Raw genomic sequence first — 72089 nt, forward strand, 5'->3', positions numbered from 1 at the left:
TTGAATAAGCTGTCAAAAAGCTGAGTCTGAGGCAAATCACATTAGGTGCTGGCTTCATTTATTTTCTAGGCAAAATGTTTCTTAGAGGGTTTGTTTTCTGGCATATGCATTTATTTATTTTTTATTTTCTGAACAAACTCCAGATGTTGATTGGTTATTGATTTCCAGGGAGTGAAGTATTCCCTGAAATAGTGCCTTGCTTGTTGAGGACCCTACAGAGGGAAGAAAGGACTAATAAAAGTGGTTCTTTGGTGGGAGCTGTTGCTACAGACTATAATTGGGCTTCATCACCAGTTTATCGACTGGTTTGTTAGATCATTAATCGCCCTTGGCTTTGATCTGGGCCATTAACTAACAAACTTGTCATTAGCTGTTGGAAAATGACCAGATCTTTTTTTAGGATTATTGCTCTGAGCAATCTCTGCAGTTAAATCCCAGAGAGTGTGAGGCAGGACTCTCCAGAGCACTCTTTGCTTGGCTCATTGGTGTTGTATGAACATCATGCCAGGCTGTTTCTTTTGCAGGGATCAAGAGCTATCTAGGATCCTAGGACATGGGGTTTGGGTTTGGGTTTTTTTTCCTTCCTTCCTTAAATTTCCAAAGAGAGGTATTGTTTTACTGTAAGAAAGGAAAATTTGTGGTCTCTTCTTACAAAATATTGAGTTAGTTTGAAATTTTTCAGAGAAGTGGTGAAGGGTTTAGCAGCTGTGTAGATGTGGTGCTGAGGGTTTAGCAGTGACTTTGCAGTACTGGGTTAACTGTTGGTCTTGATGATCTTAAAGGTCTCTTCCAACTAAAATGATTCAGCTATGATTCTATGATGTTGCTTGCTTGATATATTAAAGTTTTCATGGTGTAAGCCAGCAGAAGACCTTTGTCTGGAATCTTATTTTCATGCCTGCAAAAGGGGTGGGAATGAAAGCTGCAGCAAAAAGGAGCTGGGCTCCATCCATCCTTCCTCAGTAGTGTGTCTCAGACCAGATCTCAGATGGAAGAACATCATCAGTAGGGTTGTTAGCACTTGTTTGCCTTGGAGTTTGAAAAGTGTGAGCACCAACTTGGTCAGAAATTGAGGAAGGATCCCAAAATCCACCAGGAAGCCATGAAAAGGAGTTTTCATTTTGTTGTGACTGATGCACACAGAATCTTCCTTTTTTTCCCTCATTGATCCAAACAGGAATCAAGCCAGTCCTCTAGAAATAAATTTCTCCATTCTAACTTCCAAATCCCCCAAGCCAACTTTCTACCATGGCATTTCTCCAAGACACAGAGAGGTTGAGTTGTTTTTTCTTGGTTTTCCCAGGAAAGTATAGCTTCTTGTGAATAGGTTCTCTCAGAGGAAAAACCTGCATTTTTACAACACTGCAAAAACAGCTCCCTTCATTTTTGGTGGACCTGGGTTCTCAGCAAGAACCTAGCCAACCCAAGAAAATAAACAGAATTTCTGTAGGCTCTGGTGCTAAACAAAAATGCCACACTGTTTCATTTTACAAACACTATTGATGGCATATCCTGTTCCAGCTCCAGATCTGGGAATTCAATTCCAATGTCACATTGGACCTGCTACCTGTCCTCCCGCTTTTTTCCTCCCCAAGAATTCAATCATGTCAACATCCTACTGCTGCCAAGGGAAACATGGAAAGGAGAAATACATCATTTTTAGAGTGTGTGTCTCTCAGAAAAATTGTGCCCCTCCAAGTCATGTTATTATGAAATCTCTAATAATAATAGAAACAACAGCTAGGAAGGGAGGGAGGACTTATTGCTGCATGCAGCAGACACTGCAACACAATTCCTTTCTGAAAAGAATCATTTCTGGTAATGCATCCCAAGAAAAAGCTTCCTATCTGATTACAGGCTGTGCAGAGAAATGCAAGGAAGCTCCTTGGAAGATAACTGCTTGGGGCTGCAATCTTTCAGACTTCATCGGCTAGGCAATGAGTCGAGGCTGATCGGTAGTTCAGTTGGGAGTCCACTGAGGAAGGAAGAAAAGTGGGGATGATGTTTGGGCAGGTGATGTTCTTTTTCTTCAGCTTAATATGCAGCCAGTTTTTCATAGATACCCTCCCTTGTCCATCATTTATTAGGCTGCCTTCCTTGAATATTTGAGATGTAGCAATGAAATACATGGTCCTGACAGCTTAAATCCCAAAGGTATGCTGGACTAAGGATAGGGTGCATGATGGGTAGACATGACACAGAATGGTAGGGGTTGAAAGGGACCTCTGAAGATGAAGTCCACCCCCCCACCCCCCCCCAACACAAGTTCTGCTACACTAGGGTAGGCCACAAAGGAATCCAGGTGGGTTTTGAAAGTCTCTAGACAAGGAGAGTCCACAGCCTCTCAGGGCTGCCTGGTCCAATGCTCTGGCACCCTCACATTAAAGAAGTTTTTCCTCATGTTGAGGTGGAGCTTCCAGTGTTCCAGTTTATATCCATTGCCCCTTGTCCTTTGACAGGACACCACTGAAAAGAGGCTAGCACCTTCTTACTGACACCCACCCTTCAGCTATTTATAAACATTAATAAGATCTCCTCTCAGTCTTGTCTTCTCCAGACTAGGCAGTCCCTGGTCTCCCAGCCTTCGCTCGTAAGGCAGATGTTCCAGTCCCTTAATTGTCCTCATAGCCTCCATTGGACACTGTCTAGTATATCCCTGTCCCTTTTGAGTTGGGGAGCCCAGGATTGGACACAATACTCCAGATGTGGCCTCATCAGGGACCATCACCATCACCAAGTCCAACTGTCAACCCAACACCACCATAGCCACTAAACCATGTCCTGAAGTACCATGTCTGCATGTCTTTTGATCACCTTTAGGGATGGTGACTCCACCGTTTCACTGGACAGCCAATGTCTGATCACTCTTCCAGTAAAGAAATTTCTCCTGATATCCAACCTAAACCTTCAACGATGCAACTTGAGGCCACTTCATCTTGTCTTATCACTTGATACTGGGGAGAAGAGACAAACCCTCCAACCTCCTTTTAGGGAGTTGTAGAAAGCAATAAAGTCTCCCCTTAGCCTCCCTTTCTCCAGGCTAAACAACCCTATTTCCATCAGTTGCCCCTCACAAGACTTGTTCTCCAGACCCTTCCTCAGCTTTGCTGCCATTCTCTGGACACACTCCAGCACCTCAATGTCCTTCTTGTAGTGAGAGGCTAAAAAATGAAACCAGGTTTTGAGGTGTGGCCTTTGATTTCCTCTTCTGTGGGTTGCTTTTAATATATATCATGACCAAACAGCATCAATAAGCCCCAAGGATCCACAGCAAAGATCATCCTTTTACAGATTTTCCTTTCCATAAATGCGGTTTTGGGGGTACTGATATATAGAATGTCCTCTTCTTTAGCTACACTATACCTAATTTTCTTTTTTCTCCCCTCTCTGCAGATGGTTCAGTGAGCACCAATTTTAACCCAGAGTTTTAAATGTGCCCTTTCTTGTTACTCAGGGAATCCTCTGAGAGCAGCATACAGTGGATCTATTTAGCTGCATTTATCTGTAAACATACATAGGTTTGTGCAGCCACAAACCCCTGAGTAATAGAGGATCCAGATTCTTCTCAGCTGGTAATCTATTGAAACAGCATCTTAGCATAACTCCACACCTTGTATGGTTATTGGTTCTAGCAGAGTTTTCTTTGGAATAACTTGGTCTGCTTTCCATTGAGCAAGGATGGAATTGACTGTGGGAGAAAGGTGTATTTGCTAAGATCACAGTCTCACACTACAAGTATCCCAGGGCACTCAATAAACTAATGAGTTAGACTAGAAGCACAGTGGCTGTGGAAGGAAACAGAACTGCCAGCTCAGCTAGGTTTTTGCTTTACACATTTGGGAGTTTTGTTTGTTTTATTATTTTTTTTTTCTCACATAACAGTGCTAGGCTTCTCCCTGTGCCTTTTTATGATGAGGTGCCATAGGAGTGCAGCCTTCTCTGACAAGGAGTCCTGTCAGAGATGGGCAAGAGAATCCTGCCTATGCTGTTTTCCCTGCAGGGTGCACGTTTGCTTTCCTCCCTCCCCACTTTTCTTAGTGCTGCAATGCAGTGTCAGTGTTGGTTGCAAGCCCAAGCCCTAGCACAGAGTCTAACTCTGCCACAGTCTCCTGGCTCTGGGGAGAAGTGTGAAAACACTTGGCCCCTCTCTTGTCTGCAGTCTGCCTGCATGGTCCTGGAGAAAAGGCAGAGCTTGCTGTACATTAACAGCTCTGTTGTTTCAGGTGTCCATGGTGCTTCTGCTGGGCATGGTGAGAAAGAGGAAAACACAAAGCAACAGAAGATAGGCTCCTTTTCCTTTGGGCCTGAACCTGAGATTAGCTCTTTTTTTTCCCAAAAAAAATCCAAGCAGACACCAGGCTTGAATATCTCTGCAGTGTCAGGCATTGGGCCACAACTCTGAGCTCATCTCCTGTGCCACTGTGTTTACTTCAGGTTTCCCTGGAGTGCTGTGAAAATCCACAAACAAAATTCTCCGCCCTGGAGATGTGACTCAGTGGCTCCAGACTGAGAGATTCTGCTAGTTGAGCAGCCCATAGTCTGCACAGTGCTATGGTTTACTACACAACTTGGCCAGAACATTTATCATATGTAGAACCTCACTAGAGATACTTGCTGCACTTGAGGACCAGGCTCTGATCTTTGGCAAATGCTGCTCAAAGCTTCCAATCTCATCCCTTTGCTTGGCATCACCACTCACCTTGAAACACTGACCCCAGGACAGATAGGAGTTTTGAAGTATGAGTATGACTTTGAACACAAAAGCTGCTTAGCAGCCATACTGGGTGAGACCAGTGGTCTATGGAGCTACTACAAATAGCAGATGTCTGGGAGGGGAAAAAAGGAAAATGAGTAAGTGTGAATTAATTCCACCTTTGATGCACACTTCCCTTCCAGCAGTCATAGAAACATGCAAAGGGTTGGGTTGGAGGGGACCTTAAAGGTCATCTAGTTCCTGCCATGCACAGAAACATCTTCCACTAGACCAGGCTGCTCAAAGCCCCATGCAACCTGACCTTGAACACTTCCAGGGCTGAGGCATCCATCCACAACTTCTCTGGGCAACCCATTCCAGTCTCACCACCCTCACAGTCACTGATGTAAGGATTTATTTTACTTTTTTTGGGGGTTTTTTTGTGAGCTAGACCTGTGTCTGAACAAACAAGTTCTGTAACCATGGATGGATTGTATCTTTGTGAACCTGTGTAACCCCTCTTGAAGTCCACTAGAACATTTGACTCCTAGGGCATGCCATGACAATCAGTCCCAGTGTTTAACTGTTACACGATGATCAATCGGTTCAAGTTGTGTCTCCAAGCCACTGTCCAACCTCCTCCTCTGCTGTGTTTTTTGAGTGGGTTGTAATAAAGGTCCATGAAAACTTCATGTTCAACCTGATCTCAGCTGGGCCTGGGACATGCCCTCATGCAAGTAATGAACAAGAAGAGGAGCAGTTCATGAGAAATTGTGCCAAGTGATTTCACTGGTAATCACTGGCCTATGCAGGAGGTGGACTGGGAACAAAAATTCCATTATTTCATGTAAACATTAAGACAAAAATGGAAAAATCAAAGGTAAAGGAGTTCTCTTGAACTGCTTGTTGCCATGGCTACTGGATCACGCAGGGTATCCTGGAGGCACAAAGGATTTCATTCCCTTTCCAACTTTTTCACTAAGTTTGATTTTATTTTATTTTATTTTATTTTATTTTATTTTATTTTATTTTAATTTAATTTATTTTATTTATTTATTTTATTTTACTTTATTTTCTGAAGAGCAGGGAAGTGGAAGAAGGAAAGACACTAATTGTTCATCTGAATGTTTCCAACTCAAAAATATTTTGAGGCTTATGATGGGGTCATTGTCTGTTGTCATCTTTGAGGTCTCCCAACCCTTTCTTTTTTCTGAGACAAATAAGCTTCTGTGGAGCAACATCTTTCACCAACACAGGTTTCAGAGGGACACAGGGCTGCTCATAGCACTGTGTCTTGATTAAGATGGGATCAGCATGTTATAAATTTTCTCATGCTTTTGAGTAGGCAGCATCCCTGAATCAAGTGGGATTTGGGGGAGGCAATGTGGAATTACATAGAGTGACAGTCATGGAATCATTAAGGTTGGGAAAGACCACTAAGATTATCAAGTTCTGCCATCAGCACTACCATGACTACTAAACCACCTCCTGTCTACACATTTTTTTTAACACTTTCAGGGATAGTGACTCCACCACTTCACTGGGCAGCCTTTTTGAATGCCTAACTAATGGAATAATACTCCATTTCCACTCTAAAGCTGGTAGCATTTCCAAATAGAGAGGAAAAAGGCCTCTTCAAAAGCTAACAGAAGATGTTAAATAGAGGGTAAGGACCCATCTTTTGACACCACATCTTTCCATTTGGTTGGTTTTTTTTCAGGTTTTTTGAATGATTTGAAGATACCAAAGACAGGAAGAGTCCTGAAGTGTTGCTCTGTTTACTTAATTCTCCAACACTAATCCAGGTTTAGGTTGAAATAATTGATCAATGATGAATCTCCCTCTCTTGGGAAGCTCTGCAATATTACACAATAATACAATCTTTTCAAATGATTAGAGCAGTGTCTCACTAATCTGATTGCTATTGGCCGAGCCACATAAGAGAAAAAGTGTAATTACAGTAGAGTTATATTGCAATTAAAATGTAATTACATTGTGGGATTGGTGTTGGTGGGTTGTGAGGTTTTTTTGTTTGTTTTGGTTTGGTTTTTGCTTAATCAATAATTACTTCTGTTGATACAATAAGAACATTAACTGCATGACTGAATGGTTTGTGTTAGTTCCCTGGTGTCCCTAAGCTACCTGAGTTGAATTTACAGCATTGCAGGGACATTTACAGTCACAGCCACATCATGAACCACTCAGTCACTTCTGCTAGACACAGGAGGGTGTGTGCACGTGTGTGTGCACATATGTAACGCACTAACACATGCAATCCATCCCATAATTATCAATTATCTTATTACATTATTGTAAAATTCTATTGCAATACTAATATACATTGCAATGGAGTCTAATTATCTTACATTTGTATTTATGCTATTAAAGTGTGTCAGAGAACATACTTATCATAATTACACTGCAATTGCTCTTTAACAAGAGTGGAATTACAGTCACCATATTATGAAAGATGACAGTGTTATCTTTATACATTATTTGTGGTAAAGTACAACCTAGAGGGCCCTTTTAATTGCTGTCTGCTTAAGAAGATGGTGATCTTTCACCAGTGCTAGGGAACAGACCAAGAGCAAGCTCTAGTAAAGGACTCTGGCCCAATGACAAGATCCTTGGCAGGTGGTCCTGGTGTGGGGTCTGGATCTCTCTTTTGGGGTCCAGTTTCTGTCCTACCATGAATTATCCTCACTCAGCAGCGCTGCTGCTGAATTTTTGTCACTCAGCAGTGCTGCTGATGAATTTTTGCTGAGGAAAATTTGTCCAAGGCAATTTATGTCTCCTCCCAAAGGCATGGGGACAATAGTCATTCCCAAACGTGTCCAGGAAAGCCCATCTGCTGGTGCAGGACTAGCTGTGACTTGTTTCTGAGACTGTTTCTGAGACTTGTTTCTGAGACTTTTGGACAGTGACTGGTCCAAAATCATGTCCTGTTCCAGATGTCTGTTTCCTTCCATGGACAGTTCAAGAAGCCTCAAGTGGCCAGCTCAGCTTTGCATCTTGTCTTTTAGTCATGTAACTATGCTTCAAGGGAACCCTTTCTGAGTATCTTCCAGGTGGTGCAGCCTACATCTCAGACATGGAAACCTAGTGGCTAGAACATAATCTCACCAGGCTGGAAAACTTGTGATTTTTTCCTTAAAAATGCTTCAGTTAAAAGGCACAAATCTTTCTATATTGTACTCAATCCATAGGTTAGAGTGGCACAGTCTACTCTACCTTGTCTTTCTGGCTCTGGGATCTTCCTGCATCCTTCCCTAGGTCATTCCTTAGCCTGGAGAAGCTGTTTTGCAGGTGAGGACGCTGATGCAAGCACACATCTGCTTCATCAACCCTACCGCTTCTGTAATGGTACCTGGCCAGGAGAAGGTTTTGATATGCTGCAGATTCACCTCCTAGAGTGCATGCCAAAGCACTCCACATTACATGTGACAGATCCATTAGTCTTTCAATTCAGGCAGGGAAGACTGAGCTGGAGATCCTGCTGTCCCTAACAAGGTTTGCTCTCCGAGATCTGGTCACTGACCAACGGAGTCAAGACTCTTTGATCCATGCAACTCTTAAGCTGCCTTACCAAACCAATGTGACAAAAACTGATACTGAAGCAGCCTCCCATTAGTGGGAAGATTGGCAGATATGTGGGCTTTTTTCAGGTCCAGATGTGAGGATCTTCTAAGGAACAGCCATGGGCATTATAGTTTATTTGCTGAGTTAAAACCTCTGCTTCTTGAGGAACTCTTGGTCTGTCGAAGGCAGAAACAAACAACCTGAACCAACATTTACTTTCTGCAGGATTTATGATTCACCAAAACAATTGCTCTTGGCACTTTTTGCAAAGCAGGAACATTATTTCAGTAAAAATTAGTTGGACGAATATACTGCGATGTAGGCTTGGGCAAAAATGTGTCTGAGTGTGTGGGCTTCTTACAGGATATTCAAGGAGCTCCAAGCAGAGGAGGATGAATCAGAATGAATGAGCTAGAGAAAAATCAAGAGGATGCATAAAAGAGGTCTTTACAGCTGCATGAAAACAATATGTGGGCATTGAACTCAGCAATAAAGAGGTGGATTCCTGGCCCTGCTGACATCAGTGAGGTTTCTTGGATTCAGAGAGTAACTTTGTATTTATAACCAAAAACAGGTGGTATTTATGTCCAAAGAAAATGGCTGCAAAGCTGTACAAGTAGGTTCCTACATAGACTGAGTTCATTCTCTAACTCCACTGATGACCAGTGATGATCTGAGCCATGATGGCCTCAAGACTCTGGAGATGGTGAGCATTTTCATGCCATCCTCTTTCCTCTTTGCACATCCTGCATTAATATTTTTTTCTGTTACAGATTCTTAAAATTCAAGCCTTTTTTTTTTTTTCCTTCATCTTCCTTGTTCTTCAACCAGCTTTTTGTGCTTTCAGGATCCATACTGAAAATCATAGTTTTTTTCAGTCACTTGCAAAGTGGATAAAATGCTGCAAAGTATTCTCTAGGGGATCAGCTGTTCCCTTGGGCATGAAGAGATGGATAAAATAAGTAATGGAGTCTTCTACCAGGGCTAGGCTGGGTTGGTGATGTGAGATCTTTATCCCATCCTGAATATTCTGAGCGATTCGGAGGTGTAGGTTATGTTCAGGGTGATGTAGCTCAGCTCAAACTGTGAATGCAGTATAGAGAAACAATGTGGTGGGTGGGAGAGTTGATGTTTGTACCCATGTTTCAAGCACTGCTGACCTTTTCCTTGTAAAAGTCCCACTTTGCTTTCATCTGTCTCTCGTACTGTGATGTTAAATGTCTTTAGCCAGAAAGCTGGGGCACTTCTCCCATTTGTTTTCCTGGGTTCTCATTTTATCCACCTCTTTCCTCAGCCTGTAAAGTGTGGCAGTGCTTCTACCTGGTTGGCTTTCATTTTATATTAGTTTTCAATCAAAGAGAAGTCATAAATCATAATTCTAAGAGGTGGTAATGCAGAGAGGTTGTCCAGTCATTCTAGGTTCACAGAATCACAGAATAATCTGGGTTAGAACCTCTGCAGATCACCCAGTCAGGTTCACCTAGAGGAGATTGCACAAGATCACATCCAAGCAGGTTTTGAAAGTCTCCAGAGAAGGAAACTGTACAACCTCTCTGAGCAGCCTGGTTCAGTGCTCCAGCACCACAAAGAAGTTTTTCCTGATGTTTTGATGGAACTTCCTGTGTTCTAGTTTGCGCCTGTTGCCCCTTGCCCTATCAGTGGACACCACTGAAAAGAGTCTGGCCCCATTCTCTTGCCCCCACCCCTTTAGCTATTGATCAGCATTGAAAAGATCTCCTCTGAGGCTCTTCTCCAGACTGTGTCTCTCAGCCTTTCCTTCTCAGAGAGATACTGGACTCTTTCCAGCAGTTCCCTGTCTCTCTTGGATTGGGGAGCCCAGGACTGGACATAACACTCCAGGTGTGGCCTCACTAGGGCCGAGCAGCAAGGGAGGAGAACCTCCCTCAACTTGCTGGCCACATTCTTCTTAATGCAGCCCAGGAGACTATTGGCCTTCTTGGCCACAAGGACGTGGTAAACCTGTTGTCCACCAAGATTCCCAGGTCCTCCCCTGTGGAGCTGCTTTCCGGCAGGTGAGTCCCTAACGTGTAGCAATGTATGGGGTTATTCCTCCCGAGGTGCAGGACTCCACACTTGCCCTCACTGAACTTCATTAGGTTCCTCTCTGCCCAGCTCTCCAGCCTGCCCAGGTCAGAAATTGTCTTTTTAACTTTTTGATGGCAATGAAACCAACACTGCTCTCACTGAAAAGATAAAAAAAAAAAAAAATAAATAAAGAAAAATACAATGCAGTGACAGAGTGACTCTCATCCTCCTGCCATTCCTTTTTGATCTGTGGTAGAAATTGCTGCTGCTGAACTTTTTTACAAGGTTGCCAGGGTCTGTGGTTGACCCTCCAAGTTCAGCGGTCTTTCTCTTCAGCTGTATGTGCTGGGAAAGCTTCTTGTAGAGCTGAATTCAATCGAAGTTTGTAAGACCAGAGACATTTCCAATAAAGCACACAGGCTTCACATCACTGCATTTTTGTGCTGAAGTTTTGTTCTGCTGTAAAATTGCTGCTGACTTGTACCTTTATTACCTGAGTTATACAATGTGCTTCAAGACCCCCAGAATGGCAAGGACCTTAGAAGAGCAATGTAGCAGTATTAGGTGCTTGCCACAATACATGTCCAAGATTGTTATCCTTTCCCTGCAGCAAGTGAAACAGCAAGGAAGCGAATACAGAATTTCACCTGGTGCTGATAGGAGTGAGTGGGTGGACAAGACCATTTTCACCAGGGTCCCTCTGACTAGCATGGACCTGAAAACAGCACCATTTCTGCCCAAAATAGCATGCCAGAGGCAGAGACATTTTGTTTTTGCTGAAAGCAAAGAGAGTTGCTAAGAAACAGATATTGCAGAGAAGGAAATCCACCTAAGGTTTGACAGTAGCCGAACGATGCTTGGTGGATGGAGTGGCTTGGCAAACATGGCCATACAGAGGGCAGAGAGGAACCAGCCAATCCCAGAGCTAAGCAGGGTCCTTCCATCAGGAAACCCTTAAGTTGCTCCTTACATCTCGCCTTTATCATGCAAATTGCTGATCGAGCCTGACAAGCCAAGGGTATAGGAGAGGCAGAGCACACCAAAAAACAGAGGATCTGCAAAGCTGGGAAGACTTAGTGGATAGCAGGCTTTGAAGAACTTAGGCTCCAGCATTCCAGTCTCTCTGAGCTGAGGGCAGTAAAGGAAGTTAGTGCATGGTTACAGTCATAGACTCATAGAATGACAGGGGTTGGAAGAGACACCTGGAGATCACCTGGTCTAGCACCCTTGTGAATGAAGGTTCACCTAGATCAGGTTGCACAGGAACACACCCAGAAGGGTTTTGAAAGTCTCCAGAGAATCCACAACCTCTCTGAGCATCCTGGCCTGGAATTCTGTTGACCTCAAAGGAAAAAAAATTCTCCTTAAGTTCAGGTAAAACCTCCTATGGTCTACCCATTGCTCCTTGTCCCATCACTGGGCACTACTGAGAAGAGTCTAGCCCCATTCTTGTAACCTCCACCTTTAGATGTTTATGTACATTTATAAGATCCTTTTTCAGTCTTCTCTTTTTCAGGCTAAAAAGCTCCAATCCTTCGCATCTTTGCTCCTGAAGGTCCAGCCATGGCAGCCCTTTCTTAGTATTTTTCTTCTTGATCTCCAAGAATGAGTCAGGAAGTTGTGTGTGTGTGTGGCTATTCTTAGAATCCGGTCATGGTGCCTTACCATGATGAGTGTCAGTGATCCTGTTGGTATCAGCTTTCCTAGGCTGTGGGAACATCTCTCTGTCTTTAAGTCACTGTGGAGCCTTTGGAGAGAGCCATCACTTCTAGCTACCTTCACTATGTCACACGACTCAAATCTTAGTTACCTTAATTTTCTATGCTAGGAAAAGAGATCTAACATAACTTTCTTATCAGATGATAAATGGCAGATGCATTGTACCCTAAAGGTGGCTGCACTTCATCATGCTCATGACTCTGTGCATGGGGTTTCTCCTTGAAGGATACTTAGAGAGCAGCAAGGATAGAAAAGATGGCTGAAATAGCAGGCGTTCAAGGGATTGCTGTCCCCTGCTGGGGCATGGTGCTTGTTTCAAAGCTTGGGACACCAGAGGTGATCACTACCTCTAACAGCTCAAGAGCCATCCCTGGCCTCCAGCACTTTGCTGCTATTGTTAGGTATGCTCTTCAGGAAGGTGGGCTTGAGGGGAAATAAAAAGAAGAACTATTAAAATAGAAGATAGAAGCAAAGCAAACGAACACTGAGGCAATCCGATTAATAAAGGATGCCAGGAGTTGATGCTAATTTGTGTCTGATTTAAAGTGCCTGGTGGGTGGAGAGAGAACAACCCACAAGAAGCAGCTGGGCTCCTTTTCCATCCCCCAGCCCTGCTGTTGGTGTGGTGTGGTGGGGGAAAGAGGAGCACACAATCAGGCGATTCATCCCCACGCTGTCGCACTTTGCAAAGGCAAAGGAGAAGAAGGGAAAGGAGGGAGAGGGAAAGCAGCAACCAAGCTCCCGTTAAAAACATCAGCAGCAAGCTTCTGACTCGTGTAGTCAGGATCAACCCATTCTGTCCATGTTTAGTCTGGAGAAAAGGAGGATAAGGGGGGACCTTATTGCTCTGTACAAGTCCCTGAAAGGAATCTGGAGTGAAGCGGAGGTTGGTCTCTTCTCTCCAGCGTCAGGTGAATGAATGAGAGGAAATGGCTTGAAACTGTGCCAGGGGAGGTGTAGGTTGGAAATTAGGAAAAAATTCTTTACTGAAAGAGTGGTCAGGAATTGGAATAGGTTGCCCTGGGTGATGGTGGAGTCATCATCCCTGGAGGTGTTCAGAAAAAAGCGTGGACATGGCATTGTGGGACATGATTTAATGGCCATGGTGGTGTTAGGCTGACATCTGCCCTTGATGAGCTTAGAGGTCTTTTCCAAATGAAACAGTTCCATGATTCTATTGCACATTTACTGTTCTTTTTGTGGGCACCCCTGACAAAAAGGAGACTGGAGGGATACCTTTCCTCATCTGGTTGTTGGGGTCAGGCATGCTTAAGGGAGATCACTAATCAGCCAAAGTGGGGCTGGTAGGGCTCAGAGTCTTCTCTCAAGGCCAAAGTTCCCAATTCATTTGTAGAGCTGGGTAGGACAGAAAAACTGCCCCACTGATCTAGCTCCAACACAAAGGTGGACTTTCTGTGGACCAGTATGCTTCTCTGGAGACTTTCAGAACCCATCTGGACATGTTCCTGTATGGTCTGCCCTAGGTGAACCTGCTTTGGAGGTTGGGAGGGTTGGACAAGATGATCTCCAGAGGACCCTTCCAGTTCCCACTATTCTATGATTCTGTGAATCAGCAAAGGTGGTACCTGGATTTGCTGCCTATGGGGAGATCTGTATCACCCCTCAGTTCTCCTGGTAAAACCCAAGAAGCCCTTTGCTGTTCATGTCCATTCACTCCTTCTGAGGCTACATCTATCCTTGCAAATAAATGAGGGACTAAATGCAGGCAGGAGTGTGGTCCCATGATCATCCAGGTCGTTTAATTACTTGCATGCTCCCTGGTGAAATGTTGGCCTGAGACTGTGCCAGGACACATCCTGGTAGATGGCTGAGCCAAGAGACTCTCTTGCACAAGTCTGTGAGCTGAGGACAGCCCATTTCACTGTTGAGGACAGCTGAGGTGTGTGGCTACAAGCTGTGTCATGCTTGGTCCCAAAGCCAAGGAACAGCCACTGATCTGCTTCCTTCAGTAGTATAGACATAGCCTGTGAAGACAGACAGCAAAAGGGCAAATTAGCATTTAGCTGGCATGTGAATTTCTGTTCTTGAGGAACAAAAGGAGGGCCATCTGCTCATTGTGTCTGGCACAAAGTGGGGGGCTTTCTTTTGCAACTAACCTGTGCTGGATTTCAGTCTGACACTCAAAGGTATTGTCCCAAGAGACTGAAGACATCCTTCGTGCACACTGGGTTGGGTCAACCTGCCCTCTGGGCTAAAAAAGGAATTATCCTCATCTCCTGGCACCTCCCTAGAAGGACTGCTCAGCTCTCCTGCATTTCCTGGCTTACTGAGGCTGCTTCATCTACTGCACACTTTGGTTTGCGTGGCAGGGCTGCTCAGAATCCCTTGGGTCTGTGCATGCTCCTACCTTAAGGTGAGGTTTCTTTAAACAATGTTGGACTGGAGAATCTTTCTCTGGAGGAAATGGGAAACAAAAGAACTGTCTGCACATTGCTTTGTGGCTGAGGTCTCCTCCTAGATCTTGGGTCTTGGACAGAGAATTAATCTAACTTCTGATAGTTGTTTGCAAACCTCCAACTCCCCTCCAGCTCTTCACTCCAGTCCTGTCTGCCTGTCCTCCAAGCTAGAAGTGAAACCCCATATAAATGAAGGAGCATGTGAAAATCTCAGACTCTGCTGTCATCCTTGTGATGAAGCATCACCAGAGTCCTTTTCAGAATAAATATAAACCATCTTCCTTCGATCCTTCATCTTCATCAAGGCTGCACACAGACAGCTAACTAACCCCAGCCCCAAACCAACACATTCTTAATGCTGCACAAGTCAGTCCACAACGTGCTCCATCATGTCCTGTGATTAACAAAGCCCCTGAAAGTGAGAAGAATCAGGCACCCTTGCTTCCCAATAACCCCATCCTCGCCCCTCACCAGTCCCATCTTCCCTCCCATGTCACATTGTTCAAGTGTTCTTGGAGAGAAGACTGAAAAGGAGGGAAGTGTCCATCTGTCTGGTTTATGCAAATCCTGAACTGCCTGTCATAAGGCTGAGAGATGAGACACAAGAAATAATGTGGCTCCTTAATGCCTGTGTTATGGTTGCGTCCCTCTGCCAGCCTGTCTACATTCAAGCATCTTAAGCTTTGTTATAGGGGAGCCTAGAAGGCAGTTCCTGCCCTGAGATGTCTTCAAGGAAAAAAAGAAGGTCTTCAGAGATCTTTGCTGCTCAACGTGGTTAGTTCAGGCATGGAACCGCATGGATGTGAGCATGACCCTCCAGGGCAGATGAGCATCTCAATGACTGCTCTCCTGAGCAGTGTAATGACACCATGCAGGACACCATGGTGGGTGTCAGTCTCTTCTCCCTAGTAGAAAGTGATAGGACAAGAGGAAATGTCCTCAAGTTGCACCAGGGAAGATTTAGGTTGGATATTAGAAGAAACTTGTTCACTGAAAGGATTTTCAAACACTGGCACGGGCTGCTCAGGCAGGTGGTTGAATCTCCATCTCTGAAGGTGTTCAAAAACAGCAGAGATGTGGTTCTGAGGGACATGGTTTAGCACCAGACTTGGTAGAGTTAGAATGCAGTTGAACTTGATAATCTTACAGGTCTTTTCCAACCAAAACAATTTAATGATTCTGTGACATAGCTGACTGAGCAGGAGGACAAGGATCATGCCCTTCCATTTTGGTACCCCCATGGTCCTTCTCCACCCACCAGCTTGTATTAATATTTGGGATTGCTCCAACTCAGGGCCATACAAATCCATCTGAATGCACAATGAAAGACTGAAGGAAAGGTAAAGAGCCAACATTTCTGAGACTAAGAGTTGCATCCAGACCATTGTGTTTAATAGGAACTCATGGACTTGTCCTCCACAAATTCTCTAATCCAGTTTGTCATTCTTTTATACCTTTAGATTTCACAGCATCCTGTGGCCATGAGGTCCCCAATTGAATTATGAGCAGTGTGAAAAAGTACTTCCTTTGGCTTTGTTCAGCCTTTGGGGCCAGTATGGATGGCTTTCTGCATCATGATTCTTAATTCACTACTGCTCCCTGTGTCCCTCGAGGACCTTGGAGAGAAGGTGCTTTAGAAGTGCACATATTTATCATTCTTTTGTTTTGTAAGTTCAGGCTGAAGACTTCTACTGCTTCAAGGTCATGGCAGGATGCAAAATCACTGAAATTTGAGGCTTTAAAGGGTGTTGGGTTTGTTCTTGATTCTCTCCACCTGAAGAGGCTCAACTCTGTAGAAATATCTCACAGCCTGCTCAAGTTCAGATATTTGTACCACCTTCATGCCATTAGGAAGTCCTCTTTGCCCACATTAGTGTAGCATCAAAAGACTTCAAAGACCCTAATTTCAACTGAAATCACTCTCATAGCTAACTCACTCCTACAGTACAAGTTCTCTTGTTCCTCTCACTCTCTGGAGAGTTAAAACAAAGCCAGGGATGGTCATGGCTCTGTTTTTACCAAAAGGACTTGTATTTCACGTGTCTACCACAGCCTGAATCTCCATATTCCTCCTGCTGAGAGGTACAGGAAAATTGCAGATCTGAGCAGTATCATCTTATGGTCCTTCTTGGTAAAATTTAAAGACAATTCATTGGGCACTGGAAACTGAGTGCCTAAATTTATGAGCTGAATTCTTGTTGTCAGAAGAGGAGACATTCCCTACCCAATGGCTCCTGTGCCAAGACTGGAACATTTCAAAAGAAAGCATGGTGCACCCTCAGAGTTGCTGTAAAACCAGACTCTGATATTGTCTTTATGCAGTCTTTCCATCTTTTCCCAGCTGCTGCCATGGAAATCTATCCCCATCGCTGGGGTAGCATCAATGTGGTTTGTTGGATGGGGAAACTGAGGCACAGTCATTTAGAAAGGGCACAAAGCTGTGGAAGGAATTCGAAGAGCACACATGAAAACTTCTGTACATCCAGGGCTGATCAAAGGTTTCTGTTTGGGATCACCTCCTGTTTCTGATCATACCCAGCCATGTAAGGACCTGGAGGACAGCAAAAGAGAAATCTACTTTCCTGGGACTAGGTCAAGCACTAGGACTTGAGCTTGCGAAGATCCTACTCTGGAGCTGATTGCAAAAACAGCTGCTTGGGTGTTCAGCCTCTTTTACTCCTTTTCTTTAACCAGTCCAGCTCCACTCTGCCATGGGCAGGCAAAGAATTGAATCCATCAGGTATTCAATGCCAGGAGGTCCAGGCAGACCAAGCAGGAGAGAAGTTCCAGATGCCTTGGCCAATGTACCAACTTTTCACAGAATCATGGAATGGAGCATACAGTGGTTTAGGAGGGGACCTTAAAGATCTTCTGCTTCCACCCCCCCTGCCACGGGCAGGGGCACACAGATTCACAGAATCACAAAATGTTAAGGGTTGGAGGGGACCTCCACCTCACACCAGAAGATGGAAGGTGTCCTTTCCTTTATCCCTTGTAGCAATCTCTACACCAGTAACTCCAATGGGACAGAATATGGCCTGAAACACTATCCCATTGGACATAGGCTATGTCAAGGCTCTTGACTTAAGGGGACAGAAAATGAGTCCTGGTGCATATGGCTTAGGTAGGATACATCAGTGAGCAGCAGCAGGATATGTGCTGAGCTCTGACTTATGCACTTGCAACATCAAGAATCACACAGCCCAGTTTTGGGGTTTCCACCCATTACTCTGCCCACATGCCTGTGCAGAGCTGAGCCTCAGCATGCACACACAGACCTTCCTCCACCCTCTGAACATCCCCTCTCCCCGGGGGCTCCCACTTAGCTCCCCAGCTAACACCAGTGCTTTTAACCTTCAGCTGCATTTCCAATCAATCACATCCCAGTCCCCAGCATGAGTGAGCAGTGATAGAAGTGAGCTGGCCAGTGCTTGCTTTCTGCCACTCATTAGGATGACCTTGCCCTCAGAGGACCTCTTGCATAACCCTCACACCCAGGAGCAGGGTGGGATTTGTAGAGGAAAAGACCCAGAAGTGTCAGCTGTGGCTAGAACTAAGGCAACAGGGAAAAAGGGACTTTTCTAGGATTTGCTGGTGTCTAATCCAGGGTACTACTGAACAATGTGCTTTGCTCTTCAGGGGGTACCAGTAGTGGGAATGGATGGGAGCAAGGGCTACCAAAGCGTATGGGTGATGCTGCCATGGAGGAAAGGCTGATTTAAGCAGGATCAGAAGAGTTGTGTTTTCCACTAGGGGAGAGGAAATGCCTGGGAACAGTGTAGAACCATGACCAGTTTAAACTCACAGTAGGCTGTACCTCATCACTGTCAACTGGGGATTGAGTCTGTTTTGCTGATGGGAGGCTGGGGCAGAAAAAGATGTAATATCAAAGGGGTAATGGTTTCAAACTGGAAGAAGTTAGATTTAGATTAGCTATTAGGAAGAAATTCTTCACCATGAGGTTGGAGAGGCACAGGAACAGGTTGCCTGGAGAAGCTGTGGAGATTCCAACCCTGGAAGTATGCACAGAGAGGTTGGATGGGGCTTTGGACAACCTGGTCTAGTCAGAGGTGTCCCTGCCCATGGCAGGGGGGCCTGGAACTAGACAATCTTTAAAGTCCCTTCCACCTAAACCTATTTTGATTCTATGATGAGCTCCATCAGCTGTCTTTTGCCAGTAACCTTACAGGCTCCTTGTCTTTGCAACACAATGGCATCTAACCCACCCCTGTGTCATACAGTCCCTGAGAAACTGCCAGCCCTGGTAGTAGTCCCAGCAGGCCACACCAACAACATTGTTCCAGTGTAGAGGAAAGCTGAGGACACAGAAAACTGCAGTTCAGTCTGAGGCAATGTTTAAAAGACACTAAGTCCCTATACAACATGTGTCTGAGGCTGCATTGAACCCAACAGAAGGTGCCACAGAGCCCTGGACCCACTTGCCCCAGGTGGCCCCATATGGAACCAAATAGAGCACATCTGACCCTTCTTGATGCTGGGTTCTTCCTCATAGTGAATTTACTGGGTCCTAGAGTTTCAGGTCTAGCCTCTCTGCTCAGCTGACTCCTGATCCCACTCACTGAAAAAAAGACATGCAGATTCATGAATGGAGCCTGACCCACCTACACCCCTTTTTGAGAGTGTTAGCTATGGGACCATCTTCAATCAACGTCACCTAGAGTGGAGCTTTTAGTCTTTAAGGTTACTTCCATCATGGGTTGAAATCCTAGTACTTTGGAAATGAATCACCACCTTCAGCACTTTGCTGGAGCTTTTCAGATCACAGAGCACCAGAGAAAATCAGAAGATGCTTCTTACTTCCATCTTTTCAGATAGGAAAACTGAAGCATGGATTGACAGAGATGTTTAATGCAGGGTGTGCACAAACCCTGAAGTTAGGATTAAAATCTGGCCTGTGGTTCCCTCTGAAAATGTCTCACCATCTGACCAGTGCTGAAGATGGTCAAAGATGGGATGGTTCAGCCAAGGCTCAGGGGCTTTGTAGTTTCCTCATTATGGTTGAAAACCTCTTGAGTTGTCTCAGTATGATCCATTTCTACGTACCACCTTTCAGCCCTCCCTTTCCCTAAATATCTTCTAGCCTTTGAAAATTTAAATAGGACTGGGATTCTGTCCACAAGTCAATCCCCATGACAGGATCAAGTTTTTCCCACCCTAGTCACACTGGACCTGCAGGCTGGAGGAGTAGGATATGCAAGAGTCCATCCCTAAATCAGATACCTTTCCAAGTTGGAGCTGAGAGAAATGTGATGAGGAATGCTGGTCTGTATAAAAATGATTTGTTGACACTGCAGGCAGGTAGCACTCAGACCTTCTCTGCACTCAGAAAACTGGGATGGATGGAGGTATCACACCAGTCTCTACAGTGGTGGAGTAAATATGGTGGGTCATGAGAGGTCTGTGCAGAATTATGTTTCTGAGAAGTCTCTCTGACCCATGTCTGCTTGCGGTTGCTTCCCACAGGGGTTTTGTGTGAGTTCAGCTCTCAGCATTTGGTCTAAAGGTAGAACAAATCAAGTCAGACACTGACCTAGGGAGCTCAAGCTGGAGCTGATTTGGCAATGTTTCCAGCATATGGTTCACATCTGAAATGCTCTTCCAGAGAGCTGGATGTGCACTGAAATCAGGGTGAGACTTCCCAGTCTTGCAATACCTTCCAAGTCATCCTTTCGCTCCTTCAGGTCCTGGTTTTCAGTAGATTCTTCTTCACATAAAACAAATACAAAGCTCTGTAGACAAAGTGTTGCTGGGAAGGGTCTGGGTGAAGTAAATACTCAGAGAAACCAGAAAAGAAGGAAAATTGCTAATTAAAAATAATATTAAGGAGGAAAAAACAGATTTTTTCCTGATTTGATAGAAGAAGCTCTGCTCCAGGACGTGTCCAAGCTCCATCCTTCTCTAGCTGCCATACAGGGCTGTCTTCATAGAATCACTGAATGGTTTGAGTTAGAAAGGATCTTAAAAGTCATCTTGTTCCAACTCCCCCACCATGGACAGGGATATCTTCCACTAGATCAGGTTGCTGAGGTCCTGTGGAACTCAGCCTTGAACATCTCCAGGCAAGGGGCACCTTCTCTCCTTGCCAGTGAGCCAGATCCAAGTCCTTCTTGACTCCTCTGTGTGCTCTCAGTTCAGAGATACCACTGTGTTTCTCCAGGTATTTCCACAGTATTTCTCCAGGAATTCCCACCATGACTTGCCCACTCTCCTTGCTATCAAAAAGTCTGAAAAGCTGCAACTTTTTTTTTTTTTGGTTGGTTGGTTGGTTGCAGTTTTGGTTGTTTGTTATTTGGTTTTGGTTTTTATTTTTCATCCCTGCTGGCTGCTTCTCATGGATAAGGACAGAGCTTCCTTTTTCCCCTTTGTTTTCTCAGGGTGCCAAGGAACAGAGCTTTCAGGGCCAGGAGCTTTTCTGCCTCAGGCAAACGGGATATTTTATTTGCTATCTGAGGACTTCTTAGAGGGAAATGGAAAACCCCAGGAAAGGAGGATTAGCTTGATGAGAGGGGTTCTCACCCTGCTGGGATGTCAGCAGTTTACCAAGGTCAGGAAAAGGAAAAGCAGAGGGAAGTAAATCTTGGATGATAGCATATCTGAGCTGATGGGCAGAAAGAGGAATGGATGATCTAGTGGGGGTAGATTAGGGTGAGAATGCTGGGAGAAGTCCTACTGTCTGTCAGTGGTGGGGAAAGGATACCCTTTCTGCAGTCATTCCTTCCCCCCTCCCCTCCTCCCCACCCCCTTTTTTTTTTTGCCACGGCTTGTATGTGTGTTTGTGTGTGTCTAAGACTGCCCTCCATTGGCCAGATCCAGGCTGCTGCGCCAAGTGTCCTGCATCACCAACACAACCGAGGAAGGTGGTAGATGCACAACCAGGGATGCTGCCCTTCCAGCATGGGAGGACCTTGTGCGGTGCACAGACTCTGCAAAGCAGGGCACATTGCAGCACTGCCTGCATTCCATGGGCTCCTCCTGAGCCTGCAGAGTTGAAGTCCCTGTGCTGGGGCATGGCCACGAAGTCAGACACAGTAATAAGCAGATATACATCTGGAAGGTCTTGGTGGGATGGGGGGAAATCATCCTGTGGGGATGTTTAGGCAGGGGATGTTATAGGTAGTTATAGGTAGAGTCAGGGGGTGTCCTGATCCTTCTCTGCTCAATCACATCCCATGCTGCCTGCATTCCCAGGATGGACATGGGTATGCTTGAGGCACACAAACACGTGCAGAAAGCAAACAAGGACATGAGGATGATGAAAAACAGCAGCCTCAGATTATCTTGGTTTGTCATTACTGCAGGAAGTTAAGGTGCACCACCAAGCACCTGGCCATACCTTCCAGGCTTCAAAATTCACTGGGACCAAGGCAAATTGGGTGATTAAACCTCTTGGGCAGTCCAGGTGTCAGGTGTAATGTTTCATTCAGTCCCTGCCTGAGTTTGTTTAGGCTGTGAAGCTCTTGACTTGTGTTTCAGAACAACACCTGGTCTGGAGGGTGCCAGGGTGGGATGGGAAATACTCAGCAAGGAGGTAGCAAAACTTAGCAGGGCTCTAGGCAGTGGTGTGAGTGTGCAGGAGCCAGATGTGGATGTCTCTCATCATTACTGAAATCTCCAAGCTAGCTAGACACTAGCTGTGGCAACTACCATGGGAATATGGGCTAATTATTAACCTGTGTGCCATGGGAATGTGGTTTCCAAGACTGGAAAAATCTCTCTTTTCACACATTTGGTATCACCTCCCTAGCTGCAGACTGCAACCTACATGTTCCCTCTGGGATTTTGCTGGATTAAAGCATAGAGAATGGATCTCCCTGGTGAAACACATCAGTCAGCCAACTGCCCATCACATCTCACCTTCCTACCAGGTTCAACACATGTTGAGCCAGAGATCCAGATGTCGAGGCACGTTTGTCAATTCACTTCCAATTAAAGTTCCCACTTGAAGGAGAAAATGAATAATATTTCTGTTCCTTATGGTGAAACCTTCCAGATGGGACTGCATTCAAGAGAAATCAATTCTGAGACCTAAGTACCGTAACACAGCGTCCCATTAAGGGGTCTGCTTAGTTAAAGTTTGTTGGCTTTTACAGTGCTTTTCCCAGAGCGGGGTGGTGAGGGTGGGATGCATTTTGTGCTTGCTGCATCTTCATTCAGTAGCAGTTCTGTAGCCAGCATGTGAAAAATCGTTTCTGAGGAGGCTAGGAGGCTTGGGCTGCATCCCACGCACCTAAGTCATGGTTAGGGACCAGATCTCGGCACCAGCCCTGTCTTCTAATCATCTTGTTGCTATGGAGCCACTGCTGGCTCCTGCTTTCAACCAGGAGAGGCAGGTCTCTTCAAGATCTGGACCAGAGGTTATGATCCCTAGCTGGTTCATCAATGTGAAGGTCAGATAGACTTTGGCTTTCCAAAGGCTGCTCAGGGACTGCCCTATGGTGAGGGAGAGGTGAGCCAGCAGTTTTCTTCAGAGCCTCAGCTAAGCAAGCACCTTTCACTTACCAAAGCTGATATTTAAGGCATTCACTGTCATTTGCAGGCAACCTCTCCTGCTAATCAGGATGACCACTCTGGAAATTTATAGGGTGTTCAGTTGATGCCTGTGGTTTTCATAACAAGCTTTTTGCATCCACTACTCAGGATGCATCCCTGAAATCCAGCCCCTGAGGCAATCAGGAGTCTGGCACGGGGAGATTTGCACTGCAGAGCTTTGCAGGCTGCAAACCACTGTCAGGAGTGGGGACCTGACTTCTAAAAAATTTAAGTGGAAATGCATTTGGACTCCATGCTGATTAGTGTCATTTCTAACAGACACTCAGAAATCTGTTGGAAGAGGCTGCAGTGATTTGAAGCTGGGATGAAGCATAGTTTGCAAATAGCTGATCTGACTTTTGTGTTGCCTAACCCTTTCCTCCCCAGTAAAAAAAAAAAAAAAAAAAAAAAAAAAAAAGTGAGATTTTAGCAGAACAAGAGAAAATGCACAGAAAAAAAAACCACTTTTGAGACAGAGAAAGGAGAGAAACGAAGCAGTGAATGTGGGGATGTGTTTGGCTTATTATCTCTTCCTAGATCCACAGAATGGTCTATGGGCTTCATCTCTTCTTTTTCAGTCTCTCCTGGGATTGAGTTTATCTGCCTGATTTGTAGATTCCTGCCAATTTGTGCAACTGCTCTTTCTCTGTTTGCAGGCTGGGAAGGCAGAGCATGTCAGTGGGGTGGGAGATGGCAGGACTGGAGATGAGTGGTGTGGACACCATGGGGCTGTGAGCAGGCTCCATGGGTGCAATGAAGAAGACATGTTTTCCCTCCTCCCTTGCAGCAGGTGCCCCTCTCTGTAGACTTTCACTCTTAATTCCTTCCTGGCACTACCACTGTGGTCCCTGATCATGGAGAAATACATCCCAGATGATATGAATTATTTTGAGGTTTCAGCCCAGGACAATGTTGGCATCTCAGGAGATGAGCAGCTTGCATTCAGTTTTCAATGGAGAGGTCCTGCCCTTTTCACTAATCTGTGGACCATGAGAGCTCCTGAAATCAAAGCAGTAGCTTGACTTGGTAGAGGAAACCTCCTTCACAGGGATTTGTCCTTTTGAAATGGGCAGCTGCCCTGTTTTGGAGGTAGCAAGTACTGCAAGACCAGGGAGAGCCTCACCCAAGGGGAAATTTCTGATCTTCTCTACCTAGATTGAGCCATGAGGACAGGAAAGGAAATGGCTGAGAAGATGAGCAAGAAAAGCTGCCATGGCTGTATGGCCACCAGTGGGAGAAGCTCTGCTCCACATACTGAGAACCAGACCCTCCTGCCTGTCAATCCCTGTACCTCTCAGTAGATCCCCTCCCCAAACATGATGGTACAAGATGAAGACAGTATTGCTACTGATGGTGTTTCCTCTTCTTAGTCCTGGAGAGGTGGAGGGAAAGAGGAGATGGAGGGAAGTGCCTTCTTGGCAGATAAGAAAGAGGGAGACAGTGCAAATGGTGCAGAAGTGCTTTTGCATGAAGAGGGGCACAGGGTCTGCGAAGATGGGATCTGGGCTACAAAGGGTTGCAGGGAAGAAGTCCCATAGGGCAACATAAGGTGGATGTCACTTTTGATGAAGGGACTTTGGGGGCTTAAGGGCAGGGAGTGGCAGGGAGGACTCCCACTCCCTGGAGATGCTCAGCTACAGCACCACAGGTTTGAGATGTCCTGCACAAAGGAGTAAAAGAAGTGGCTGTGTGATGTGGGAAGACCTAAAATTCTGTGACCCTTTTTCCTCCTGTACTGCCTGCACAAGCTGCTTCCAGCCCTGTACTCCTGCCTAGGCAAGATTGGGGTGTTGAACAACAACCCCCTTCCCCTGCACTGGTTAGGTGGAAGAGTAGGGAGGAGAGAGAAAAGGAGAGACAGAAAGAAGCAAACCCTCGAGGCCTATCAGGAGGAAGAGAGAAAGTAAAGCCCAGCTGCTTGTATTCACCTCCAGCCCACCCTCCCCAGCTGTAGCCTGAAGTTTGCATTAAGCCAGCATCCTGGATTTATTGGGGTGGAGAAAAATCCCTAAAACAGAGACTGATGATGTTTGCTTTGGAGAGTTGGTTAGAAATCACTGCAAAGGCTTTGCTCAGTTGAGCAGAGGGGCACTGCATTGGTATAGGACTCTGGGAAAGTGGCATCAGAGCTATGACATCCCTCACTGTGAGTCATACCTGGGCCTTTTCTAAGGGTTAGAATATCCCAGAGATGGGGACACCTATCACAACAATGGTGATGTGGGTCTGCATCTTCCTCCAATGAGATGTGCTGGGACTGGGGATGCTGTGTGGATTCTCAGCCTTGCAAAGGGTTGATTGAAAGATTGAAAAAAAAAAATAAAACAAAACCAAAGCAAGCAAACAAACAAAAAATCGACAAAAAAACCCAAATCCCAAATCTCTTCTCTTTTTCTGCCCTCCTCCTTCCCTTTCCTTTTCTTTCCAGGTGTTGTTTATGGCCACAGGAGGGAGCTCAAATCCAGACATGGGAGGATTGGCTTGATTTCGGATCCAGAGCCTCTTAAACTCTCACTTTTCCTCTAAGCTGATCCCTGTTATGTCCAGGATCTGGCGCCTGCTTGACATTTACTTTGAGTTCCAGAGGACCAGAGACCTAGGATGAGGAGCATTGGATCTGCCCTGAACCTGCTTTTGGTATCGCCACTCTACTTTGTATGGACCGTGGTCGCTCTGGACCTGGCACAAAATCCCTGCACCACTTTGGTCCAGGGGAAATTCTTTGGGTATTTCTCCTCCTTTGCTGTCTTCCCGTTGAACTCCTCTATCTGCTCTTGGATTATCCAGAACCCTGACCCCCGGAGGTACACTTTGTACATGAAGATCCTAAAACCTACCGGCATATGTGACCACCAGCACATCCGCACCTACCAGTTCGACTCCTTCCTGGAGTCCACCCGCACCTACCTGGGCATGGAGAGCTTTGACGATGTGTTGAAGCTCTGCGACGGGTCCACCCGCTATGCCTTCCTCCAGTCCAACAAGCAGTTCCTCCAGATGAAGCAGACTGCACCACCGGGGGTGGAGAGCTGGCCCGTGCGGTGGAAGCCCACAAAGGCTCAGGAGAGGGACTTCTCGGTGGAGTACCTCGTGGTGGGCAACAGGAACCCTAGCAAAGCTGCTTGCCAGATGCTCTGCAAGTGGCTGGACGCATGCTTGGCCATCAGCAGCAGCTCCCACCCGTGCGGCATTATGCAGACCCCATGCTCTTGCTCAGGAGGGGAGGTCCTAGATCAGGCCAGCGAGATCCTGGGGTTCACCAGGAAGAAGGAAGATTGCTATAAGGATGGAATTTACTTGGAGAACTGCATGAGCAGCCCCAAGGACAGCAGCGGAGTGGAATTCCTGGGTGAGTGGAGGGCAGCTGGGGGCATTTGGGAGGGAGGGCTGGTTGGGCTCTCCTCTCCCGGGTCTCACGCTGTCCCCATCACCTCCTGTCTTGAGTCTGCAGGTGCCTGGTATGAAAACCTCACATTCTAATTGACAGGCAGGTCTGGTAGCCCTCAGTGGCTCTTTATGAGCCTGCAACTGGAATTGCAAAGCAGCTTCCCCTAAATATACCCCAAATTGTTTCACTCATTCCTGGGGCTTGTGTCGTGCTTGTTTTACTTCAGCTGCTGAGGCTGGAGAGTCTTACCTGAGGGTGAGCTGCTTTCCAATTTAATTACAGATGTCCTAGAAAAGGTAGGATCCAAAATACATCCCGAGGCAGGCTGAACTCAGCAGTCCCATCAACCATTTAGATTTATGAGAAAAAAAAGAATTCTGGGTTTTAGTTCAAAAGGACAGCCATAGAAAGCCACACAGGTTTTGTTCTAAATCTCATTTTCCTTCTGGAGACTATCAATGGGAATATTCACCATGCTGCTTCTGTGGGGTTACTTGGTGCCTTTTCTGGGGTTCATTCTTCAACTATTCCACCAGTGTTTTGATGATAAGCTTGACTATGGTATGGGCTGGAAAAGAACTAGGGAGTTGGAAGAGGCATGACAAAAAGGGCTATGAATAAGAGTGAGATGCTCATCAAGATCTAATCTGGGCACTGATCTAGGGAGGGCAATGCTCCCCCCAGTGATCTGACATGGTGTGCATCAGCACCGTGGTTCCATGCAAGGTGGAAGGGAACTGGGGTGTCCAAAAGTGAATCCTTTATTTCAGCACCTGTGTCAGATCTGCCCTGATGTGTTTATTCTCAGCTCCTAACCCACCTGCCTGCAGGAAGGTTTTGTATAGTGGAGGTGTGATGCAGCAGTGGGGAGGGGAATCTCCAATGCAGCAAAGTTCAGGCCCATGCCTGAAGCCACACTAGGGTCTCATCTTTGTCAGATGCTAGACTGAAATGTCCTCTGCCACAAGGAGAAGGTTGGAAGCCATCTGGGTCTGGACTTAGCATCATAGAATAGTAGGGGCTGAAAGGTATGTCCAGAGATCATCTAGTCCAATATCCCCCTGCTAGAGCAGGGTTACTTAGATCAGGTTGCACAGAAATGTGTCCAGAAGCATCTTGAAAGTCTTCAGAGAAGCAGACTCCACAGCCTCTCTGGGCAGCCTGCTCCATTGCACCTTTGAAAGAAAGAATTTTCTCCTTCAGTTCAAGCAAAACCTTCTGTGTTCTAGTTTGCACGTATTGCCCCTTGTTCTATCACAGGGCACCACGGAGAAGAGTCCAGTCCCATCCTCATGATTTCCACTCTTTAGATATTTATATGCATTGAGAAGATCTCTTCTCAATCTGTTTCTCAGGCTAAAGGGCCCCAGGTCTCTCAGTCTCTCCTCGTAAGAGAGATGTTTCATCCCCTAATCATCTTTGTGACCTTCCACTGGACTCTTCCAGTAGTTCCCTGTCTTTTTCGAAGTGGGGAGCACAGAACAGGACACAGCTCTCTGGATGTTGCCTCACTTGGGCAGAGTAGAGAGAGAGGAGAACCTCCCTCAAACTAGACTTTGGGGCTCCTGCCTGTATTTTGCATATTAGAGAGGAAATATCTCAAAGCAGTGGGAAGGAGGCTAAAACATCTTTCAGTAGTAAAGAGGATACCATGCACAGGTCCGAGCTGTGCAGGGTGATTTTCCTGCAGACCACAGTCTGAGAGATTAGTGTATGATCAGGTACTAGTGCTTTCCTCAGTATGTTCAGGGGGAGGTTTCACTTCTCCTTGATCTGTGAATCAAGACATGAAGGCACGCAGCAGAGACATAAATCCTCCAAATTAGTTCTTGAGCCATGCCTCCCTCCCCAGCTCCCAGCTCATGGACATATTTGATCTCCAGAGTTTGGATTGCTTTCTGATGGCCTTTTTACTCCTACCTGAACAGCTTGTGAGGAGCATCATGTTGGCTGTCTCCTCAGAGCAATGTGAGCTTTGTGAAGCTGGTGAAGGGTCTTATGAGGAATGACTGAGGTGACTGAGGTTGTTTAGCCTGGAGAAGAGAGGCTCAGGGGAGGCCTTCTCACTCTCTACAACTGCCTGAAAGGAGGTCGGAGTGAGGTGGGTGTTGGTCCCTTCTCCTTAGTATCACATGTTAGAATGAGAGAAAATGGCTTCAAGTTGCACAGAGGGAGGTTTAGGCTGGATACTAGAAAAAAAATCCTTTATTGAAAGAGTGGTCAGGCATTGGAACAGGCTGCCCAGGGAGTCACCATCCCTGGAGGTGTTAAAAAAATGTATAGACATAGTACTTCAGGTCATGGTTTAGTGGCCATGGTGGTGTTAGGTTGATGGTTGGACCTGATGATCTTTGAGGTCTTTTCCAACTAAAGTGATTCTATGATTCTAAGCCATGTGTCATGCCTTGCATTCGCTGATTGGATGATTTATGTCTTCAACCCAAGCAGTGTGACCTTTCTCATTGCAACCAAAGGTGAAATTTGAAATAAGATTTTCAACAAATCCTGAAGCATTCAAGCTTAATATTGGCTTTTGTAAAGATCTCTCCTAGTCCAGCTTGAGTGCTTGGATGTTCCCAGAAAATAAATATGAAAGAGGTTCAGAGCTGGCTGAATCAAAATCCTTTCTGGGTGTCAAATATTTGTAGAGAGTGTAGATAATTTTTTTTGCTGGCAGCTCACATCTGCTCCATATTGAAGATACAGAATTACCATCTTCACTGGTGGGATGCCATCTACACAGAAACATTGCTTGCAGTGTGCCCAGCCTCTCCATGTGCTGCTCTGTCTGTCACTGTGTCTGTTTTGATTTTTGCAAAAGCTTGATCAGGAAGATGGAGGCGAGATCCAATTTGGACAGGGAGTCAGCATCAATCCCTTAACAGCATTTTGTAGGTGGAATATTTTGATAGTGTTCCCATTTTCCAAGTGCTGATGCTGGTTATTCCTGTCATTGTTGTCCTGATTGTAATTGTAGCTTTTTTTTTTCTCTCTTCTTCTTCTTCTTTTTCTTTTTTTTTTTTTATTTTCTTTTTTTTTCCCTACAAGCTTTTTTTCTTGTTTTTTTTTTTCCTTTTTGGTTTTATTTTCCTCTGCCAATTCCCAAGTAATTTGTTATCTCTGGGCCTGTCTTAAGAGTTTCATCTCTGAACAAGTGTTTATGAGTCTAGCATGATGACTTTTAACATTTGGGGTTGGAAGGGATCTTTGAAGGTCATCCAGTCCAACCTTCTTGTATTGAGCAGGGACATCTCACTTAGATCAGGTTGCTCAGGACCTCATCTAACTTGACCTTGAATGTTTCCAGGGATGAAGCATCTCTCTGGGCAATCTGGTCCAGTGTTTCACCACCCTTATCATAAAAAATTTCTTCTTTCTATCTAGTCTAATTCTTTTCTTCTTTAGTTTTAAACCATCACCTCTCATCCTGTTGCAACAGCACCTGCTAAAAGGACTATCCACATCTTTATTTTCCTGATGTGCTGCTTCTGAACCTTGGATATTTCCAAAGCAAATGGATGGGTTCAGTTGTACAGATGCCTCAGTGAGATGCTGCCTTGGAAGCAGCTGCACTTTGGCTCAGAGTCTGAGTGAGGTCTCTTTGGAAAGGTTCACTCCCCATCCCTGGACACTGGCATACCAAAGGATGGAGAATCCAGCAGTGTGCTGGACTAGACGGTGTCAGAAGATTCTCAAGAGCAGGCTGGGAATAGGGGGCTGGATATAGAATCATAGAACTGCAGGGGTTGGAAGTGACCTCTGGAGATCATCATAATTGGACCTTGGCTTTGGTAGTTGAGGAGCAGAGCTGGGAGATGAACTTCTGTTACCAACCCAGACTGCAGATCTGACCATAACTGAGAAGTGGCCACACTGAAGCTGTTGCTCCAGAGCCACTGGGATACCCAAGAAACCTAATGGACAGCCTGATTTCACTCACAGCCTGTGAATTTACACTTGGTTCATGTAGACATGGATGTTTGTAGTCATTTATGATGGACTTCACGAAGAAACTCAGCCAAAATCATCCTGCCTCGTCTATAGCACCTGTTCCTCAACGTCTAGAGGTAGGAGAGAACACTCCAGTTTTGCTTCCCAGGTTTAGCTTGCACTCACTGTCCCACACAGACATCACAGAGGTTACAGTGGGTGGTGGTAGGAGTGGGAAGAATCTATTGGGGTGGACAGGAGATATTTCAGTGTCTTGTTGCACATGTAGCCTGTCCTAGTGACTACAGGGATATGCTTGGAAATGTACTGGAAGCACCAGTCCACTCTCCAGCATCTCCCCTTCCTGCTGCAGCTCCTCCTGGAAGAGTTGGACAGGGGAGTTTTTCAAGAAGAAGACAGTTAAAGAGAAGAACTATTTTTGGCCAGCATCAGGGCTCCCTTGTCTGACTCAGACTACATGAGAAGATTAACCTAATGTTTAGGTTGTAGGTCCTAATGTTTAAGGATGAATTGTCTTTTAATGCATTCAATTTGGCATTCCTGGAATAGGCTTCTACAATGGTTTGGGGTAGAGGACCAGAGGGCTGAAGATGGGTTGAAGATGGAGAATCTGCCTGAAACACAGGGTGTTGAGACTTCCTGGTCTGAAAATGCTGGTAGCCCTCCCAGATAAGAGCTGGTTTCTTTGTGATTAGAGCTGGAGCTTTAAAAGGGACACTGATGTGACACTGTAATGAGAGAAGGTTAAATGTGTGCTTAAGTGCTGTGCTGAGTTAGGCACTTAATGAATGTCTAATTAGTCTTGTCTCCACATAATCTGTTCCTGGAAGGCCATTGCAGTGCTGTCACATTTTGATGGTCTGAAGAGATAGGCAACATGCTCTGGTCCTTCTGATCTTTGATCTTGGAAGGAGCCAAGATGCTGACTGCAAAACAGGGTTAAATGTGTGCCCCTGGAATATATAAAGTAGATGGCTCCCAGGCTGGAGGGAATTTTATGATGGATAAATCTAATTGGTTTCATGTCTCAGCCAGAGAACTTCACAAATTGATTTCAGCAAGGAACTTGAGCTGAGATTTAAATGGAGCTTCTTAGTTACCCAAAATTTGAATCAAGATATTGCTAGTTTGAAGTAGTGGGGCTTTTTTCTGCCTTTTCTGATAAACTTTTCCAATGGTTTGCTGTCCCCATTGCTCTGAACAAATGCAGAACCTCCTTCCTCATACATGTTCATCTCTTCACTTCTCTTTAGATGTTTTTTCTGCCTGATAGGTTAAGAAGTTGTCCAGTGTCATTCTCTACTGTTTGGGGAGGTGTTTTACAGACCCATGAACAAGTTGTTGCTTGGCCTTTGCAGCGTTAAGGAGGCTGAACTCCATAAATCTCTCACTGCAGGACACATCCTCCAAACCTCTGTTGTTGCTGGGAAACTTTATTCCATGCTTGGCCAGTTCTGACAGCCAAAATGTGATGTCTTCTCAGCAAGACTGAACTTCTGCCTGGACTTGAGGCTGAATGACTGCTGAAGGGGGTCCATGATGTGCAAGAGGGGCCAGAGGCATAGGGACGAATGAATCATAGAACCATAGAATGGTTTGGGTTGAAAAGAGCTTCAAAGATTATCTAGTTCCACACTCCCTGCCATAAGTAAGGACACCTTCCACTAGCCCAGGCTGCTCAAGGCCCTGTCCAATCTGGTCTTGAACACTTCCAGGCAGGGGGCATGTGTTCAACTACCATCCTCCCTGCTGCAGGTATCACATTGTATGGCACTGCTCTCATCCCTTTGAATCTCCTCCAGGACAGAAATAACTTGATAAATAATTTCCTATGTTTGTGGTGAGCTTTAGTGACCATATAAACCCAGAGACTGATAAAGAGGTGGGAGGAATTGTCCAGGGGCAGGTTCTCAAACCTCTCTTTGTCCTTTTCAGCTTCTTCTCAGAACACAGACTCTACTACTCCACGAAAAGTCCCCCAGGCTCAAACGACAGCTGAGCTTGCAGAGAAACATGTTTGGATTTGGATTTACCTCATGTTTGGAATTGCCAACCAAAAGGCAAAGGGAGCTGGATGAATGAATTTTCATTGCCTCTCCTTCCTCCTGGCATGGGCTTGCTGAGCATGCTTGGGGAAGGTGTGCTGCTTTCCAGCTCCTTGCCTCTCCATCTGTGTCTGTCCCTGCTGTCTAGTCTGCACATCCTTGAGAGCAGAGCTAGGATATAGTCAGAGACCATCAGTGAAACATGGAGCAAGGAAAAGCTGTTTTCTGCTCACTTGTACAACTCTCCTGTGTTACCTTGCTAAGAGCATTGGGGGGGTTTACCTGATATCTCTCCAGCTTAAGCCCAAACCTCAGAAGCTGTGAGCAAGAGCTGATACCACTGTGCAGCTCCTGGAGGAGGATGCTGAACAGAACCTGGCACCCAGCAGAAAGGTCATAGAACCATAGAATGGTAGGTGTTGGAAGGGACCTCCAGGCATCAAGTCCAACCCCCTTGCCAGTGGGGGATCACTTTGAGCAGGTCACACAGGAACACATCCAGACAGGTCTTGAATGTGTCTAGAGGAGGAGACTCCACAACCTCTCTGGACAAGGTCACCTTGTCTCCTGCAGGGGTTGTCCCTCTAAGATGTAGTCAGTGGAATGGTTTACAGACAAGGCAAGTGTGGGTAACTCCTGCCTGGGTGCTGAAAAGGGAGTTGCTGACACAGTTTAGACACCCAGATCTCTGTGATATGTACCAGCCCTTCTTGCTCCACTGCTTTCCTCTGGGATTATTTAAGGCCTTAAAATCAGTACAGAACAGAACTGAACAGAACAGCAGAGCACAGCATAGGAGGAGGAGAGAGGAGAGAGGAGAGAGGAGAGAGGGGAGAGGGGAGAGAGGAGAGAGGAGAGAGGAGGGGAGAGGAGAGGAGAGGAGAGGAGAGGAGAGGAGAGGAGAGGAGAGGAGAGGAGAGGAGAGGAGAGGGAGAGGAGAGGAGAGGAGAGGAGAGGAGAGGAGAGGAGAGGAGAGGAGAGGAGAGGAGAGGAGAGGAGAGGAGAGGAGAGGAGAGGAGAGGAGAGGAGAGGAGAGGAGAGGAGAGGAGAGGAGAGGAGAGGAGAGGAGAGGAGAGGAGAGGAGAGGAGAGGAGAGGAGAGGAGAGGAGAGGAGAGGAGAGGAGAGGAGAGGAGAGATTGGAATATTGGAAGGGACATACAATAATCACCTGAGGACCTATAAGAATGTTGGGGAGGGAACCTTTATCAGAGGGTACTGTGATAGGATGAGAGGTAATGGCTTTAAACTGAAAAAAGGTACATTTAGATTGGATATTAGGAAGAAATTCTTCACTGTGAGGGTGGTGAGACACCAGAGCAGGTTGCCCAGAGAAGTTGTGGATGCTCTATTCCTGGAACTGTTCAAGGTCAAGCCAATGAGGCTTTGAGCAACCTGGTCTAGTGGCAGGTGTCCCTGCCCATGGCAGGAGAGTTGGAACTAGATGATCTTTAAGGTCCCTTCTATCCCAAACTATTTCCTGATTCTATGACATCAGTGAGAATTAGGCATGAGTGTAAGAGTGCCAAGGTCCTCCCAGTAGCAGAGCAGAGATTTCCCATGTTTCAGCACTACACTCACTCATGCATGTGTCTGTATGGAGATGTCCTACTTGAGAGAGGAGGTGGCTGGAGAAAAATGAGAAAAATAAAGCAGTAAGTTGCGTTGTGAAAGCAATAGCTTGGGGACATGACCACAACGCAGAACCATCAGCAATTACCTTCTCAATGCACTGTTGTGGTAGTGGGGAGAGTAAAGATGGAATTTACATCCAGTCCCAGAGGGAGTTTCACAACCAACTACTTCCCATTATTGCTATGAGGAGACTTTTACAGGTAATTTAATGAGTGGCAGCCTGGTGAAAGGCTTTTCACTTATGCCTTTTTTTCTTTCTTTCTTTTTTTCTTTTTTTTTTCTTTTTAAATTGGCCTTTGTTCAACATCTTCCCTTATTCATGACCTGTAGCAGCTGCCCCAAAATGTTTTGTGTGGGAATACAGAGTGAAATTTAGATAGAAGGAAACACAGACACCAGATTCATCACATCTGCAGCATCATTTTACAATGGTAGCTGCTGAATCTGAGGATATAGAACCATAGAATTATAGACTTGTAGGGGTTTGAATGGACCTCCAAAGATCATTGAGTCCAACCCCCCAGCAAAAGCAGGATCACCTAGAAACCAGTCTTGAATGTCTCCAGAGAAGAACACTCCAAAACCTCTCTGGGCAGCCTGTTCCAGTGCTCCAGCACCCTCACAGTAAAGTCTTTCCTCATGTTGAATTGGAACTTGTTGTTTTCTGGTTTGAATCCATTGCCCTTTGTCCTATCACAAGACACCACTGAAAACAGACTTCTTGACCTCTACCCTTCAGATGTTTATAAATATTAGTAAGATCTTCTCTCAGTCTTCTCCAGACTAAACAGCCCCAGGTCTCTCAGCCTTTCTTCATCCTTATAGACTCCATTGGACTCTCTCTAGTATATCTCTGTCCCTCTTGAATAGGATATCTTGGATACTAGGAAGAATTTCTTTATTGAAGGGGTTGTCAAGCCCTGGAACAGGCTGCCCAGGGAGATGGTGGAATCACCATCCCTGAAGATATTTGAGAGTTGTGTAGACATAGTGCTTAGGAACATGCTTTAGTCAAGGACTTGTCAGTGTTAGGCTAATGATCTGACATGATGAGTGTCTTTTCCAATCTGTGCAATTCTGTGATGCTATAAGAACAAGGATACTAATGGGACAGAAGAGAGGGTGCACAGAGACCCTGCTGGCCCTTCTCACCACCTATCCTGAATAACTGATTTGTTTATGTGATGGAAGCAGGCTGAAAAAAGAAATAAAAAATGCCTTTCCAAGAAGAACTGGGTGTGTGTCAGGAGGATAGGAACAGTCTTTTTTTCCACTGGTGTCCAGTGACAGGACAAGAGGTAGTAGGCACAAACTTGAATACAGGAAGTTCCATCTAAACATGAGGAGGAACTTCTTTACTTTGAGGGTGGTGGAGGACTGGAACAGGCTGCTCAGAGAAGTTGTGCAGTCTCCTTCTCTGGAGTCATTAAAAAGCTTCCTGGACCTGTTCCTGTGCAACTTGATCTAGGTCAACCTGTGCTAGCAAGGGTTGGACTAGATGATCTCCAGAGGCCCCTTCCAACCCCTACCATTCTGTGTGATTCTGTGTGAACTGCATCCCTGGAGATTTCAGGTGTTTGACTCTCCTTGGCGGTGTCTGACCTCCATGGTTTTCCCTGGTGCTGAATTCTCTGATCTTGTTTTTCATAGTGGATATAGTTCTGGGGTTTCTCCAAGGTTTTCTTGAAAGGGAGTTTTGCATTTTTCAGTGTTGGGTTCCTCTAACCCGCTGTAGCTCCCCAAAGACTGAGTGAAGCCAGGACTTAGCAGAGGTGGCACTTATCCCAATGCCTTTGAAGATCTAGCAGACAACTGATCCAGGAGGGGAAAAGGTATTTGCCTAGGAGGCTGGGAACACAGCCTTATTAGGTTTGAGAGTTATTTATGAAAATCTGAGTGTGGATGTGGGTGCTTTAAGTCACAGCAATCTCTTCCCATGTTGGACAGAGCAGTAGATTTCACACCTCTTCCAAAACACAGCTGTCACCTCTGCAACTAGTCTCTTCTCCCCTATCTTTCCTTTTCCCATTCTGATGATCAGTAACATTTATTTATCTATGGGTGGTGAACCTGTCCCTGTGAGTCCATCATCCTCCAAGACAGCACTGAAACAAGCTTGGGCTAAATAGGTTAGAAAACTAACTTTGGATTCTCAGCAGGTATTGTTCAGTGTGACTCTGTGACATGTTAACCTGGGGAGGATTCAGCAACTGTGTGTCCCTGGGATGGCTCTGCCAATGTCACCTCCAGTTGTTGACTCACTTCTTGCACTTGCTGAAGATAGCAATTTGATACTGATATCCTACACTTCAGCCTTTCAGCAGGATGAGGCAATCAGGCTGGGAAAGGACGTCCTTCCATCACCAGAACTGCAGATCTGTTGAGTTTAAATATATTTCTTTTTGTTCCCTGGATCTAGTTTTGATAGATCAAGGGTGGCCACACACCTCATTAAGCTGAACACTCTCAATAGGTCTTGAGTGGTCCATGTCATAGAACAAACACTTCATGGCTTGGGATATTCCCAGTATTTAGAAGTAGTAAGAAAGGGAAGGCACCTGGAGGGGTGAAAGCTGCAACTCCAGCCTCCTGAAGAAACTGGGCTGCCCTGGTGTCGGTGTGAGCTGAAATTCCCCCCCCACCGACAATAACCAGGCTAGCCCCGTCTGGAAGCAAATGAAAAGCTGTATTTACAAGCAGAGTCTAAAATCTACAATGAAATGCAATGAATATGTACAAATATACAAAATTCACAACATTTACAAATATATACAATCAACAGAAAAGCACAACCGATCTCCCTTTGCTTCCCCCCAAGGGGACCCTCCCAAAGGGGCCTCCCTCTCCCAGGAGCTTCCCCCCGGACACCCCTGGACAGAGAAGCAGAGTTAGTTAAACAGAAAGTTGTTAACTTAGCTGCCAAGGTCAGTGTGTTATCTTCAGCCAGAAGAGAAGAAGAAACAGCAGCCAGACAGCCCAGCAACTGCCCACACTGCAGAACGCAGAATGTGCAGAGTGCCTACTTTGTTTTGGGTAATAGTTCTTAAACATTTCTACCTATCCAATGGAAGTGTTTAGAACAATCAGTATTTTGCTTTCTTACACCCAATAGTGACTTATTTACATTCTTTCACTTTCTCTGTTTTGAACTTTGCAAGGAAAAATTAAAAAGACAGTTTCAAACCACCACACCTGGCTGGGGGACTGCTTTGTCCCACTGTTTCTGGAGCAGTTTGAGCTGTGTTCTCCCTTCAGTGCATGGGCTTTAATCTGCATGAAAACTAGCAGCAGTCAGGAGCATGCACATGGGGAGGCTGATGCTGAGTCCTCTAAGTGCTGTAAGAGCACATGGAGATGATATGACAGCAGATATGTACAAGCAGAAGGTTTGTAGGGTCCTAAAGCACAGAGATGAAATGATCACTAAAAGAAGGGAGTCTGGCCCCATGAGGTTGTGCTCCATGGGTAGTCAAGTACTCAGTCTATGGATGCTGCAACCAAAGAGTGAAGTCAGGTCCAATGGCATCATTGCCCTGCTTAGGTGGTTCAGCCTAGAGGTGTTTGTGATGTTTTCATTGTGACTCAGCAATGCAGCACCTAAACATGGCTGACCAACTCCTTCAAAGAAATGAGAAGCTCATCTTTGTTAGCTTCCACAAACTCTTCTTCCCCATGTCTAGTTTTTGAATTCCGGAGGTATCTTCTTTAACTATCCTGAAATTTGTCTAGCTACCATGCTGGACAGGAGGTAACACATCTGGAGCACTGCTGGCCCAGATGGTGTGTGAAATAAACCAGAGAAATGCTGTACTTGGTACTCTTTTAGTGAGTGGAATCACTTAGGTTGACCTCATGCTCACCAGGAACCTTCATGGACTGAGCATCTTTACAGTAAGACCAGACACAAACACCAGTAGTTGAAGGAATATAAAAAGCTGACAAAATTGGTGACTTCCTTTCTTTGAGGAGCTGCCTGGAAAGGAAACCTGAGCCAAAGTTTCAGTGGGTGCCCTCAGACATCTTCCACATGGTCCCACTACAGCCATTGGGTTAGCCTGGCTTTGGGCTGGCACTTCTCTCATGGAGCTGATGATGCTCCTGTGCTGGGTGCCAGAAGCAAAGGGATGTTTGACAAGCAAGTGCTGTCTCAAGAGCAGAGCAACAGGAGAGCCAGAGTTTGCCATATGTGGTTTGTAACAAACACAATGATGATGCACTTGACTTGAGTCTCTCCAGGGAACAGTGGTGGGCTCTAAGAGAACAAGTTGCCCCTGACTCTGCATGCTGCAACCATGAGTGAATATGTGAAATATCTATTTACTTCTGCCTCTACCTTACCTGCTCCAGGATTATTTAACTCATGTTTCAGTTAGCTTTTACTTCCAGATGAATATGTTGCAGGTCTAAACTGAGGCACAGAGACAAAGACAACTTGTCCAGGCTCCAACTACTTTTCCTCCTGAGAAAGGGGTCTCATTTTGCTGCTTTGGCAGAGGGGATTTTGGACTCAATCACCAGAGCTCCCTTCCAATCCCTACCATTTTATGGTTCTGTGATTCATGTTGGATGGTGTGATGGGACGTTTAGTGTGTGGCTGTGGAAGGGGAGCATCTCTCTGAGTGGCAGCCCTTTGTCTACAATCCCACTACAAACTCACCTTTCTTTGGATTTGCGAAGTGGTCTTAGTGGTCTTAAGAGGTTTCTTCCAACTGAAAAAAAAAAAAAAAGCTGAAATTCTATGCTTCTATGAACGTGGGGCTCCCCTGCAGCTTCTTCCTCACTATGCAATGCCAGAAGCAGCTTTAGTGTAGGTCACAGCCATCCGGGTCACACAGCAGGAGTAGGTCTTGTTCTCTGGAGCAGGGTTGGGTGCATAGGGGTGAGTAGGATGTCTTAAGAGAAATGCCATACATAGCACTGGGAGCCTCAGAAGTTTGTGGAGGAGTGTTTGTCAGGAGCCTTTTCTCTTTGGTTTAGAAGAGCTCCTCTCAGTTAGCAATGGCTGGGGAAGGGCAGGCACTGTGCATTCAAAGAAATGTTTTTTTAATACTTCAGTAGGAAAATAAAATAAATGAAAAGGAGATGAGGGGAGGCAGAAGCAGCAGTTATGAAATATGAATGGTGTAGCTGGGTTTCCCTTGCTTGACTGAGAGCATGCATCAACATGAGAGCAGACAGCAGAGTAAACAGCAGCCAGCAAGCCTCTATCCATCTTCAAGAGTTCAGCCAGGAGCCTGTGGCATGCCCAGGGCTGACATCATTCCACTCTGTCGCCTGACTGTGTCCCACTGACCTGGTGTGAGATAGGCAACCACACTCTGTCACCAGAAATGCAAAATCTTCCCTCATCTCCTGCTCTACCCTGTCCCTCAGAAAGCTGAAATGCACATATCTATCCATTTGGCCATGCACAGGCAAGTCCTGTCCAGAGCTGCTTGATGGGCACACAGCTGCAGTAGCACACATCTCCATTCATTCATGTCCAGATGCATGTATGCAGTGACTCCAGTGGGCTCAGGGATGGTCTCACATAGATGGACTCACACATCCAGGTGTAGGCACATGAGTGTTATACCTGGGTGCCTAAGTGTGCATGTCCATGGACACACACCTGCACACAATGGTATAAATGCACATGGGGCAGGCAGATATACAAATCACATAATGTTGGGTGTGGGAAGGGACCTCTGAAGATCATCTAGTCCAGCCCTAAGCAAAGGTAAGTTTATCCAGATCAGGTTGCACAGAATCATTTCAGCAGTGTTTGGAATCATTCCAGACAATGAGACTCCCCAACATCTCTGGGCAGCTTAGTCCAGTGCTGCATCACCCTCAAAGACAAGAGGTTCTTCTTTCTGTGCCATGAGTGGGCATGAATGTCCTTGCTTGTGCATGCAAACCTGACAATCAACATGTCTACACACATACAGAGCTGAGTAGATGGAGGGTACAGCTCTTTGGTGGATACACAATCATGAAAATGAGTTTACAAATGTGTGGACACATACAGCTCTTGCACATCTCCATCCCCACATCCCACACATACATATGAACATATCTAGCAGCTGAGAGCCTGTATGGGGAACCCCACAAGCCACAAAGAGACACAGGGCATGCTCTTTGCCACTCCAGAGAGGATGTATGTTTGTCAGGACTCACAGAGTGTAAACTCACTGCAGGAACAAGAGGCTGACTCATGCTTCATCCTTTCCGTGTTTCATCCAAAAGGCACCATGAGGCCTATCTGGAAAGTGAGTGCCTCATGGTGCATTTCAGAAGAAGCTGGTTTTGTTTATCCTTGTGGGATTCTTCCCATCAAAAGCACAACTTCTGTTAATCCTCCAAGAGCTGAAGCAAGCTGATGGATTCCCCAGTGTGGCTTGATAGCTTGGAGCGAAAGGACAACCTACATGGCTAGGCACGCAGAGAGGACAAAAAGGAATTTTGTACTGGAACACCTGTCCTTTGAAGAAAGGCTGAGAGAGTTGAGATTGCTCAGCCTGGAGAAGGCAGGTGTTGGGATGTTGATTTTCTTCCTGCTGTCCAATGTTTTTATGGTGTCAGAGCAGCCTCAACGTGAACGGTTGTGGACAGTTATGAACAATTGTGGTTGTTGTGCTTTTACAAGATTATTGCATTGAGAAAGTCTCCACTTCAGAAGGCAACACTGACAAAAACAACAGCTTTGCCTATCTCACACTTCAATTAGAACTCTACCTGTTCACCTTCAGCCCCACTCCTTCCCTCAATACCTTTCTTCACCCTGACCCTCATCCTGCAAACGAACATCTAACGTCAGCTGGAGAAGATGCATTCATTCAGCAACTAAATAATTGAAGGTTCCTCTGGCAGAGTCAACTATCTCCTGCCTTCCTTGTGCTTTACAACTTCTTTTCCCCTTCTTTTCCTCTTTTCTTTCTTCTTCTCTCCAGTGAGACAAGGCTGCCATTCTTGAAAGCCATTTTAAATATTTATGTTTTAATTAACAGACTTTATTGCATGAACTCGATGTAAGATAATAAAAAGGACTGCCTGAGGCATAGCACATCTTTTTTTTGTTGTTTGTTCTTGTAAGTGGACTAAGAAGTAAAAAGCCTAATGTGTTTCCTCAACAAACATTTGAAAGATGACACAGAAATGACAGCCATGGGTCATTTACCCAGTGGGTCTTCCATACACCCACGTGCTCCCGAGGACTACTTTGTAAAGTGTCTCTAAAAAATGTGGAGCATGGTGTAAATCCACAAACCTCTTGCAAGAAGTGGCTCAAAGAATCACAGAATTACAGAATCGCAGAATGGCGGGGGTTGGAAGAGATCTCTGAAGATCATCTAGCCCAACCCCCCTGCTAAAGCAGGGTCATTCAGAGCAGGCTGCACAGAATCACAACCAGGTAGGATTTGAAAGTCTCCAGAAAAGGATACTCCACAACCTTTCTGGGCAGCCTAGCCCGGTGCTCCAGCACCCTCACAGGAAAGAAGTTTTTCCTTATATTTAGGTGGAACTTCCTGTGTTCCAGTTTGTGCCCATTGTCCTTTGTTCTGGTCACTGAACACCACTGAAAAGAGTCTGGCCCCACCTTCTCGACACCCATCCTTTGGCTCTTGCTGAGCATTGATCAGATCCCCTCTCAGGCTGCTCTTCTCCAGGATAAACAGCCCCAGGTCTCTTAGCCTTTCCTCGCAGAGATGCTCCAGTCCCCTCAGCACCTTTGTAGCCTCTGCTAGACTCTCTCTATTAGTTTTCTGTCTTGAACTGGAGATCCAAAAACTGGACACAGTACTCCAGATGTGGCCTGATCAGGGCAGAGTAGAGGGGGAGAAGAACCTCCCTTGACCTGCTGTCAACACTCTTCTTAATGCACCTCAGGGGACCATTGGCCTTCTTGGCCAAAAGAGCACATTGGGTGAACTTGTCCACCAGGACTCTCAGGTCCTTCTCTGCAGAGCTGCTTTCCAGCAGATCAACCTCTGACCTGTGCTGGTGCAGGGAGTTATTCCTCCCTAGGTGCAGGACTCTACACTCGCCCTTGTTCAACTTCACGCAGTTCACCTCTGCCCAACTCTCCTGACTCTCCAGCCTGCCCAGCTCAGCACAGCCTGATGGGGTGTCAGCCACTCCTCCCAGGTTTGTATCATCAGCAAACTAGCTGAGGGTCCACTCCATCCCTCCATCTAGGTCACTGATGAAGATGTGGAAGAAATATCTGTTGATATATAATGGTCAGAGGAGGGCAGTGGTTTCCATCCAGAGGATGCATAGGTAGAGATGGAAGCAGATCTGCAATGATCAAGGACAAATCAGGCCTGTGAGTATCTGGGGCCAAATGCAGACTTTTGTTGAAGCTGGAAATGGAATGTGTTTGGTTTAGTTTGGATGGTGTTTTTGACAAAATAAACTAGAGGGAAGGCTTGGATCAGTCCTCTTTCCCAGTATTTCTGGGCTGAAAAAACCCAAATATTGCTTGCACAGTTCTGCAGTGGCTTTTGCTTTTTTTGAAGATGAACAAGTTGATAAAATGCAGGAATTAGTGAAACATCTGGTACTGCCAGTAAAGTGTTTTTGCCAAAAAAAAAAAAAAAAAAAACAAAGAAAAAGAGAGTAAAAACGTTAGATGAAACTTCTTTCTGTATGGGTGATTTCTTGTGGTGCAGCTCACTGAAATTAGTTTTATATTCTGAGTGTGTCACCTCTGCTGCATGACATGGGCCTCAGCACCCGGTTTAGCTATGGTCTTGTGCTGGAGGAGGAGGTCCTAAGGATTCTGGAAAAGAATCTCAGGGAGGCCTAGTCTTTGTTGCTGCATCTGTTCGTGACCTTGAAGAATTCGAGGCACTGTGCACACAGAATTGTCTGTGTTGGAAGTGACCTTTAAAGGTCACCTAGTTCGACCCCCCTGCAGGAAGCAGAGACATCCCCAACTAGATCAGGCTGTTCAGAGCCCCATCAGGCCTGACCTTGAACGACCCCATCATATAGTTCATCTTGATTTTATCCTCCTGTTCTTTTTTTTTTTTCTTCTGGCTCAGAACTTGAGAGCAATTAGTGCTTTCTTAGGAAACAAATGCACAGTGCCTGGCACCAGCACTCACTGAGCTGTGATGACAGCTCCTAGTAAGACTGGATATTAATAATCAGAAGGGTTAAATACTCCAGTGGTTGCTATGGTTGATGTTTGGGATTGGAGTTACTTCTCTTTTAGGAAAAGGATCATTTCTTGATACCTTTGCACTGAGGCTGCTTAGGAGCTGAAAGAGAAGATTGTCCAGCATTGAGTCTTTTTATCCTAAATCAAGAGCCAGCCAAAGTTCACCTTTAGCTACCAAGGTACAAAGATGGGGTCACTCCACTGAGTTGTAGGGCTCTGGATTTACACCAGGTAGGACGAGAACAGGTAGGTTGGTCTTAACAGCAGATTGTCTGGTGGAGAAGTCTCCATTGTGACTACTGAAGGTGCTGTCACCTTTGTGATGGTCCATGTGAAAGTGAAAATGCTGGATTATTCTTGCTTGTATGCTGGCTGGTGATGGCTGGGGTATCTGCTACTTTTTCTGGAGTGAGTCAAGGCTATTATTTGATGAAGGATCCACATCCCTCTACCAGGCATCAGAAGAGCTTGAGATGTTTTAACACAGCCTAAGGGCAACTGATCAGCTGGGGGAACCCAGTAAAAGGAGTGAGTCCAAACTGAAAATTCTTGATACATGCCAAACTTTACTGATAGTACTGTGAGAGGAAGGAAATCCCAGATTTGGGCAGAACGTGGAGTGACAGGAATTTGATTGCCAACACATAAGTCTTAGCACGTGCCATTGCATCACATATCTCCAACTCAGAGGGACTGTATTCCTCCTAATTATATCTGGAACATCTACTTGAGTAAATGGTTTGCTGATCTCTTTAAGCCATGGGCCCTGGCTCTCAGATCTGTTTTAAGCTGTCTGTCTGACTGTGAGCAGCAGAGCTTCTCAGCTTGTGGTCTCCCATGTGCTGCAGTGACTAACTCTTGATGTCCCCAGTGGAGACATTCACATTTCAGCAAGTTGCCCTGAGCTCCCTTCTTAGTCAACAAAAAGCTGCTTAGGGAGGGTGGGTAGGGAGCAGGCTAGATCTTATCCCAAAATAGACATCAGAGGGAAAGAGTCAGGAGTTTTACAAAGGGAATGGATATTTGGAGGACAAATGATGGTGGTATCTCAGCTTGAGCACAACCTTGCCACTGGCTCTATCTGAAGTGATAGTCTTTGGGTTGAAATGAGGTACCAAAGCCAGGTCTGGTATGGGTCCATCTGTGGTAAAAGCCACCTGACCTTGCTGCTCCTCTGCATCCCCTTTCCCAGACAGATTTTTCTGTGGGATCTCTAAGGGCTGGAGCACAAGGGCATTGCAAGGGTAACATCATCAAAGCCTGTCCATTCCAGACTCCACCTCCTCTTTTTTTCAGCATTATATGAAACAAAGAAATCACTTTGGGAGGTTTCTTATTTCATGGTCGTTGAGATCTGCTGTTACATCACCTTTAGAAAGACTCTGCCTGCCCTATCTTCATGATTATCCCTACTCTCTGTCTAGAGGTTGTCTTCCCCACCCTTTGATTGCTCCCTTCCTTTCCAGAATGACCTCTTACTAAAAGGATGCCATGAGAAGGGTTCCTTACCCACCCACCCTGCATGTCCGTCTTAATTTGAAGCTGAGCTTGGCCATGAGCTCTGGCTCACATGAGAACTGATTAGATCTTCCTTCATCTGAGGTTAATGAGCTCTAACCCTGAGAGAAGGGTGAAGCTTGTGGTGACACACCTGGGTCTGTTCATGCTTGATTTAGACCAGCATTGAAGCACTTTCAGCTTCACTGCACATGGTCTGCACGCTGCAGGAACGGCTGGGACCGGCTCACACATCCCTGTCCACCAGCCTGTCTCTCTCACCAACCATTCATGCGGAAAGTCTGGCTTTGTGCGACATCATGGTCTTCTACCCCTTCATCCTCTTTGCACTGAGAAAAGTAGAAACAACCCTGCAGTGCTTGTGTTCTTCAGGAGTCTGGAGCTGAGCACGGTGTGGGCACATGCTCCTAACCCCTACTGTTGGCACCCTTTGTGGAGAGGTTGCTCTGAGACCAAGGCTGAAGGTGGTCTGGCAACACTCTGTGAGATTTGGGCTTCTTGGTAGTTCCTCCTGCTGCTTTCTGAGCCTCATCTCCTGTGTTCTCAAGTTGCCCCATTCTTCCTCAGTAGTGTTGGCACAGCTGCATGTGTGACCACTGCAAAACTGGATGGGAAGCTGGCCCAGCTTGAAAAGAAAAAAAAAAAAAGCACTTCTAATCACTCTAACAGGTGGATTCACTGTGTGGACACACAGTCAGCCATGCTGTACCAGGAGGGGTGATGGGGTGATGTGGGATGAATGGGCTGGAATACAAGTCAAAGCCCCCAAAGCAGCTATGCATGTGGAGCTGTATCCTTTGGTGCCTTGGTGCCATGGTTTAGATAGTCATGAGGTTTAGGGTGACAGGTTGGACTCGATGATCTTTGAGGTCTCTTCCAGCCTTCTTGATTCTATGATTCTATGATTTCTGATATCCAGGTGAACCAAACTCATCCTGGGCTGGCTTTGAAAGGGTTTCTTTGGCCTCCCCTCATCTCTCTCAGCATGGTCTTGCTGTCTCCTCTGTGCCAGCACTAGTGACATTGCAACAGGTGGTGAGTGAGTCTGCTCGCCCAGCCAGCTGAAATCCAGCTCCAGGAAAGAAAAACAGAGATGAGTTTTAATTTGGATCCATGAGGCAGCCTGAATCGTGGTGCAACCACCCAACTGTCATTGGAGACGCACAGCATGGTGCCTTCTGGCCACAGCCTGCCTTAAGGTCTGGTGAAGCTGTTTGCAAACCCCACCTCTTGGCTCTACCCTTTCATGTGAGTCACAAGTGATCCCTTTTGTTTGCATTCAGTGTAGACCTTGTTAATTGTCTCTTTCATTCCTCTAATTAAATGTAAATGAAGAGTGGATCATTAAACAGCAATACATGAGCCCTCTCTGAACAGAGCAGGTTACAGCTGGAGAAGGAAGCACAGGAAACGAGTTTTCCTCTGTTCCTTTTACTCCAGGTCTCTCTTTTCTCTGCTAGAGATGTTTTAAATCCCAAAGGAGCTTCTCTGCTCTTTCGTAGAATCATAGAATCAGTCAGGATTGGAAGGGACCACAAGGATCATCTAGTTCCAACCCCCCTGCCATGGCCAGGGACACCTCACACTAGATCAGGCTGGCCAGAGCCTCAGCCAGCCTGGCCTTAAACACCTCCAGGGATGGGGCCTCAACCACCTCCCTGGACAACCCATTCCAGGCTCTTTGCTGCTGAAGGTTTTGTCCTGTGGGTGTGCAAGGGATTTCCTGGTCATAATAGGATGGGCCAAGGCCAGAAGCAGTGAGCCAAAGTTGGCTGTCTTCCCTTTGCTTTGCAAGCTTGTGTGTCCTAGCTCTTCTGCTTGAATCCTGCAGATCATCCTGCTTGGATGCAAAATCACCAGGGAGGTTGCAAAACAACTTCATCAGGCACCCTCTTGAAGCTGCCAGCCCTACATTATGCCAAGTCAGGTGTGATGATGGCACACATGGCACTTTGGGATTCAGTTTTGTGAGCATGGTGGTGTTGGGTTGACTGTTGGCCTTGATGATTTTAGAGGTCTTTTACAACCTTAATGATTCTCTGCTTCTATGATCTTCAAGGTGTCCTGCTGTCTGCTTTTAACTTGGCAGCACCATCCCGTCCAGGATGGAGGAAGGTTAAACGTTGTCTTGCTGGAGCCTGTCACTAAAGCCTTGTGCTTGGCAGTGCAGTGATGTGTCTGCACAGTCTGGTTGGATCTGTGGGTGACAGGAACAGATGGCACTTGCTTGGCTGAAAGCAGAGTTCTCCCTTCACTCCGGGTGTAAAGTGATGCTTTCTTTCCTGCGGACCTCAAATCTGTCCCTGGCGTGCTGATCTTGGCCACTTTAGGACATTAAAAGGGAGGTTCTGTTGCTGACAGTGCCATGAAGCAGGAGCTGCAAGGGATGGATGCTGGGGGAGTTTGTCTGGGATGTTTTTCTGGAACTCAGCAGCTATTCTATATGAAGCTGAGTGAGCTGGTTCCAAACCAGCTTGGACTTTAAGGAGATGAACCTGGCAGCTGGCCAGTTGGTCTGTGACCATCCAGAAGGTCTCCACCTCATAGTGCCCTGGGAGTAGCTGTGATTTGAAGGACATCTAGAGATGAAGCCTTGAGCTTCTCTCATTTCAAGGGCTCCAGAGGATGAGTGTATCTCCCCAAAGCATAGAGATAGGGCAGGTGATCCATATGACAGTGCTGCAGAGGCAGCCTACGGTGGACAGAGTGGGGTGGTTTGCAGTGGGTGCAGAGAGACAGGGAGATACAAAAAGCAGGTGGGTTTCTGGGCCACATGATGAAAGCCAGGTGTGAGGCTGTGTGTTCCTCTTTGGGGTCAATCTGTAAAGCTTGTGGACAACAGGAAGGGACCAAACATCTACCATAGCCACCTTAATCCAATGTTGCTGTGGAGTCTCACTGAGATAGACAGCTCTGGCCTCCTAAATGTCACATCTCAGCCTAGGATAGAGGTTGCCCTTTTGTTAAAAGCAGCCATGTTGCAAAAGGAATGAGTTTGTCACATTGAATCAAGACAGCAGAGAAAGCACCTCAGACCCCTGAAATGACATTGAACCTATGCACTGTAGCCTGCAGTCCTCAGCATCCTGAGAAACCACAACTGCCCTTTGGCAAGCCTGGTCCCTGTGTCACAGCCCATAAGGTTTCCTGGACCAGAGGGTGAGCTCAGGTCACCGGGAAGGGACTTGCTGCTTGGATTTCTTTTTCTCCAGGAGACAGGGTGAACAGAAGCGTGCAGCTTGTCCTCCTCTTTGCTTTCTTTTACTACATGATGGCCCGAAGGGGCCTTTGCCTTTGTGTCCTCATGTGGCCTGGTGGAATAATTATCAGGGGGGATGGTGATCCCTGGGAAGATCTGAGGTGCTGTGCACGGTACCAGGGAGACCTCTTCCTGCTTCCAACCTGGAGGGTTACCAGGGGGAAGCAGTTGACCTTTTTTTCTGTTTGGCTGTGCTGTGCTCCTCCAAGCAGATGCTGCCCTCACTCTGGGAGGCACAGGCGACAAGGACCTGAGCATTGGAGCCAATACTCTGCAAAGACAGAGGCTCCAAAGCCACCACTGATGGGGCCTGGCATCCATCCCCCTGCGGGGCACTACCCAAATTTCATCCCTCACAGTGCCTCTACCTTACCCTGCTGCAATCACAACAGGAGAATGGTGTTTCAGTTCTCTGCTCATGGATGCCCTGGGCTTCTTTGGGCAAGAAATACAACCTCTCTGTGCCTCAGCTTCCCCACTTCAGTAAAGGATTTCAACACCCTCAGGAGTTTCAGATGGAGGTTAGAAGGAATAAGCAATTTTCTTCTTTCTCTCTCTCTTTCTTGGTGCCTTTTTTTTTCTTTTCTCCCTTTCTTATTCTTTTTCCCCTTTCAATTCCCATCTATCTAGCCATTCCTACTCCTATCCAGGGTTAGCGTAAGTGTCCTCTGAAGCTGCAGAGACTGGAGACAGGATGGGAGCTCCTCAGACCATCCCTAATCTCCATCCAGTCCATCCCTAACAATATGTTCTTTAAACCCAGTGAGGGAGCCACCACATCCTCTCCAGAAGATTTATTCCCATGTTTAATGGGTGATTTGGATTATAAGAAAAGGGTAAGAAACCTACTCACCTAAAATGGGTCACCATGCTGGCTCAGTCCTATGCTAACAGCACTCTGAAGACTCAGTTGTCCTCTTTAAATTTGTTGAAAACAAGTATTCAGGTTTGAGGGATGTTGGTTTCTCCTAGCTAGTTGATAACATGCTCCAATAATATCCCCATCCCTGCCCTGTCTTCTGCTTCTGCCTGTCAATAGAGGAGTCTGAAGAGGGAACAGCCATGGCTTGGGCAACCCTCGGTACTTGCTGTGGGGCTACCACATCTCAAATCCATCTTTCTCCACAGTCTGCTTCATGCCAAGAGCTTCTGAAAGGTGACACAGGAGGAGTCTACCTTCTTTTCCATTAAATCATTGCTGGAGACTTTCACTTTCTGATGTATTAGCTGCTGAACTTCACAGAGGAGTTATTCCCAACACACATGTTGGGAAGAGATGAAACCTGACATCTCGGCTATGGAGCCTTCCCCAGGTGAGGACAATACACAGAGCTGAAATAGGTTTTCCTTCCTCCCCAGCTGCTGGAGGAGGAACCTTCCCATGAGTTATTGTTTTTTAACCCACTTCTGCAGGCATTTGCTAAACAATCTCTCTCACTAGTTAGCAAGGTCCCTGGGTGTCCATCTTTCATGGCCATGTGGTGATCATCAGGTAGGCATTGGCAAGAAATCTGAAAGGTTCTGACCGTTGGAGGAAGTCTTTCTGAGCTGCAGGGCTACAGCAGCAAAGGAGAGAGAGGGCTGTGCTGTCTCAATGACCTTCTCTGCTTCACAACAAGTGATTGCTAAAGACAAGTCAAGAATAACAACAGCTGCAGTGCTCCAGCAAAGGGGTTTTCATCCTGCACAAGCCATGTGTTTGAAGATGCATCTCATGTGACCTTCAGTGAAATGCAGCCTCTCCTTCTTGCTGCACCTCTCAACTCCATCCATGCGTGGGCAAATGTCTTGAGAGGGTGATAGTCATTGATCCATGGAAGATAATGGGAAAAGGATGGCCAGGACACTGCATCCCAAAGGATGTGAATACACAGCTGGTGCTAAGAATAAATTGACCCTTCCATCCCACAGATAGATTGATTTCATTTGAACTGGTACTTTGGAGGTCCTCTAGACTGCAGCCTGCATGAGGTATCTCCCATGAGCTATCATAAATGCTTCCCTGCTCCTGAGCTCTGGGCCTGGGGCCATCCTCAACCTCTGGGTGATCTGCATCAATTTCTCTCCCCTGGATGCCACAGAGGTTCCCCTCTGCAGATCGTTGTCTCCTTGGTAACCGAACCACATCAGATAAAAATGAACCGAAACTCATCAGCCTGCAGAGCCCAAGTCATGAGATGGAAAGGAGGGAGAAGGATGTTGGAAGTCTTGATCTGGCTGGTGAGGTCCAGCATGCAGACAGACCTACTGCCTCCACTGCCACAGGCTTTGTTCCAGCTTCTAGCTAGTGCTACAGCTCCCCTGTCTGGCAGGTCTTGCAGCACATTCATCCCTTCCCTGTAGTGTCCCTAGCACTATCTCTGCCTCATCCATTCCAGATGAAGCCCACATATCTGGGGAGAGGAAAAGCCTTGAGCCCTTTTGCTTCTACACAGCTCTTTATTATGGGAAGCAGTGGCCATGACCCAAAATGAAAGCCAAGGCTCTGTGGCTGTGGGTGATGATACTTCTGTGGGGAGATTGTTTGGGTATTTGGGCTATCTTCCCCTCTCCTTATGTGGCCTAACTTTGGTCTTCTTTCAGCATCACCTTGTCAAGAATGTCTGGAAGATCTGCCTAATTTAGAAGCAGTGTTTCAACACAGGAAAATGGTACTAAACTGTAAACCACTAATAACCAATGGGGTTTCCTACCAAATTTATCACCCTTTCCTGCCCACCCCAGGTCCTTTCCTTCTCATCTACCTCCTCAGTCTGAATCTCTTCTTTCCTTTCCTTCTCCTGCCAGCTTACTCCTTTCCCTTTCAAGTGAATCCCAGCCCAGCAGTCACCTTACTGTCCATGTCACTCAGTCATTTAACATCTGTGATATCTGTCCCAAGACAGAAGAGAAAAAAACCCTAAACATCTTGAACTGAAGTGTGCAGTGGCTTTGTCTTCTCCATCTAGAATATCTCTGTTATGAGGAAAGACAGAGAGAATTTGGTCTTTTTAGTGTGGAAAAGAGAAGACTGAGGGGGCATCTTATCAATGCTTATGATTACTTAGAGGGAGGATGGGACCAGTCCTTTTTCAGTGGTGCCCAGTGGCAGGACAAGGGGTAACAGGCACAAACTTGAACATAGGAAGTTCCATCTAAACATGAGGAGAAACTTCTTTAATTTAAGGGTGACAAAGCACTGGAACAGGCTGAACCAGAGAAGCATCTCTGGAGACATTCAAAACCTGCCTGGACATGTCCCTCTGTGACCTTCTTTAGGTGAACTTGCCTTGGCAGGGGGAGTGGACTTGATGATCTCTAGAGGTCCTTTCCAACCCCTACCACTTTGTGATTCTGTGATCTTTGGCCAGGTTGAGCAGAGGAAAGAGGAATCTGATCAAAACATTGCTTTGCTTTTGGTTTAGCTTGTGCATTTATGTATAAGCATACAATTTTTTCCTTGCAAATGTAGGCACAACTTCAAGATAGCATTGGCAAAGGTGATGCAAGGAGTGCAAGGAACCAAAGCCCCAACTCCCTCTGATGCAGATCCTTTAAAAACAGAACCAGTTGTACCTTTGGAAGGACATCATTAGATGAGTATTTTTCCTCCAGTCCCTGGCAAAAAGTCAACATTTGCGTTTAAATAGGGCTTTTTTTTTTTTTTTTTTTTTTTTGCTACCAAACTGAGACATGTTACAGAATAGCTGCACAGAGATAAAGATTCCTTTAAGAGGAAGAGGAGGGGATGAAAACTTAACCTCATTGAAAGCCCAGCCCATCTCCCATGTGCTGCCAGCAGAAGAGAGGTTATTTATGCATTTGAGAGTGTGCCTGCTGAGACATAATCTAGTGCTCCCAGGAGCCTCTGCTTGCTGGAGGTGGAATTATAAGAATTAAAAATTACAAGTGTAAAACAAGGCTGGTCTAAAATGAAATATTACCCAGTAGGTGTAAATAATTCATGGGTGAAATAACCCTCCTGGGTCCCCCATCAATCCATCTTACTTCACAGATGGGAAGAGAAGCAATCTGTTGAAGGGGTGTTTGATAACCTCGAGGATGCTTTCAGAGGTCCAGGGGTGTTTTTTGAGCAGCTGTGGTTCATGTGGCCAATGAATGTCTCTTTGGGAAAGGATCAGTGATAGTGCAAAATGGGGTTTCCTCTGATAATGAAAACTTTCTCATACATGATCAAAGGAGAAGAAAACATCCTTTGATGAAAAGAAAAAAAAAAAAACAACAAACCCAAACAAAAACAAACAAAAGAAAATCCAAACCCAACACACATACAAAAAAACCTCAGACACGTTTTACTCCTGTTTTCCCAAGCAAAGTGCATTAGTAATTTACCCTGCATGTTCAGAGAGCCTTGAAGGACCCAGCAAGAACTTCTTTGTCTTTCAGCACAATCAAATCTATTCCCCAAAGGTAAAGGCTGGCTTTTTGGAAAGATTTTTGTTAGGTCTGCTGTGTATAGGCTGGTCGTGGCTGAGGTTGGCAATACTTGTGTGACTCTCTCCCATATGGATAAGGGGTTGGAAGGACCTGCAAACACCACATGAGCAATGTTTGGGACTATAATGGAAAAAGGCAGGGTGGACCTGCTCTGGCAGGGGGGTTGGACTTGACGATCTCCAGAGGTTCCTTCCAACCCCTAACATCCTGTGATCCTGAGAGTTGGCTTTATTGCAGCCAGTTTTCTTCTTGAGAGAAAAGCTGATGCCTAGGGCTATTGCCTCTTTTCTGATGCAAATCCATACCTTAAAGGTGACCATACTGAGAGCTTGGACTAAGGCAGCTATATCTGGGAGGGTTTGGCCACATAAGAGGAAAAAAAATTAAGGAGGAGAAACATCTACAGTTGTTGTATTTTCCTGGTACACAAATGCCTGTATACAGATATTTCTGTGAAAAAGCATCTTGGGAGGCTGTGGAGTTAAGGTCATAGAAAGGCAAGAGACTCAGTCTTGTTCCTGTGACTCTCTGTTACAGGATTTGTTCACAGACTGGTTCCTTCTGCCCACCCAGAGACATGCAGAGCCTCTGGAGCTACAGTCTTTCTTCCCCAGCAGATCAGAGGGCTGGAGCACCTCTCTTATTAGGAGGGGCTGTGGGAGTTGGCTCTGTTCAGCCTGGAGAAGAGAAGGCTCCAGGGAGACCTAACAGAGGCCTTCCAGCACCTGAAGTTTGATGCAGGAAGGCTGGAGAGGGACTTTTTATAAGGGACTGTGGTGACAGAACCAAGGGACAATGCTTTTTTTAAACTAGAGCAGGGTATATTTAGATTGGACAGTAGGAAAAAGTTCTTTGCTATGAGGGTGGTGAGACACTGGAACAGATTTCCCAGAGTTGTGGATGCCCTGGAAGTGCTTAAGACCAGGCTGAATGATGCTTTGAGCAACCTGGTCTAATAGGAGATATTTGTGCCTGTGGCAAGGGGGTTGAAACTAGATGACCTCTAAGGTCCTTTCCAACTCAAGCCATTCTGTGATTCTGTGATCCAGCACCAGTCTCCATGGTGGCTGAACGGATGCATTAAAAGCAGTCTTTGTAAAAGCTCTGAAGTATGTCTCCAGGCCAGCCAGAATTCATGTACACAGCTTCATGTCCTACTGAGCTAAAATATCCTAGCTTTCAGCAGGGCTTTTGGACTGGTAGGTGAGCCCAGCATATCAAGGTGGGTGCATCATGAATCTGTGGAACCACTCACTGCAGGACACTGTCAACACTGAAAGAGTCCATGGGTCTGGAAACTAATTCATCAGATTTATGGAGAAAACCCTCACCCATTTATGGTGATTAAAAAATAAAGTCACTATCTCGAAGCAGAAGATAGAGCTAGCAGCACAGCATATGTTTGTCTTATCCATCAATGTGTCCATCTTGGGTATAAATGAGGCTCATTTTCCTCCAGCTTTTTGTAGCAGAAGGCTTAATCCTGTCCTTAATCCTATTGCTCCTCACCTCTTCCACTGTGTGTCCCTGGTAGAGCTTTCTGTTATGATGGAGTTTAAGTACTAGATCAGAGTCTGATCAGTACTGGGAGGGATTCATTCTGGGTGATGTTTTTAATGGCATGTGTAGTTGTGCATAGATGAGTGAGAGATGATGACAAAAGAGGCCTCGTGGGACATGGAAATGAATTTTGGGATGCATTATGAAAAAAAATAAAACCTGTCTCCCACACTGACTCACTCACAGCAGGAAAATCTATCTGTTAACCATTCCCTGAGTGCCTCCTATCTCATTCACACCTCCCAAAAGGTGTATCTCAGGTGCATCCAACCATAACAGGACTCTTCTATGCAAAAGGACCTGGTGGCTGAACCTCTGTTGGCTTACCAGCTACTGGGGTTTCCCCTGGTGCACACTTGGCATCTTCCAATAATGCTTTTTTAATGATTATTTTTATATATACTTATAAATATCTAAAGGGTGAGTGTCAAGAGGATAGGGCCAGGTGCTTTTCAGTGGTACCCAGTAAGAAGACAAGGGGCAATGGGCACGAACTGGAACCCAGCAAATTCCACATAAACATTAGGGAAAAAATATTTTCTTTGAGAGTGATGGAGCATTGAAACCCATTGCCCAGAGAGGTTGTGGAGTCATCTTCTCTGGGGAGATTCCAAACCCACCTGGATGTGATCCTATGCAACCTGCTGTTAGGTGAACTTGCTTTAGCAGAAGAGTTGGACTAGATGACCTTCAGAGATAACCTTCCAATGCTCACCATTCTGTGATTCTGTGATTTTCCCACTTAGCTTTGCAGCCAATACAGATGGAAAGAGGCCGTTTGTAGCTACAGGTGTCATTTGTCAGGTAATGCTGTCATAGTGCAGTAACATGTCCCCCTTCTTCTCTACCAGCTTTTCCAAATTCAGCAATCAAGAAGTCACTGCCCATCAGGGACAAAATGTAGCACCCTGCTGATTTCTCTGGCTCTGCAGAGCTGGTAAACTGGCATGAAAATTGTTTCCCGGAAGTCAGAGCTTAATTCTTGAGATGCAAAGAGGTTAACAACTTAGGAGGAAGACAAAAACCACAGCAAATTCTATCTGGGCACTTAAGGATGTTTTAAGGAGCACTGAAGAAGGCAATAGGAGGAAAAGATTAGAGAAAAAGGAGAAGGAAAATGAGAAAACGAGGCAGTGTTTGAAAGGAGAGGACACAGCTCTGGCTACTGGGATTATTCATTCTCATAGGAGACATAAAAGAGCTAAACAAGGAAAATGCCATGCAGAGATCACACATTGTTTTTAAGGACAGGCCCCTAGACATGATCCCCGCTGGCTGAGCTGTAACCCTGCTCCCAATCAATCTCTCCTTCCTGAAATGTCACTAACCTGCACTTAAGTGCAATAAGACTTTGCAGACTAATTGAAATTCTGAGCCAGAGTCAGGAGACATTTGCTTCAAGTAGTGTTTTAATTGTCTGCTCCCTAGGCTGGTAACAGAATATTTTGCCTCTTGCATTATTCAAGGAGACACAAGAGCTCAACCTTTCCCTTTAGGTTAGTGCCTCTCCTGTCTTGGGTTTATGTTCTGTTCTTTATTTGGCCTCTGCTCACGCACTACCTGCATGCATCCCCGTGTGCCTTCCTCAGCTAGGGATCAGAAAATCTCAACCATCCCATCTGCTTAGATGCAGCATTTTGATTTTCCTCATTACCAGAGGGACATTGAGGTGCTGAAGCGTGCCCAAAGAAGGGGAATGAAGTTAGTGAAGGGCCTGTAGAACAAGTTGTATGAGAAGTGGCTGAGGGAATTGGGGTTGTTTGGTGTGGAGAAGAGGAGGCGGAGGGGAGACTTTCTTGCTCTCTGCAAGTCCCTGAAAGGAGATCAGTTTACTCAACCAAATAATGGGAAAGGAAATTGACTTAAGTTGTACCAGAGGAAGTTTAGGCTGGACATTAGGAAAATTTCTCCATTGAAAGGGTTGTCAAGCACTGGAGCAGGCTGCCCAGGGAAGTGGTGGAGTCCCTCCTGTGTCATCGACACTCTCTAGCTTAGGGAACAGAGACAGAAGGAAGATGAGTATCCTGAGGCTACCTACCAGATTTCTAGCAAGAAATCCTAAGTTACTAGGCTTGTGGTCCTCTGATGCTAATGGTCCCTTCACCCTACAAGTGGCAGTACTCCTTGCAGACCTCAGATGTCCTGGTTTCAACCCTATCTGCAAGGAACACCTGGACACCTTGTCCTGAAAGGAGACTGCCAAATGGGCAGTTGGATGTGATTGTGAGTCAGAAGGCAAGACACCTATACAGAGCCAGTTCACCACCTGCCTGAAGCACACAGGCTTGTTTCTTCTCTTTTTATTCAGTTTTGGCTCATGGTTCATGCTCATTTTAACCACATATGGTTCTCCACCATCTCTCAATTCCCCATACTATGAGAGAAGGATACCTCCAACCAGATGACATCCTTGATGTCTAAGAAGGTCATCTGGTCTTCTGGGGTAGGATTCATCTCACTGTAAAGCTAGATAATGAAATAGCCTACACTCTAAAAGTGCTTATTTCTCTCCTTTAATTATGACAGGCACAGATAGACATATCTGCACCATAAACCTCTAAAACATGCTGGATGCTGCCTGCTCTGCCCATGCTTTGGGGGATTTTACATGATCTTACAGTGAGCTCAGAATATAGAACAAGCTGCTTTTCTCTTGCTTCCCCTTAAATCTTGCTCTGCAGGGAGAAGTGACTCTCTTGAGGGTAGGAAATTGTATTTTATGTGTAATTGATTTGGAGTTCCTTAGAGCTCTCTTCACCCAGCAATGCCCCAAAGGCCCTGTCCTCCAGACTGCAGAGATGGAGGCATGAGTTATGCCTGCTATTAATGAGTTTTAGACTCAGTCTTCCTAATAAGATGAACTCACAGTCTTCTTTTTTCTTTTTTTTTTTTTTTTTACTTCCTTTTTTTTGGTTATAGCTTCCCTAATTTCTCTCTCTCATTCACACACATTCCTGCACTCCCTGGGGAGCGAGGGAGAACAAGGGCTAATAACAACATTGAATTTAACACATCTGAACAGTCTTATTCAGAAGGATGAAGTTCCTTCCTCCCATCATTCTTCATAATCCTTCTTTACTGGCATAATTTGCTATGCTGAGCCCCCACTTTGAAACACACACACACACACACACACGTGCATTGTTAGGTCTCCAGGAGGCACGCCAACAGGCTTAGCCTCCAAATGTGGACCCTTTATTTTTGATGTCTAAAGTTGGACCACTTGAATACCCCACACTGTAATTCTTTTGTGGATTTGGTGGTAATAGATGAACTGCCACTCCCCTTAGGCACCTTCACTCCAGAAACAGGTCGTGGGAAGTGGAAGAAGGACTACGCTGTGAAGACATGGGAGATACACAGATACTTACTGTCTGGCCAAGATGCACTACCCAGGATACAGTGAGCTTAAACAGCAAATTTCAGATTAGGCATGGATGCAACCTAGATCAAGGTGTGCAGGACTGAGACATTTGCTTTGGTGGCAGCCTCCACAGCTGGGAAGTGTTGATTCTTGTTTGGATGTTAACTAAAAAATATCCAACAGATGTATCGTGGTTGGCAAAGTCTATGAGTTATGCTAGATCTACACTTGGTCTTACTAAACATCTTGGCCAGTAGATGTTGCTCTTGGCTCATACTGATGTGCTCAAAAAAAAAAAGATCTATCTAAACTAAGACATTTGGGAACCCTCTGAAGCCATGCAGTGCAGATCTGTCCTTCACCCAATGTTCTGATTTTGGCCATCACAGTCCATCCCCATGAGACATGCTGGACAGCCAGCCAATAATTCTAGGGGAGATGTTGTATTGAATTTATCAGAAAGGTGGTGGAGACAGCTGCAGAGAGAAAAAATATGGGAGAGAAACATGCTGAAAGAGGCTGCAATTAAACAAGTTTGGGATTGGGGTCTGTGGAGGCTGCAGCTCTCACTTGGAGTTGAGCACCACGATCCTTTTGTGCCATATGAAGCAGGTACTGGGTGTCCCATATGGTTTCAGATACAAGTGGTGGAAAGAGAAGTAGAGAGCAGGGCTGGACTCCTAGGGTTGTATTCATGTGGATGGGATTTAGTCATGTTTCTATTTCCATGAAGTGTTAAAGGACATTGAATTGCTTGGTGTATTGGCTGTCCATCCTGAATCGTCTTAACCATCAGTGATGATCCAACCTCATCTGACTCCTCTGAGCAACAATGGTGACCAAAGGAAAAGGTGATGCACAGAAATCTTCCTCTGTTAGTCTCCATCCTCTATGCTCCTATGGATTAATTTCCACTCAGTTTTGGGGAGTATGCTGGAAGGAAAGCAACATCTATGGTCTATTCCAAATCCACCCATTTACACAGACCTTCCTAGAGCTCAGGGACATTTCTCACAGGAAAAAGCAGCTAATGCACATGATGATTAACCTTGAAGTACAGCCAACAATTTGCAAAGTAGTCTGAATTTCTGTGAGCCTGTTAACATATCCACTCTTCTCCTCTTCCCCCTCCATGCACACTCACCTCTCTCCTTTGTAGTACCAATCACAGCAGTATTTAGGCACTGTCTAAAGCAGGCTCTTAGGATCAAGGACTGTCTGTGCCTGTTTTGCCTGTGGAGTGCCAATCCCAGGACAGCTTTCATCTTACTCGAGGCCTCTTAACTCTGCTGGAATATAAATGACAAATACGAATAACAGAAAAAAACCACTTATGAATGTCTGGGTGAATGCTGAGCCTTTTGTGGTATCTTATTATCTCTGTTGATATAGTCTCTCAACACTAGTCCTCTGGGTGGACCTCAGACCAAGGGAATTTCATGTCAGATCTGTCTGTAGGAAAAAATGGTTCGAAGGACAGATTTTTATCTCTGTTGGCTAAAGATTATGGGCATCAATGTCTGAGTCTGCAGGCTCAGGGTTAGAAAATGCTCATGAAGCTGCTTCAGATTTTCTTTAGGGAAAGGGTTTTCTTTTAGAGGTGCAAACAAGAGAAATCAGGAGACCTCACCTGGAGCAAGGTAACATGGCCATCCTGGATTAACCCATTATGAAGAACAAGAGCTCAACTCCTGTTTCAGGGTAAAAACCACAATGTAAGACCATGGGTCCGCTGCCTGCAGGACCAGATGGAGTTGCATTTCCTTGTATCACCCTGGGACTTTGGAAGGATGTAACAGGCAGGTATGAGTGATCCCTTCTCGCCATTGATAGAAAAGGTGATGAACTTTGGAACATCTATTTATGAAGAATTGTTTTACTCATTATAACCCGGTGTCTCTAAGGGATCTGTGAGTGATTTTCTGTACCTGCAGTCTGTTTCATAGAGCCTCACCTTCAAACTGCCAACAAGGATGCTAATGACTCAATGCATTTACTACACCTTAGCATCAGTGTCAAAAGATCAATATTAACCCCCTAACTGTAATGTTTATCATGGTCAATGATATTGATTTCTTGCTCTGGATGCTAAGACATTCTAGATAGCACGTGATTATTATTCCAGATATAAAACTGCTGCTGCTGTCTCCTCAAACTACCATGAAGAAATCTAGTAGCAGCTTTTCATTTGGGTGCCTCAAATGGTTTGAACATATCTCTACTTTCTCCTTTTCCATGGTGGTCTCAGTTGCTCATAGGACACACCAATGAAATAATGGTCATTGACTTCAGATGTTTGCTATATAATAAATCCCCATTCATTCAGCTGCAGACAGGATTTCCAAGGTCGTTCTGCTCATACCTCAGATTTCTGGTTTTTACCTGAAACACTGGAAGACTGAAAAAGTTCCTGTTTCTAAATGCTTTAAGTAATTTGAGCAACCAACAGTGCTCGATTAACAGTCAGAATTCTGAGCACAGACTGAGAGCAAGCAGAATGTTAACACTGACTCTTCAATACCAGATAAATCAGAGACCCTGCAAAGACCAATGACTGAAATGTTTTATGGCTAAGTTCTAGATTTGTGGTGCCAAGGACCTGATCTCCTACCAGATAGCTCACTGTAATTTGTCTCCCAGAGATGGGAGAGACACATTTTCTGGAAAATGACTAGCAATGTGATATGAAAGGCTTCAGAAGCTCATAGAGAGACCTGGGGCGTGTCTTTGGACAAAAAAGTGTGAAGAATTTCTTTACTGTGAGAATGGTAGCACTCTGGAACAGGTTGCCCAGGGAGGTGGTGAAGGTCACATCCCTGCAGATATTCAGGGTCAGGCTTGATGTGGCTCTGAGCAGTCTGATCTAGTTGGGGATGTCCCTGATTACTGCAGGAGGGTTGGACTAGATGATGTTTAAAGATCCTTTCCAACCCAGTGCATTCTTTGATTCTAGTATTCTAGGGTTCTAGGATTCTATATCTTTGGACACATCTTTCTCAGTAAGGTGACCTCCTGAGCTGCCTGGGCATGAAGTCCTTATTTTCTTGCAACTTTGGCTTACAGATAAGTTCATCTCTGTTCTATGCCCTAACCCCTTAGACACAAAACAGCATTTAACTCCCCCAGATTTTTTTTTCACTCACCTTGCCCAAGTGGTACCTGACCCAACTATTCTGTTGCTCCTCTCAATAAGACTGGTTAATGAGAGACAGAGACAGAAACCACACACATACACACACAAAAAAAAACGCCTAAAGCCTGCTCCCTTCTGCAATGAAAAACCCAACGAGGTGTCAAAGGATGAGCTGGTAAAGGCAGCCTCTGCCCAGCAAGGCAGCCAGGATTAGCATCTTCCCACTGCAGGATGAATGTAACCGACAGCTTTGCAAAGGAGAGGACACCAAAGGGAGAAATGTCTGCTGACAACTCGCTTGTTCATCAGCCTTCTTCAGAGGTGCACACATACCCAGTGCTTTCATGTGGTTTTCAACCACCTCCGCTCCCCTTCCAGGCAAAATCCTCATTATTGACATCTCTGTGTGAAGAGGGTTTGGCTGCACATCTCAAAACGTCATTAAATATTTGGTTTAATAACTGCCAAGGCGGCTGCCTCAGCATTGTGCTGGGGTTTGCATTTCTGGCTCTGCCTTGGGAGCAGTTAGAGGAGCCAGGAGTGCTGTGAGCCACAAATAGTGTCTGCAGAGCAGTGTCTCCTTGGCAGAATTGTTCCTGGGTTGTCTCCCTGGGTGATTTACTCCATGTCCTCCTGTAAGATGCTTACCTTAAGAAAATATAACTTCTATCTGTCCTGTACAGCAGGTGCCCTGTGACACTGCAGGCAAGTCTGTCAGCTTCACAGCCACTCCCCAGTTCATCTTGCAGAGGCAATAGTAGCACAGCCCTGCCTTGGAGGGCTCTTGATGAAAGAAATATGCCGTAGCTTGTGGAGGATTGAGAAACTGTGATCTTGGGGCCCATAGAAATCCTTCAGCTGGAAATGCTGTTCAGGAAACAAACTGAAATTGCACAGGGCTTGCAAAGCTCTGGGTGTTACAACACGTTGCTGCATTTATGGGTTTGTGCAGTGTTCTGCAAGTGCTTTAGACTTTTTTAAAGCTGAAAACACCTTTGGCAAAAACAAGGCCATTCAAGTGAGGGCAGATGGAACATGAAAGGAAATTTCACAAACGTTCTTTCATTTCCTTTTTGAACAAGCTTTTATGAGAATAGATAGTGGCACTCATATCAGGAAAGGTTTCAATCAGCTTGGGCTGCTTAGATTTTAATGTGTTCATTATTTTCTTGGGCTGCTCAGATTTTTAATGTGTTCATCACTGCACAGAGGCACTGACTCAGACAATCATAGAACCACCTTGTTTAGAAAAGACCTCTAAGATCATCAAGTCCAACTGTTAGCTCAGCACTGCCAGGTCACCACCAAACCATGACCCTCAGCACTAACACTACATGTCTTTTAAATGCCTCCAGTCACATGCCAGCTTTCCTGGCAGTCTGTTCCAGGGTTTGACAACCCTTACAGGGAGAAAATCTTTCCTAATATTTAACCTGAGCCTCCCCTGGCACAACCTGATATAATTTCCTCTTGTCCTGTCACTTGTTACTTGGGAGAACAGACTAACATCCACCTGGCTCCAATGTCTGTTCTGAGACTTGTAGAGAGCAAGGTTTCCTCTCATGCTCTTTTTCTTCAGGCTAAACCACAGTTTTCTCAGCTGCTCCTCAGAAGACTTGTCCTCTGGAACCTTTATATTCTTTGTTGCTCTTCAGCACCTCAATTCCTTCTTGGACTGAGGGGCCCAAAACTGAACCTCATGCGTGTATGGGGATGATCCATTTCCTACTCCTGCTGGCCTCACCATTTCTAATACAAGTCAGGATGCTGTTGGTCTTCTTTGCCACCTGGGCACACTGCTGGCTTATACTCAGCTGGCTGCTGACCAACACCCCCCAGATCCTTTTTTACCAGGCAGCATTATTCCCCAAGCTTGTAGCATTTCAAGGGGTTGTTGTGGCCCAAGTGTAGAACCCCGTACTTGACCTTGATGGAACTCATCCCCCTGGCCTTGGCCCATTGATCCAGCCTGGCCAGATCCCTCTGTAGAGCCTTCCAACCCTCAAGCAGAACACAGTTGTTGAACTTGGTGCTATTTTCAGTCTCCCTGAGGCTGCCTCAATCTCCTCATCTTGATCATTGATAAAAGATATTAAAAAGAACTGGTCCCAAAACTGAGCCCTGGGGCACACCACTTGTGACTGGCCACCCCCAACTGGATTTAACTCCATTCCACACCACTCTTTGGGCCTGGCCATCCAGACATTTTTTTACCCAGTGAAGCATCCACTCATCCAAGCCATGAGCAGCCAGTTTCTCCACACACTTGTCTATGTTATGACCCCTCTTAGCTTTGCACAAAGGTCTGCAGTAATTTTTAGAAGCAAATAGTGTATAAACTCACCTCTGATGTGATTTATACAGTATCAGAGAGGTTCAGGGTAGGAAAGCATTTCGCTCCTCCCTGATGGTGCATGCTGGATTTTCCTTCAAAATTCTGTTCTCTGATATTTTTCCTGATCTGCTTTCAAGTAAGTTAAGTGATTAGGCCCCTATGGCTTTCTTAGGGGAAGAGTTTTCCATGTTCTTATTTGATCTCCTGCTCCAGACTAAACATTTGTTTTCCCATTTCCCTGCCCACCTCCCCCACTATTTCCCAGAAATAATCTCTTTATCCCTAGTGTTTCATTTGCAATAAGCACAGCTTTATGCTGGGTTTCCTTGAAAGCTGAGCACTGTAGCCTCATTTCCATCTTCTTTAAGTGATTTGCAAAGCAGAGGGATATTGAACCTGGTCCTAAGTGTTTGTCCAAAATGAGCCTTGTTACCTTCATTTGCATTGTTGTTGGCAGCTTTGACCACTCAGCAGCTTTGAAAAATCACATCACTGATTTGGATATCCAGAAGTCAGTGATCTGAGCAGCTTTTTGAACAGTGATGGGGAATACTGGCTTGACCTTGAGCTGTCTGTTCTCTGAACATATCTCCATGAAAGGGAATGATAGTAATAAAGTTAAGGTAGGGAGAGGCCAAGAAACTGGGAAAACATCATAAACCATCTTGTTGGCCAGATCAGAGATCTTTCAGCCCAGTATCTTCCCATCAACAGTGTCTACCAAAGAAAATATTGGAACAAGAAAATCATACAGAGTCCTTCCAGTCTTCAACAGCTGGCAGCCCAGAGATCCGAGCAAGAGCTGCTCTTTTTGCATCTAATCACATTTAGTGCTTTTTTCTTTCACACATCTCCCTAGCTACATTTGCTATTCATAGAAACTTTGGTCCTTTTTCATGCTGTGACAAGCACTGCACAGTCTGACAGTGCTCTGCATCTGTAAGTTATGTCCTTCATTGGTTTTGCACCTGCCTCCTGCTAGTTTCATTTGACATCCTTCAATTCCAATATTGGAAAACACAATGACAGACATTCTCTAGTTACTTTGCCCTGGTCTCTCATGAACTTTTATTGCATCTTCATAATTTTCCCACCCTGACCCATCCCTAACCCATGAAGAAGAGTCCTAGTGGAAGGTTATGGCTGTTGTTAATACAGAGTCTGGCACACACAGAGCAGAAAGAATGGTCCTGGCTATGCAGATGAATGCTCCTGTCTTGGATGTCCCCTGTTAAAAATCATAGAATATGTTTTGGTTGGAAGAGGCCTTTAAGGTCATCAAATCCAACCATTAACCCAACACTGCCAGGTTACCACTTAACCATGTCACTCAGCATGGCATCTACATGGCTTTCAAATAACTCCAGAGATGGTGACTCCATCACTGCCCTGGGAAGCCTTTTCTGGTGCTTGACAACCCTTTTGGTGAAGAAATTGTTCCTAATGTCCAATCTAAAACTCTTCTGGCACAACTTAAGGTAGCACTCAGAACTTTTTCTCACAGAAAAGGTTGTCAAGGGTTCCTGATGGAGTCATCATCCCTGGTAGGATTTAAAAGGTGCATAGATGTGGTGCCAAGGCACATGTTTTAGTGGCTACCTGGCAGTGCTGGGCTCGTTGGTGGACTTGGTGATCTTAAAGGTCCCTTACAACCAAATTAAAAATAAAAATAAAAAATCAGTGATTCTAACTGTGGTGGCTTTATGTAGTCTAGACATGTTTCTCAGACACAAGATGTCCTGGCCTGTTGAGTCTGAGAGAGCTGCCAACAAGAAGTGTCTGATGTAGTGTGTCAGCAAAGACCCTTCTGCTGTGCTCTGTTGATTGTTTTGTGTTGATTCCTTAGTTTTTGCTGTTGTCACTGTCATCTAATTTAAGGCATTGCTGGTAAATTAAAAGTGAGTGAGTGACTGGCATCTGAGACACATCACAGCTGTCAGCTGTGGAGATAAACTCCGGATCAGGATGCAAGTCTTCCCAAAGATCAAGGGTGTTTGGACGAGGCGTCTAAGTGGAGCTCTTTCAGTTAATTTGTAGTAGGAATGATCTATTCTTCTGGCATCCCTGCTTAAGATTCAGAACCAGGCATGGCAAATAGGAACTTGCCAGCTGATTCTGGCCGTCTTGAAATTTTCTCCATTTAACTGTGAAGAATTAGAATGCATTGAGTCAGCCCAGCATGAAGAGTCATTTGTTTTAGTGCATGGTCTTGATAAGAACCAACTGAGGAGTATCAAAAAGCCCTCTAGAAACTGGATTAAAGACCCCCCAAATGACAGTCTCCATGGCACTCAAACTGGTCCCATGAGCAGCAAGCCTGACATGCAATGGTCACCGTTGAAAAGCTGAGGCTAAGAATCAGAGAATCAGAGAATCATTGAATGCACTGGGATGGAAGAGACCTCTAGAGGTCAGCTAGTCCAACCCCCATGCAGTAAGCAGGGACATTCCCAACTAGATCAGGTTGCTCAGAGGCCCATCAAGCCTGATACTGAAAGCCTTCAGGGATGAGGCCTCCACCACCTCCCTGGACAACCTATTCCAGTGTTCCACCACCCTCAAACTGAAGAACTTCTTCCTAATGTCCAGTCTAAATCTGCCTTTTCTAATCTAGGATGGTTGCCCTTTGTACTGTTGCTACATGCTATTGTAAACAGCCTCTCTCTAACTTTCTTGCAGTGCCCTTCAGCTACTGGAAGGCCACAATAGGGTCTCCCCAGAGTCTTCTCTTCTCCAGGCTGAACAACAAAACAGTTAGGACCATTCTCAAAAAATAAAAAAGACAAATTAAAGCTTGCCATGTGATGGAAGTGATTGCTGCTGGTTGCGATGGGAATCTCTGGAACTGGAGGTGTGAGCCACAGCTAATCCAGTTCAAGGGAATAAAAAGCAAAGTGAGAAATGTCTTCAGTTCTGCAAGGCTGTAGCAGAGAAAATTTTGCTAAGTGGGAATGGGTTGAGCGTGTGACCTTCACAGGAGTCAACGCCTTGGTAAAGCAAAATCCTTCATAATACATTTGCAGCAGACTCATTATTTCTGGATTAAGGACAGATGGCAACTCAACCCGCATCGATCAGTGGGATGTAGCAGTTTGTTGAGAGCTGGTAAAACAGGACTCCTGCAGCAAAAGGGACTATCTGCATAGGGTCCCACTAATATCAGTGGGATTCTGAACTGTATTTTGCATGACTTACTTGCTTCCCAGCATCAGAAGGTCTCCTCCATTTCCATGCTTGTAATCTAAGCAGGGGCAGACCAGGGAGTTGTGTGGCAGACAGGTGGGAACAAATATTTGCTAGAATATGAGGAGTCCATGAAGGTTGTTGTAGCTGAGTCACTCCTGACAAAACAAGTGATGGGGCACATATGCACCTACTGCAGTGACAAAATCACACTTGTGTCTCTTCTATAGCATCTGTATTGGGCTAAAAGCATCTGGACAGGCTGAGGCCAACTGTGTGAGGTTTAACAAAGCAGTCACAAAAACTCTATGAATGATACAGGCTTGGGGAAGAGTGGCTGGAAAGTTGCATGGCAGAGAGGGATCTGGGGGTGCTGCTCAATAGCTGACTGAATGTGAGCCAGAAGTTTGCTCAAGTGGCCAAGGCCAACGGCATCCTGGCTTGTATGAGGAATAGTGCCACCAGCAGGAGTAGGGAAATGATTGTGTCCCTGTACTCAGTACTGTTGGGGCTGTACCTTGAGTACTGGGTTCAGTTTCAAGCTCCTCACTCCAAGAAGGACACAGAGCTGCTGGAACATGTCCAGAAAAGGGCAATAAGGATGGTGAGGTCTCTTGAACACAAGTTCTATGAGGAGCAGCTGCGGGATCTGGGGTTGTTCAGTCTGGAGAAGAGGAGGCTGAGGGGAGACATCATTGCTCTCTACAACTCTCTGAAAGCAGGTTGCAGTGAAGTGGGTGTTGACCTCTTCTCCTTAGTATCAAGTGATAGAATGCGAGGAAATGGCCTGAAATTGCATTAGTAGAAGGTTCAGATTGGATATTAGGAAAGATTTCTTTACCAAAAGTCATCAAACATTGGAATAGGCTGCCCAGGGCAATGGTAGAGTCACCATCCCTAGAGGTATTTAAAAGGCATTCGGATGAGTTGTTTGGAGACATGGTCTAACAGTTGTGTACAGGGAGATACTAGGTTACAGTTGGATTCAATTATCTTAAAGTCTTTTCCAACCAGGCAATCCTATGATTCTGTGAAAACCTTTGTGTGGGTGCCACAGCTCAGCAGCTCTCCAGCCATGGTAGATCATTCACTTGTTGTTACTCAGCCACCCCTTCCCACCTGACATATGCTTTCAAGTAAGAAGCATAAGAACCAAGTGTTTTACTCACGGCACAGCATTTTCTTTCCCCCCTCAAAGGTGGGATGAATACAACTTCATATAATAGGGCTTTAACTGATTGTTTTACAGCACCACTAAAAAAGACAAATCACCTGAAACATTGAATGACTGGAAACACTGAATGACTAGGAAGAGCAGGAAGATTTCAAAAGGTTTATCTGACAACCAATAAACAGGATAAATAACACACAGTATTTCATTTGTCAGGACCATGGGACAACCTGATGATAAAAAAGGACTAATCCATAAAGTGAGGAATACTTTTGTCTTGGCTGTAAATGCCTGTGTTGATTTAATAAGTGCTTTGGTACTTCTCTATCTTCTCTAGCACTCACAAATGGCTTGGAAACTGAGAAGTGAGGAGAGGAAGTAAGTTATTTGTGTTCAACAGCATAAAGAGATCTCATTCCAGTTAAGTAAGTTATTTGTGCTCAACAACATAAAGAGATCTCATTCCAGTTAAGGGTTTGAGATCATGACAGTTTTTATCTTGGCTTGATTGGTTCTTCTGTTGCTGAGGGTAAGAAGAGTAAGAAGTCAGAGACTGGAGCATACACTGTCTCATGCTCTTTGCTTGCAGTGAGACCAGGCAGCATCTATTTCTATGTATTTTTAGGGGATTCATATAATCATAATATGTTATATACCCAAATGCAGAACTGTTTGAATAATGCATCATCAAACTGGGGACACCAAGGCAGAGAATCAGTCTGGATAGCCAGTCTGTATTTTAGAATCGTAGAATCATGGGGTTGTTTTGGTTGGAAAAGGTCTCTAAGATCATCAAGTCCAATCATTTTCTAGGTCTACCAAGTCTGGTGCTAAACCATGTCTCTCAGCACCACATCTCCACATCTTTTAAACACCTCCGGGAACGGTTGTTTAAACCACCTCCCTGGGGAGCCTCTTCCAGTGTTTGAGAAGTGACCCCGAGCCTTTCGGCTGCCCCAAGTGGCGCCGCCGCCGGGCGCCCGTCCACGCAGCACTAGGCACAGCTCCGGGGGCACCGCTATCCGCCACGCCTGCCGTGCGCGGGTGAGGGGAAACCGGGGGGTGAGGGGAAACCGGGGGGTAAGGGGAAACCGGGGGCTGCAGGGGCAGCACGGGGGAGCAGGACCGCGGGAGGAATCCCCTCTGCTCCGCACTGCCTACAGAGCCGGACGCCTCTCTCTGCCCACGCCGCTCCGTTCCAGCCGCTGCCTGTGGCCCGGAGAGAACCATGTGGCATGGCTTTGCGCCCCCGCTGCCGCTCCTCGCAGTGTGTGCGCCTGTGCCAAAAAAAACTGGAACTGCATCCGCGGCGATTCCAGAATTTCAAGCCATGGAAATGGTGATAGCCCTTCTCTTTGATACATTTTTTTCCCACTGTGTTTCCTTCCCGTTTTGCCTCTGCTCTGGCCCAGTCTGATGGACCCCATTCGTCAGCCGTCTGGCAGCGTTTCGCCTTTATTTATTCCAAGGGAATTACTTGAACCTCAGCACAGAGCCTCCCCCCGCCCTGCTGACTAGGATAACCGGGTTGTGAAAGCACCCTTTCAGTGAAGAAGTTTATTCTAATGTCCAACCTAAACCTCTCCTGGTACAACTTAAGGCCATTTCCTCTTGTTCTGTCACTTGTTACTAGGGAGAAGAAACTGACCCCAGTTTGACTACAACCTCCTTTCAGGGTGCTGTAGAGAGTGACAAGGTCTCCCCTCAGCCTCCTTTACTCCAGCCTAAACAACCCCAGTTCCCTTAACCACTCCTTATAAGACCTGTTCTTCAGGCACTTCACCAGACTCAGTTTTTGTTCACAAACATTAAATAATCTGTGAAGACATTGGAGCAATTATGCACCTTGACTTAAAAAAAACATCCCAAGCAAATAGATCCCAAGCAAAGCCAAGGCTTATGTGGAGCTGCCTTATTCCTTTTAAGCACCACTCTTAATCTGTAAGGGAGTAAGAGCACAGAATCGCAGAAGTGTCAGGGTTGGAAGGGACCCCAAGGATCATCTAGTTTCAACCTCCATGCCATGGGCAGGGACACTTTCCACTAGATCAGGTTTCCCAGAGCTACGTCCAGCCTCGCCTTAAAATCTTTTAGGGATGGAGCTTCCACCATCTCTTTGGGCAACCTGTTCCAGTGTCTCACTGTCCTTGCAGTGAAGAACTTCTTCCCCACGTCTAATTTAAATCTACCCTCTTCTAGCTTGGATCCATTGCCCCTAGTCCTATCACTACCTGACACCCTAAAAAGTCCCTCACCAGCTTTCTTGTAGCCCCCTTCAGATACTGGAAGGCCGCAATAAGGTCTCATCAGAGCCTTCTCTTTTCCAGAAGAGAAGAGCCCCAACTCTTTCAGTCTGTCCCCACAGGAGAGGAACTCCAGTCCTCAGGTCATCCTCATGGCCCTTCTCTGGACACGTTCCAGCACGTCCATATTTTTCTTGTAATAGGGGCTCCAGAACTGGACACTGTACGCCATGTGGGGTCTCACCAGAGCAGAGTGGAGAGAGGGCGAGAATCACCTCTCTTGACCTGCTGGCCACACTTGTTTGATGCAGCCCAGGGTACGATTTATTTAGTCTGGGCTGCAAGTGCACACTGGTGGCTCATGTTGAACTTCTCATCCACCGGCACCCCCAAGTTCTTTTCTTCAGGGCTGCTCTCAAGCCAGTCACTGCCCAGCCTTTATCAGTGCCTGGGATTGCCCCGACCCAGATGCAAGACCCTTAAAAGGACAGGCAAAAAGCTGATTAGAGGCTAAATGTGTCTGGTTACAGATAGTCTATTGATCAGCTCAAGAAGGTATCAGGATACCTGCTATTATGCCAGTGGCCTCTCTTGCAACTGAAACACAATCTTCCATCAAGAAATGAGAGAGACAAGGCTGCTTGCCTATGCTGTTTGGAAGAGGAATCAGCAGAGAAAGTGACTTTCAAAGGAAAAACACCTTTCTTTGGGGTCAAATAATTACTGTGTGCTGGTAACAACTCCATCCTCTACACTGCTGCCAGGATCTCCAAGCACCTTGCTGGCTGGTTCACTAACCTGTGTTTCCATCCTGCTCTTTTTTCCCATTTTATCTCAATTCTTAAGTATCTAAGCAGCTTCCACCACATTCAGCAGTGTGAATGTTGCTGAGTATGTGTTGATTTTCAGTCTCTCTTGGTAGCAGAGTATGAGGTCATGACTTTATGCTGTATCAGTCCATCTGTGTGAAAAGGGATGCTGCTGCTGTCCCTATATTCTCATCTGACACATAGCTGGGCTGTTGAGGACCCTCATATTTCCAAGGTAGGCTGCCTAGGGTGTGTAGGAGTACATAGCTCACAGGACAGCTGTGATCTCTATTGCCTCATACATAAAATACAGGGAGGCTGGGTCAACTGAAATTGATTATTTACATCTGACTCTTGGTGAGAAAAATAAAAGGGGTTTTATTTGATTTTTGTTTGAAAAAGCAGCATTTCCCTTCCTCTCAGTGCTTCCTCTCTTAAAAACCCTACATCTTGGAGCTCATTATCTTTCTCTGTGCTTGAGTACATAGCTGAATTTCTTGGATTCAGAGCATCTCCAAGTGTAGCTGTACATAATGAGAGAATGCACAGCAGGAAAAGTACCCATCTGAGAGTGGCCACCTCTGGGAAGAAGGGCCACCTCTGCTCCTCCCCATGAGGTGGGCAAATGACAGAGTGGATGCAGTCAACAGCTGTTAGAAGCAGAGGCCTATTATAAAGCAGATTTTAGCTTGCTGCTTATGGCCAATGAGGAGTGAGCTGACCACTGAGGGGTATGACAGCTTATCCATCACTTGAAGAGCTTGGGTGTTCTCCTGCTGTCTTTCTGCAACAAGAAACCCAGCCTTGCTGGGTTCCCCGCAGGATGCCTTGCTGTAAGGCTTTGGACTCTGGGAGGCAAGCCAGATTTAGATGGTCTTCACAGTCCGTTCTGCCATCAGTGGTTATGGACATCCCACCAGGGCCAGTTGTTCTTGGCAGCAAGCTGGAAAAACACAGGGTGGAGAAGGTTGCAGAAGCTCAGCATTTCCCTTCTGCAAGTGGCAGGATCATCCCTGCAGCAAGGGGCTTGCTGTCTCCATCAACATGCAGGGCTGTAACTGGTGGCACAAGGGAGATAGCTGCCGTATTATTGAGACCAGCCATGAGCATGGCTGGGAAGGGAAGCCAAAAAAGCACCTTTGTCTTACGGTCCTTATAGATTGCTCCCCAGGGGTGCTGCAAGAGTGCTGGAGGGGAATATCATTCCCCCACCACAGCTGTCCTTGAGAGCAAGGTCTGTCTGTGGCTGGTAGTACCTGTGGTGTGGGGAAAAGGAGGGAATGGGTAGTAGAATTCCTCTTCCTTCTCAGCTCCCTTCTGCTTGGTGGGGGAAGAGAAAGGAGAGACAATCTCAGTGATTCTGGATGTTTATCTTGAAATGTTTTGCAAGTGCCTACTGAGGTCCCAAAACAGACAGAGTCTTCTCAGAAGAGGAGACTGTTTTGCAGCAGCAAGACCAGGAAGAGCTGGACTAGTTAGAAATGGTGTAAAGCAAAGTGCCTGTTTAGAGATAGGGAGTAGTTGAAGAGAAGTCAATGAAAAGACAATGCTTATCTCTTCCCCTCCTATCTCTTGACTTTCTGGACTGCTCTGTGGTGTCAAGTCCTACCAGATTCAAAGACATCCCAGGTTCAGGGCTTGGCAGTGGATGCACTGTAGGGTCTGCCAGGCCGGTGCTGTCTCGGCTTGGTGGGTGGTGGGCTCTCACTGAAGCTGACAGGGGTTTTCTGGATTTTGCCCAGGTGGTTGGAACTCGTGGTCAGCTTGGGGGGACTGCACCAAGGACTGCGGGGGAGGCCTGCAGACCCGTATGCGCACCTGCAAGCCCCTTCCCAATGAAGGTCTGGTCTGCGAGGGAGTCCTGGAGGAAGGCCGGCTGTGCAATAGGAAGGCATGCAATAGTAAGTG

This window comes from Indicator indicator, chromosome 12, assembly GCF_027791375.1.
Source record: "Indicator indicator isolate 239-I01 chromosome 12, UM_Iind_1.1, whole genome shotgun sequence".
NCBI classification, from domain to species: domain Eukaryota; kingdom Metazoa; phylum Chordata; class Aves; order Piciformes; family Indicatoridae; genus Indicator; species Indicator indicator.